This window comes from Emys orbicularis, chromosome 1 (assembly GCF_028017835.1).
Source record: "Emys orbicularis isolate rEmyOrb1 chromosome 1, rEmyOrb1.hap1, whole genome shotgun sequence".
Lineage (NCBI taxonomy): Eukaryota > Metazoa > Chordata > Testudines > Emydidae > Emys > Emys orbicularis.
The window spans coordinates 368807693-368877744 of NC_088683.1; the positions used below are offsets into that span (position 1 = coordinate 368807693).

At 51.9% G+C, this 70052-nt stretch overlaps 6 protein-coding genes and 1 pseudogene across 6 annotated transcripts; 5 read left to right on the forward strand and 2 right to left on the reverse strand.

Moving 5' to 3' along the window:
* Positions 1 to 4536: 4536 nt before the first annotated feature.
* On the forward strand, positions 4537 to 5502 carry LOC135883138 (olfactory receptor 52B2-like). Its single transcript, XM_065410201.1, has one exon. It carries the CDS (start codon positions 4537 to 4539, stop codon positions 5500 to 5502), a length of 966 nt encoding a protein of 321 aa, XP_065266273.1.
* A 17316-nt stretch (positions 5503 to 22818) lies between these two features.
* Positions 22819 to 23784, forward strand: LOC135883146 (olfactory receptor 52B2-like). Its single transcript, XM_065410213.1, has one exon. The coding sequence runs from the start codon at positions 22819 to 22821 to the stop codon at positions 23782 to 23784; it is 966 nt and encodes a 321-aa protein (XP_065266285.1).
* Positions 23785 to 36957: 13173 nt separating this feature from the next.
* LOC135883154 (olfactory receptor 52B2-like) lies at positions 36958 to 37923 on the forward strand. Its single transcript, XM_065410225.1, has one exon. The coding sequence runs from the start codon at positions 36958 to 36960 to the stop codon at positions 37921 to 37923; it is 966 nt and encodes a 321-aa protein (XP_065266297.1).
* Positions 37924 to 42049: 4126 nt separating this feature from the next.
* On the forward strand, positions 42050 to 43706 carry LOC135873733 (ubiquilin-1-like; annotated as a pseudogene).
* Positions 43707 to 47559: 3853 nt separating this feature from the next.
* LOC135873744 (ubiquilin-2-like) lies at positions 47560 to 49359 on the forward strand. The gene is made up of 2 exons (XM_065398379.1): positions 47560 to 47927; positions 48078 to 49359. The coding sequence occupies exons 1-2, from the start codon at positions 47560 to 47562 to the stop codon at positions 49357 to 49359; spliced, it is 1650 nt and encodes a 549-aa protein (XP_065254451.1).
* A 9677-nt stretch (positions 49360 to 59036) lies between these two features.
* On the reverse strand, positions 59037 to 60725 carry LOC135893222 (ubiquilin-1-like). The gene has a single exon (XM_065421026.1). The coding sequence runs from the start codon at positions 60723 to 60725 to the stop codon at positions 59037 to 59039; it is 1689 nt and encodes a 562-aa protein (XP_065277098.1).
* Positions 60726 to 67797: 7072 nt separating this feature from the next.
* On the reverse strand, positions 67798 to 68742 carry LOC135895459 (olfactory receptor 51I1-like). The gene has a single exon (XM_065423571.1). It carries the CDS (start codon positions 68740 to 68742, stop codon positions 67798 to 67800), a length of 945 nt encoding a protein of 314 aa, XP_065279643.1.
* Positions 68743 to 70052: the final 1310 nt, after the last annotated feature.

Here is a 70052-nt window from a genome sequence, read left to right on the forward strand (position 1 = left end):
TCAGACAGTAATGGAGACAGAGTCAAACAGGCCGATGGCAGCCTTCTCTCCTGGCGCCCTTTACTATTGCTGCCAGTCAAGTCTGGACTGAGAAGACAAATTCTCTGATTCTGCCCCTCGCTGACAGAAGCAATCAGGACAGCCCACCGGACCCGGAATCCCTAGGGGACATTACCCAGTGATAATCCTAGACATGTAGGACTGGAAGGGACCTCAACGGGTCATCTAGTCCAGGCCCCTACACTCAAGGCAAACAGTTTCCAAAGTGGCTGCTGATTTAAAGGGTTTCAGGATGGGACACCGGGGCACCGGAATGAGGGGGACGAAGGGCCTTGGCCCCATCACTTTTAAAAGTTGGAGGGCTAAGTCCTCCCAATGTTTACCAGCCAGAAGGGCGAGCGGCGTGGAAGGGGGCAGAGAGGAGTGAATGGGGGCTCGGGGAGAAGGGGGGGGATGGGGCCTCAGGGGAAGGGGCCGTGTGAGGGTGGGCCTCAGGGGGAGGGGCGGTGCAGGCAGCGGCTTGGGGAGGAGGGGTGAGGTGGGTTTTCAGGGGCAGAGGCGGGGCAAGTCGGGGCCTTGGGGAAATGGGCAGTGCGGGGGGGGGGGGCCACAGTTCAGGCACTGGTGCCCCCCCACACACACACTTTTTGGAGCTTCTCCCCCTCCTGTTTGGATGCTGAGCTTCAGTCATTCAGGATCTGGCTTTTCACAGCCGCTGAGCACCTGCAACTCCAGTGGCAGAGCGTGGGAGCTGCGAGAGCTCAGCACCTCTTGAAATCTTGGCTGAGGTGAGTCCCAGGTTGGGGGCTGCAGCAGGTCAACTCTGCACCTTGGTAGAGGAACATGGGAACCACCAGATTGGATCAGAGCCGGGTCCATCTAGCCCAGTAGCCCATGGCCAGCACCAGATACTTCAGAAGAAGCTGTGAAAATCTCTCATGAGGGGGATATGGGATAATCTTCCCCTCACAGCCTGGGTCCCATCCTTATCTCTAACAGAGATTGGCTTCAACCCTGAGCCATGGGGGTCACTCTCCCTTCCAAAATGTGTGTTGTCATTAGGTATGGTAACTCTGGGTATTTTTGATACCCAAATAAATGTCCAATCCCTTTATGAATCTTGCTAAAGTTTTGGCCTCAACAAAATCCTGCAGCAGTGAGTTCCACAGTTTGATTACTTGTTTTGTGGGAAAGTAGTTCCTTGTATTGGTTTTTATTTGCCACCTTTTACTTTCCTTGCATGTCTCTTGTTCCTGTGTAATGAGAGGTAGAGCAGCTCCTGATTTCCCCTCTTTCTACCACCTACCATCTTACATATACATATAGAGTGAGACAAGGGGCGGGGGAGGTGATAAATTTTATTGGACCAACTTCTGTTGGGGAGAGCGACAAGCTATCGAGCTACATGGAGCAGATATTCAGGTCTGAGAAAGGTACTCGGGATGTCCCTACTAAATACAAGGTGGAACAGATAGTTTAGTGTGAGTAGTTTGCACCTGTTCAAAGGGACCATTCAAGGTGAACAGTCCAACAGAAGTTGGTCCAGTAAAAGATATTCGCTCCCCCACCTTGTCTCTCTAATATCCTGGGACTGACGGAGCTACAACGACATGGCACACACACATATAGGTTTTCAGGATGGTTGCACTAAGTGAGACTAAAGGCTGTCTGTAAAAACGACTGTGATGGTTCTCACGGCTCCCAGGACTGTCACCCTGTTACCCCCTGACTCCAGGATCCAATTTTTCATAAGAACGTCCCCGCACCAGGAGATGTCCCCGCACCAGGAGATGTCTCCTCTGTGAAAGGATCCAGACGGCCGCTCCCCACTCTGTGTTATCATGAGACAGTCTTTTGTCTCTGTTCATAGGCAGGGTAATCCTGTCTGTTGTAATGTTCCTTCATTGTTTGCAGTTGTCTCTGATGGTTTTCCATTGATAATCTTGGGCTGGAGCAAGGGTGGAGAACTGAGCCTGGCATTACATCCCTGGCTAACCAGGGCGGTGTGACGATGCCCTCCTGGAATGGCCATCACCAAGACACACTATGACCTGGTAACTAACTTCTACTCCAAGTCCATAAAACACACTGTCAATATCAATATGTTACTTGTTAACTATTACCCAGACATGCGTTTTGCAATGGTTATGAAGCTTGAGAAGTTACAAGCTTTCTGCACACACCTTACATGCTACTCCTTATGGGTAAATATTCCATAGACTTGTGTGTGGTGTAGTGAGTTTGTCAAGCCTGAGATGTGAGCTGTTTGCAAGGAACAGGGAACTCTTTGCCAGGGCCTCAGTGTCACAAGGACATTTGTAAATAACGTACAAAAGGAGAAATAATCAGATCAAACAAGTGAGAGGAGGAAAGGGTTAATTCTTTGCTGCTCTTCACCGCCTGAGCCAGTCACAGAGGCAGGTCCCTGGGGCTCTGTGCTGGCTCTGAGCCTCCCCTGGGATTCACAGGGCAGCAGTATAAATATCCCTGTACCTCAGCCCCGGTCAGTGCAGATTCCCCGCCGCCTGCAGCTCCCCGACCCAGTCACAGGCAGAGATTCCTCCTCCCCAGCTGGGGCCGGAGCCTGGTGAGTCGTTTGCATGGAATGAATCTGTGAAGGGGCGAATGGAAAGACATGAAACCTGTGAAATGTTTGAGCTGGGGTTGGATAGAATGGGGGTGCGTAACTCTGAGTGCAGGGGCAGGACGGGAGCTGGGGCACTGAGATAACGCTCTTGTGACCGCGCTGAGGTTCGGTGTTAGGAAGAGGTCACCAGGTTACCCTGATCCACTTCCACGGACGTCACTGGGGGTCTTGCTGCTGACCTCAGTGGGCTCTGGATTGGGCCATTCTTGGTTACATGACTGTTCAGAGTAAATCTACACAGGCCCTGTAATATTCTACACCCCAAATTCCGAGGCCTTCACTCAGGCAACACTTCCATTAACGCCATAAGGGCCCCAGGACTGGGTCTGTTCTGGTTGTCAGAAATTAGCTGGTTTCAAGGAGTATAGCTGTGAATGTCCGAACTGTAGGACCCAGGAGCAGCCGATTCTAAGGGCTGCTTTGATACCGATGTTCCAGCTTCTTAGGGTGAACAGATCTCCCTACTCTGAATACGGGACACCTGGTAAAATTACCCATATTCAAGCGAGTTCCACCGCAATCAATCAGAACTATACAGTACAAATGTTCAAATTAACAACAAGTTGACTGAGCCCCTGTTAAAAACAACTACGGTATAGTTGGATTCTTTTTAACTACCTTCTTCTCTTTAAGGCTTTAGGGTTCACACAGGGAGGGGTGACACACACAGCCCTACCTCCCCCCCACACACACATATGGGGAGAGCTCACACACACACACTCCTGTACACCTCTCTCACAGAGGGGGGGTTACCGACCAACCGACCTGACCCTCTCTCTCTGGCACGCTATGCCCTTCATGCCTGTCTGGGACCCTGGGATGGACCTGCCTCTTCTGCTACCTTGCGCCGTGTCTTTGCAAGGCAACCTGTGGGGGGGAGGGGGGATGCAAGGTCACATACCACCTCCCCCCCAGATTTCTGCCAGGGTCACACCAGAATGTGTGCAGCAGCAGCCTTTCAGCACAGAGCGGGAGGGAAGGGACAGGAGTTGCTTCCAGTTGCAGGGGAGTAGGAGGGACGGGGAAGGGATAAGAGCATACGATCGGCCAGATTGGGTCAGACCAAAGGTCCATCCAGCCCAGTATCCTGTCTACCGACAGTGGCCACTGCCAGGTGCCCCAGAAGGAATGAACAGAACAGGGAATCAGCATGTGACCCATCACCTGTCACCTAATCGCAGCATCTGACAAACAGAGGCTAGTTTGTGTCTAGTTTGCATATCAATTCCAGCTCAGCAGTCTCTCGTTGGAGTCTGTTTTTGAAGTTTTTCTGTTTTAAGATAGCCACCCGCAGGTCTGTCATAAAACAGACTCCAACGAGAGACTGCTGAGCTGGAATTGATATGCAAACTAGACACAATCATTTCAGGATTGAATAAGGACTGGGAATGGCTGAGCCTTTGCAAACATTGAATCTAGCTCCCCTTGTAAGTATTTTCACACTTGCTTCTTATCAAACTGTCTGTACTGAGCTATCTTGATTATCACTTCAAAAGTTTTTTTTCGCTTACTTAATTGGCCTCTCAGAGTTGGTAAGACAACTCCCACCTGTTCATGCTCTCTGTATGTGTGTGTATATATATCTCCCCAATATATGTTTCACTCTATATGCATCCGAAGAAGTGGGTTGTAGCCCACGAAAGCTTATGCTCTAATAAATTTGTTAGTCTCTAAGGTGCCACAAGTACTCCTGTTCTTTTTGTAGTATGAGAGTGTTTCTGGATTTACGGTCACACACGACAGGCAGTTGTCACACAATGAAGTTTTTGATGGTATCTATGATTCTCTCAACAAATGCATTCCAGTCCTAGCTGACACTACAGTTCTCACTGATTTTCTCTTTTGCTGTGAGTTACAGGAAAATGAATAGAAGATCCAAGTGATAGTACATGATGCCAGCTGACAATCACACTGTTTTTGACCCTGTTAGTTACATCCTGACCGGCATCCCGGGTACGGAGGAGTCTCATTTCTGGATTGCCATCCCCTTCTGTCTGATTTACGTTGCATCACTTTTTGGTAACTCTCTCCTACTATTCATCATACTAACAGAACAAAGCCTCCATGAGCCCATGTATCTATTCGTGTCCATGCTGGCCGCTGCTGATCTGCTGTTATCTACCACTACGGTGCCCAAGATGCTGGCTGTATTCTGGTTTAGAGCGGGAGAAATTTCTTTTGCTGCCTGCCTGACCCAGATGTTTTTCATCCATGTCAGTTTTATTGCCGAGTCGGCCATCCTGCTGGCCATGGCGTTTGATCGGTACGTTGCCATCTGCGACCCCCTGAGATATACCGCTGTGCTAACCAAGTCTGTGATTGGGAAGATGGGGCTGGCAGTTGTCACAAGAAGTTTCTGTATCATTTTTCCTCTCATTGTTCTCATGAAGCAGCTGAAGTTCTGCAGAACCAACCTCCTGCCTCACGCCTATTGTGAGCATATGATCCTAGCCCGGCTGGCCTGCAATGACATCACAGTCCACGTCTGGTATGGTGTAGCTGTGGCTATTTTAGTAATTGGTTTAGATATTGTACTCATTGCTGTATCATATGGGTTGATCCTCAGGGCCGTCTTCCTGCTCCCCTCCAAGGAAGCCCGGCTCAAGGCTCTCCGCACCTGCGGCTCCCATGTCTGTGTCATACTGATGTTCTACGTGCCGGCTGTTTTCTCCTCTTTAGCACACCAGTTTGGGCACATCATCCCAGGTTATATTGTCAACCTACTGGCCAACCTCTATGTGCTCATTCCCCCCATGTTAAACCCCATTGTTTATGGCGTGACAACAAAAGAGATCCTGAAACGGGTGATCAATGTGTTTTATCGATGCTGCAGCAGAAGCTCCCTGCTGAGCTAAAAGAGGCAACAGAAAATGCTTTGGGACTTGGAAATTAAAGCCAGGTTTTCATTGGAACTCTAGGGGTGTTTTTACTATGTACTTACACTGTGTGAGCTCAAAAGCTGGTCTCTCTCGCCAACAGAACTTGGGTCCAATGAAAGCTATTTACTCCCCCACTTCGTCTGTCTAGTATCCTGGGACTGACATGGCTACAACAGCACTGTGCACTGCCACAGAAGGCAGCCAGACCGAGTGAGTCTTGTTCTAAGTTGAAGGGAAATAGGAAAACAAGAAAGAACAAAGGTAAACATCAGCATGAGAGAGAGCACCGTGTGTGTATCTCCTGTCTGACAAGCTGCATCTGAGCTGGACTCTTAATGGCAACAGAAAGCAGCAGCCAAGGGGGCCATGCCAAAGGCCAGTGAGAAGTGCACTGGGCTGCACATTGAGAGACAGGGTCTCTAGTCTTGGTTCTGCCACCGACCTGCTGTGTCACCTTGGGTTACTTTCTTTCCTTCTCAAACTCCTAAATCCTTCACAGGGTCATTGCTTTGCCGGCCTCAGTCCCCCATTCCGTAGCCAAGGCCTGCGTCCCATGGACCTTGTGTTTTGCTGCCTTATGACACATTTTGCATGGATGAGCCCGGCTTCCCCAGGCTGATCTCGCACTCTTCCCTACACTCGGGGCTTCGTAGGGGTGGCTGGGTGGGAGAGAGATCGGGGGTGCTGTGGCCTGGTGCATTGGGCGAGCGGCTCATTTACACGTGCTCTTCAGTCCTCCCGACTGTGGGAGAGAGAGGGAGAATAGAATCATGTGTGTGTGATAAGCTGTGTCTTACTCTGTGCTAAAGGAATGTTTTGATGCTGAGGATAACATGACGACTCCTTCTGGGGCTTGGAGGCTTGTTTGACCTTCTGCTAACATCACACAACATCCAGCAGAAATGCTGTGGGAATCTTTTTTCCTTTTATACTCACCTTCCATTCCTGCAGCTGTTGAGAAGAAATGTCTCATAAGAACATAAGAACGGTATATACTGGGTCAGGCCAAAGGTCCACCTAGCCCAGTGTCCCGTTTTCCGACAGTGGCCAGTGCCAGGTGCTTCACGGGGGTGAACAGAACAGGACAATCATCAAGTGATCCATCCCCTCTCATCCCATCCTGGATTCTGGCGGTCAGAGGTTTTGGGACACCAGCAGCATGGGTTTGCACCCCCAATCATCTCAGCTTATAGCCATTGATGGACCTATCCTCCATTAACTTATCTAATTCTTTTTTTAATCCTTTGGCCATCACAACATCCCCTGGCAATGACTTCCACAGGTTAGCTCTGTGCTCCATGAAAAAATACTTTCTCTTGTATTTATTAAATATACTGTCTATTTATTTCATCAGGTAACCCTTGGCTTTTGCATTGTGTGCATAAGTAAATAACATTTCTCTATTCACTTTCTCCACAACAGTCATGATTTTATAGACCTCTGTCATATCCTCCCTTAGTTGTCTCTTTTCTAAGCTGAACAATCCAAGTCCTTTTAGTCTCTCCTCAGATGGAAGCCATTCTATACCCTTAATCATCTTTGTTACCCTTCTCTGACCCTTTCCAAATTATACTATGTCCTTTTTGAGGTGGGGCTACCAGCAGTGGGCACACTGTTGAAGGTGTGGGTGTTCCATGGATTTATATAGTGGCAGTATAACATTTTCTATCCATTTCCTTATGGTTCTTAACAATCCGTTAGCCCTTTTGACCACTGCTGTGCATAGAGCGGAAGTTTTCAAAGAACTACCCATGACGATTCCACAATCTGTTTATTGGGTGGTATCAGCTAATTTAGACCCCATCCTTACATATGTGTAGTTAGGATGATTTTTTCCAGTGTGCATCATTTTGCACTTATCAATGCTGAATTTCATCGGCCATTTCTTTGCCCAGTCATCCAGTTTTGTGAGATCCCTTTGTAACTTTTCTCAGTCAACTTTGGATTTAACTATCTTGAATAATTGTGTATCCTTGCAAACTTTGCTACTTCACTGTTCACTCCCTTTTCCGGATCATTAAGGAATGTGTTGAACAGCACTGGTCCCAGTACAGATCCATGGGGGACCCCGCTGTTTACCTTACTCTATTGTGAAAACGGACCATTAATTCCTACCCTTTGTTTCGAAGATTAGGGTTGGAAGGGACCTCAGGAGGTCATCTAATCCAATCACCTGCTCAAAGCAGGACCAACCCCAACTAAATCATCCCAGCCAGGGCTTTGTCAAACCAGGCCTTATAAACCTCTAAGGATAGAGATTTTACCACCTCCCCAGGTATCCCCTTCCAGTGCTTCACCTCCCTCCTAGTGAAATATTTTTTCCTAATATCCAACCTAGACCTCCCCCACTGCAACTTGAGACCATTGCTCCTTGTCCTGTCATCTGCCACCACTGAGAACAGCCGAGCTCCATCGTCTTTGGAACCCGCTTTCAGGTAGTTGAAGGCTGCTATCAAACCAGCCACTCCTCATAAATCATGTGCCCCAGCCCCCTAATCATTTCTGTTGCTCTCCGCTGGATTCTCTCCAATTTGTCCACATCTGTTCTGTAGTGGGAGGCCCAAAATTGGACCCATTACTCCAGATGTGCCCTTACCAGTGCCGAATAGAGGGGAATAATCACTTCCCTCGATCTGCTAGCAATGCTCCTACTAAAGCAGCCCAATATGCCGTTAGCCTTCTTGGAAACAAGGGCACACTGCTGACTCATATTCAGCTTCTCGTCCACTGTAATCCCCAGGTCCTTTTCTGCAGAACTGCCGCTTAGCCAGTCTGTCCCCAGCCTGTAGCGTTGCATGGGATTCTTACGTCCTAAGGGAAGGACTCTGCACTTGTCCTTGTTGAACCTCATCAGATTTCTTTTGGCCCAATCCTCTAATTTGTCTAGGTCACTCTGGACCCTACTCCTCCACCGTATCTACCTCTCCCCCCAGCTTAGTGCTATCTGCAAACTTGCTGAGGGTGCAATCCATCCCATGATCCAGATCATTAATGAAGATGTTAAACAAAACCAGCCCCAGGACAGACACCTGGGGCACTCCGCTTGATACCAGCTGCCACCTAGACATTGATCCGTTGATCACTACCCATTGAGCCCAACGATCTAGCCAGCTTTATATTCACCTTATAGTCCATTCATCCAATCCATACTTTTTTAACTTGCTGGGTAGAATACTGTGGGAGACCGTATCAAAAGCTTTTCTAAAGTCAAGATATCTAAAGCCACTAGCTGTCACCTACAGCCCCCAAATAAACCTCTCCAGTGCATCATCAAGGATCTACAACCTATCCTGAAGAACGATCCCTGATTCTCACAGACCTTGGGAGACAGGCCAGTCCTCGCTTACAGACAGCCCCCCAACATGAAACAAATACTCACCAGCAACTACACACCACACAACAAAAACACTAATCCAGGAACCAAACCCTGCAACAAACCCCGGTGCCAACTCTGTCTGCATATCTATTCAAGGGACACCATCACAGGAACTAACCACATCAGCCACACCATCAGGGGTTGTTTACCTGCACATCTACCAATGTGATATATGCCATCATGTGCCAGTAATGCCCCTCTGCCATGTACATTGGCCAAACCGGACAGTCTCTACGCAAAAGAATAAATGGACACAAATCTGACATCAGGAATTACAACATTCAAAAACCAGTAGGAGAACACTTCAGCCTCCCTGGTCATTCAATAACAGACTTAAAAGTGGCAATTCTTCAACAAAAAAACTTCAAAAACAGACTCCAACGAGAAACTGCAGAACTGGAATTAATTTGCAAACTGGACACCATCAAATTAGGCCTGAATAAAGACTGGCAATGGATTGTGTGACGTTTCAATCTATGTGATTTTATGAAAGTATGCTGATGAGTGTGAATATAATGTAACTAAAATATGCTTCACGCAAAAGGTCTCTTGTTAGGTATCATTACAAAGCTTATAATCTACTGAGTGTGCTCATCCTATTTGTATAAATGTATCACTCTTGTATCTGAAACTAGAAATATGAAATATAACTCTGAGGTCTTATTGTAGTTATGCAAAGTGTGGGCCATTAATGGTGATTATTTTATTTATTTATTTATTTATTTATTTATTTGGAATCTTAATGTCTCCCATTAACCAGGACAATTGACTGTAGATGGCTCTGTTTACTTGTAAGTCTTGTAAGTCTTCCTGTATATGTGTGTGCTGGCAAGTGAGTAATGAAGTCTTACAGTGACATGTGATCATGTCACCTGAACTGGAATCCATCTTTAACCTGGTGCTTTTCCATTGAGAAGGAGGGGTGGGAACCCAGAGAGGGACAAAGGATCCCTGCCTTATGCAAAAGATATATAAGTGAATGGAACAGAACAAAGGGGGCTGCAGTCATGAGAAATCCCCTAGCTACCACCTGAGCTGTAACAAGGACGGTACCAGGGGAAAGGATTGTGCCCAGACTAGGAAGGCGTCCAGTCTGTGATAGAAGCTTATTGAAACATCTCTGAGGGTGAGATTTTATCTGTATTCAGTTTTCTTACTGTATTAGGCATAGACCTGCGTGTTATATTTTATTTTGCTTGGTAATTCACTTTGTTCTGCCTGTTACTAATTGGAATCACTTAAATCCTACTTTCTGTATTTAATAAAATCACTTTTTACTTATTAATTAACCCAGAATATGTATTAATACCTGGGGGAGCAAACAGCTGTGCATATCTCTCTATCAGTGTTATAGAGTGTGAACAATTTATGAGTAAAACGGATTTATTTGGGGTTTGGACCCCATCGGGAGTTGAGCATCTGAGTGTTAAAGACAGGAACACTTCTTAACCTGCTTTCAATTAAGCCTGAAGCTGTTAGGGGATGTGGTTCAGACCTGGGTCTGGGCTTGCAGCAGGCTAATGGGTCTGGCTCAAACCAGGCAGGGCACTGAAGTCCCAAGCTGGGAAGGCAGGGAAAGCAGGGGTAGAAGTAGTCTTGGCACATCAGTGCGCAGTTTCCAAGGGGGTTTCTGTGATCCAACCCGTCACAGATGGGTCATTACAAAACCTAATTTTACCTTACTAATTTCCCCCTATGGTTACTCACATCTTCTTGTCAACTGTTTGAAATGGGCCACTCTCATTACCACTACGAAAGTGATTTTTCCTCCCTTGGTATTCTACTGATAATTAAATTGTCTCATTAGACTGACCCCCCCACCTGGTAAGGCAACTCCCATCCTTTTATATGCTGTGTATAAATATACCTGCTACTGTGTTTTCCACTCCATGCATCTGATGAAGTGGGTTCTAGCCCATGAAAGCTTATGTCCAAATAACTTTGTTAGTCTCTAAGGTGTAACAAGGACTCCTCGTTGTTTTTGCTGATACAGACTAACACGACTACCCCTCTGAAAGATATATCTCATCCACCACTTTCCCCAAATCCACAGAGCCAGTTATCTCATTATTGAAGGCAATCAGGTTGGCCAGGCTGTGCCCCCGGTCTCTCACAATGCTTTGCTATTGACCAGCAGGAAACCCCCCCAGGTGTTATCACTCAGCACAACTGCATGTGGAGCCCCACACCACACCCAGCTAGATTGCATGAATGCTCCCAGAGCCACTCATGAATCACACAGGGAAAGGGACCAGCCAGATCCCCCCAGCTCCCAGCCTTCCACCTCAGGAATATACTGTCTTGTACTGCTCAAGATGAGCAGTGCAAATTTATTAATTGGTTCACCACTTCATCAATGGAAAGTGGACAGTTTTGCCACACACTTCATACAAACTCAATGGTAAAGATAAACAGTAAAACAAATATATTGACAACAAAAGATAGATTTTAAGTAATATTAAGTGATAGGCAAAAAGTCAGATTGGTTACCAAAATAAAATAAAATATAAGCACACTGCCTAAATTCTCAACCCAAATAGACTGGGCAACGTCTAAATTAAGCAGTTTTTTCTCACCCCACTGGATATTGCAGTTCATAATACACAGATCATAGAATCGCACAATCATAGAATATCAGGGTTGGAAGAGATCTCAGGAGGTCATCTAGTCCAATCCCCTACTCAAAGTTGGACCAAGACCAACTAAATCAACTCAGCCAGGGCTTTGTCAAGCCTGACCTTAAAAACTTCTAAGGAAGGAGATTCCACCACCTCCCTAGGTAACCCATTCCAGTGCTTCACCACCCTCCTAGTGAAATAGTGTTTCCTAATATCCAACCTAGACCACTGCGACTAGGGACCATTGTTCCTTATTCTGTCATCTGGAACCACTGAGAACAGTCTAGATCCTTCCTCTTTGGAACCCCCTTTCAGGTAGTTGAAGGCTGCTATCAAATCCCCCCTCATTCTTCTCTTATGCAGACTAAATAATCCCAGTTCCCTCAGCCTGTCCTCATAAATCATGTGCTCCAGCCCCCTAATCATTTTTGTTGCCCTCTGCTGGACTCTTGCCAATTTTTCCACATCCTTCTTGTAGTGTGGGCCCAAAATTGGACACAGTACTCCAGATGAGGCCTTACCCATGCTGAATAGAGGGGGATGATCATGTCCCTCGATCTGCTGGCAATTCTCCTACTTATACAGCCCATCCTTGAAAACGTTTTCACCCTTGAAACCTGGGCCAGTCCCCTCTGTGGGCATCTTCATTCTTCTCAGTGTCCTTGTTTCTTGTAGCATAGGTGGGGGCAGGAGAAAGGCCAAGCATGGGGCCCCTGTGTCCTGTTTTATACCCTCAGTCCCATGTGTTTGGAGAGCACAAGTCCAGGCATGTCTGGGGGGCATTGGTGAGTCTCCAGCAGGCAAGGTTGAGCAATTCCCCTGGTGTGGCGTCATACCGGTGAGTCATTGAATTGTAGCTCCCTTGCTGTACAATGGCTATTGATGGGCTATTTCACACCCTGCCCATGTGTTGGTTACTTTCCTTGTTGTTGTCTCTGGGGAGCTAATATCTGGCTGATTCCCCAACTTACAGCATGTTTTAGTCCCAACCATACAACACAATTCTCTTAACTTCATATGCACAAAAGAGCTACATATTTAGCTAGAACAGTGGCTTTCAGCAGTTCATAACCTTTCCCTTGATAGCTCACATGGCATGATTTTTATGGAAGATCACAATTAAATATAAATGAGGAATATGGGGGTTACAGGATGCTCCCTCAATGTATAAAATGCCGCAAAATCCACACAGGCTCTGAATCAGGACTGTGACTCAGGACATCTGGGTTTTATCCCCAAGCTCTGCCAAGGGCCTGCTAGAGAACCTTGCTCCACCACCCATAGATCTGTGATCACAGCAGCAAGAACAAGACTAAAAATTGCACCACAGTGAAACAAACCCAGGCCCCCCACACTCCGGCTCTCCTTTGCCCTCCCTGAGCCTCACGAAGCATGACTGACAGCAGAGAGATCACCCTCGCCTGCCCAGTGATCGCCGCCAACCCCCGCATCATCCGAGTCACGGTGGAAACCCCCACGGTGAAGAAGGCGTTTGTGGGGAAGCCAGAGGGCCCTGTACCCCGACTCTGCAGTCAGCCGTGACTCTCAGCCAGCGTGTAAATCAGCAGGTTTATTTGTCGAAGGAACAGAATGTAGAACAGAACTTGTTAGCACAGAAATCAGTGACTTTCAGCAAACTCCACCTTGGGAGGACTCCAGGCCGGACACCCCAGACTCCCCTCCCTCTGAGTCCCCCACAACAGATTGCCCAGCTTCCAGGGGCCTGACTTCCAACACACCTGCTGCTCCTCCTCCTGGTCTTTGTCTCACTTCCTGGGCAAAGTGTCACCTGGTCGCATCCCCCTTCTGGGTCTCAGGTAATGAAGGGCGTCGGCCATCACTTATGTGCAGGCAGCTGGAGCCGCCTCACCTGGCCCTGAAGGCCTCAGCAAAAGTCACACACCCATATTCCTACCACCTAGGCATTGGTGCAGCACACGGGGAAACTGAGGCATACACAGTATTCATGCAAAACTTTAAGACTCAAATAGGCTCGCGTACAACATAATAAGGAGGAAAAACCCACTTTGTCAGAGGTGTGTTCTAGCGCCTAAGGGCCCTGTAAACCGACCCAAAAGACCTGTGGTCCCTGATGCCCAGACAGTAATGGAGGCAGAGTCAAACAGGCCGATGGCAGCCATCTCTCCTGGCGCCCTTTACTATTGCTGCCAATCAAGTCTGTGCTGAGAAGACAAATTCTCTGACTCAGCCCCTCACTGACAGAAGCAATCAGGACAGCCCATCTGGTGGCTCCGGTCAGCACCTCTGACCGGGCCATTAAAAATCTGAATGGCGGTGCAGCAGGGTTAAGGCAGGCTCCCTGCCTACGCTGGCTCTGCAGGGCTTCCAGAAGCCGCCAGCATTTCCGGCCACAGGCAGGGGGTGGCCAGGGGGCTCCCTGCATTCTCCCCTCCCCAAGCCCCAGCTCCATAGCTCCCATTAGCCGGGAACCGTGGCCAATGGGAGCTGTGGGGTTGGCGCCTCTGGACTGGGACAGTAGACACCAGGCAGAGCCTCCTGGCTGTGCCTCCGCCTAGGAGACAGAGGGACATGGGCCGTCTGCGGTAAGCGCCGCCCGCACCCCAAAACTTGTCCTGCACTTCAACCCCCTACCTCAGCCCAGAGTCCCCTCCCATACTCCAAGCCCTTCATTCCTGGCCCCACCCCGGAGCCTGCACCCCCAGCCAGAGCCCTCACCTCCTTCTGCACCTCCAACCAGCTGCCATGACCGGTGAAAATGAGCGAGTGAGCAAGGGCGGGGGAGAGCGAGTGAGGGAGGGAGCAGGGATGGAGGGAGTGGGGGGCGGGGCCTCAGAGAAGGGGAGGGGCAGGGCAAGGGTGTTCAGTTCTCCGCAATCGGAAAGTTGGCATCCCTATCCGCCGCTCCTGTTTGGATGCTGAGCTTCAGTCATCCAGGGTCTGGATTTTCACAGCTGCTGAGCTCCCGCCACTCCAGTGGCAGAGAGTGGGAGCTGCGAGTGCTCAGCACCTCTTGAAATCTTGGCTGAGGTGTGTCCCAGGTGGGGGCTAGAGAAAAGAGGCCTCCCAAATCAGCAGCTCACTTTTGGAAAGTGCCAGCTCCATTCGTGCTTAAACATCAATTCTCACAGTACATAGGGGCTGTGCAGCAGGTCAACTCTGCTCCTTGGTAGAGGAACATGGGAACCACCAGACTGGATCAGAGCCGGGTCCATCTAGCCCAGTAACCTGTCTCCAGCAGTGGCCAGCACCAGATGCTTCAGAAGAAGCTGTGAGAATCTCTCAGGAGGGGGATATGGGATAATCTTCCCCTCACACCCTGCGTCCCATCCTTATCTCTAACAGAGATTGGCTTAAACACCGAGCCATGGGGGTCACTCTCCCTTCCAAAACGTGTGTGGTCATTAACTCTGGTAACTCTGGGTGCTTTTGATACCAAGAAAAATGTCCAAACCCTTTTTGAATCTTGCTAAGGTTTTGGCTTCAACAAAATCCTGCAGCGGTGAGTTCCACAGTCTAATTACTTGTTTAGTGGGAAAGTATTTCCTTGTTTTTATTTGCCACCTTTCACTTCCGTGCATGTCCCTTGTTTTAGTGTAGTGAGAGGAAGAGCAGCTCCTGATTCCCCCTCTCTCTACCACCTACTGTCTTACATATACACAGAGAGAGAGACAAGTTGGGGGCAAGATATCTTTTATTGGACCAATTTCTGGTCTAGCTTTCGAGCTACATGGAGCAGTTCTTCAGGTGTGGGAAAGGTACTCAGAGTGTCCCAGCTATAACAAGGTGGATCAGATAGTTTAGTGTGAGTAGTTTGCACCTATTCTAAGAGACCATTCAAGGTGAACAGGCAGAAGTTGGTCCAATAAAAGATATTCCCTCCCCTACCTTGTCTCTCTAATATCCTGGGACTGATGGATCTACAACGACATGGCACACACACATATAGGTTTTCAGGATGTTTGGACTAAGTGAGACTAAAGGCAGTCTGTGTAAAAATGACTGTGATGGCACTCGAGGCTCCCAGGTCTCTGAGTCACCTCGTTACCCCCTGACTCAGCGATGGGGTACTATCCTCAACAGCCCTGTCTTTGCCTTGCATGCGAACAATGGGTGCGCCCCCATCTCTGAACCCCTGTGAATCGGTACCCTGTGATATCCTGCCCCTGACACTGGCTACTCACAGGAATTCAGGTTCTCTGCCCCAAAAGGAGCAGCGTATCCCAGTTTACCAATTTCAACGTAAATCACCACACCTGTATTACACATGGCGCTTGTGAGCACTTTTAATAAAACAGAAGTTGGTTTATTTAAGAAGAATTGACAATTAACTAGAAACGAGAGAGTCAGGGAAACAAATGGTTACAATAGAACATCACGAAATGAGAACTTGGGTCAATAGAACCCTTTCCTAGGTAATATATTAGGTTCCAACCACCCCACCCGCCCCCCAAGTTTAGTGTATTGCAGAGCTGGCTGGAGTCACAAAAACCAGGAACCAAGTTTTCCCCACACCACAAGATGTCTCCTCAGTGAAAGGATCCAGAGGGCCTCTCCCCTCTCTTTGTTATTCCGAAACAGACTTTTGTCTCTGTTCATAGGCAGGGCAATCCCATGTGTTGTGATGTTCCCTCATTTACCTCCAAGTGGTGTTGATTGTTTGCAGTTGTCTCCGATGGTTTTCCATTTATCATCTTGGGATGGAGCGAGGCTGGAGAACTGAGCCTGGCATTACATCCCCAGCTAACCAGGGTGGGGTGACGACGCCCTCCTGGAATGGCCATCACCTAGACACACTGCCCTGGTGACTAACTTGGGGGGAGGGATAGCTCAGTGGTTTGAGCATTGGCCTGCTAAACCCAGGGTTGTGAGTTCAATCCTTGAAGGGGCCATTTGGGTATCTGGGGCAAAATCAGTACTTGGTCCTGCTAGTGAATGCAGGGGGCTGGACTTGATGACCTTTCAAGGTCCCTTCCAGTTCCAGGAGGTGGGATATCTCCATTTATATAAAAAAAACTTCTACTCCAACTCCACAAAGCTCACTGTCAATATCAATATGTTATTCCTTAACTAACTAAAATTAATGCGTGGGTGATTTTTTCCACGACAACCCAGACATGTGTTTTGCAATGGTTATGAAGCTTGACAAGTTATGAGCTTTCTGCACACACCTTACATGCTACTCTTCATGGGTAAACATTCCATAGACCTGTGTGTGGTGTAGTGAGTTTGTCAGGCCTGAGATGTGAGCTGTTTGCAATGAACAGGGCAGTATTTCCCGGGGACCTCAGTGTCACAAGGACCTTTCTAAATAATGTACAAATGATCAGAAAAAACAAGTGAGAGGAGGAAAGGGTTAATTCTCTGCTGCTCTTCCTCACCTGAGCCAGTCACAGAGGCCAGGTCCCTGTGGCTCTGTGCTGGCTCTGAGCCCCCCCTGGGATTCACAGGGCAGCGGTATAAATATCCCTGTACCTCAGCCCTGGTCAGTGCGGATTCCCCGCCGCCTGCAGCTCCCCGACCCGGTCACAGGCAGAGATTCCTCCTCCCTAGCTGGGGCTGGAGCCTGGTGAGTCGTTTGCATGGAATGAGTCTGTGAAGGGGCGAATGGAAACACATGAAACCTGTGCAATGTTTGAGCTGGGGTTGGATAGAATGGGGGTGCGTAACTCTGAGTGCAGGGGCAGGACGGGAGCCGGGGCACTGAGATAATGCTCCTGTGACTGCGCTGAGGTTCAGTGTTAGGAAGAGGTCACTGGGTTACCCTGATCCACTTCCACGGACGTCACTGGGGGTCTTGCTGTTGAACTCAGTGGGCCCTGGACTGGGCCATTCTTGGTTACATCACTTTTCAGAATAAACCTCATTGGAAATCTGCTCAGGCCCTGTAAGATTCTGTACCCCAAATCCTGAGGTCTTCACTGAGGCAAAACTTCCATTAACTCCATAAGGACCCCAGGACTGGGTCTGTTCCGGTTGGCAGAAATTAGCTGGTTTCAGGGAGCATAACTGTGAATGTCCGAACTGTAGAACACACGAGCAACGAATTATAAGGGCTGCTTTGATAACCAATGTTCCACCTACTTAGGGTGATCATATCTCCCTATGCTGAATACGGGACACCTGGTAAAATTACTCGTATTCAAGCAAGTTCAACAGTAATGAATCAGAACTATGCAGGACAAACTTTCAAATTAACATCAAATAAACTTAATTCCCATTAAAAAAAGTACAACGTAGTTGGATTCTTTTTATTTACCTTCTGCTCTTTAAGCTTTAGGGTTCACACAGGGAGGGGTGACACACACAGCCCTACCCCCCCCCCCCCCACACACACAGACGGGGAGAGCTCACACACACACACACTCTCGTACACTTCTCACAGGGGGGGGGGGGCGTGACCGACCAACCGACCTGACCCTCCCTGTCCAGAAAGCTCCGCCCTCCATGCCTGGCTGGGCCCCTGGGATGGACCCGCCTCTCCTGGTACCTTGCGCCGTGTCTTCCTGAGGCAACATGTGGGGGGCATGGAAGATCACATACCCCCCCAGATTTCTGCCAGGGTTCACACCAGAATCTGGTCAGCAGCAGCCTTTCGGCACAGTGTGGGAGGGAAGGGATGGGAGCTACTTCCAGCCACAGGGGAGGAGGAGGGAGGAAAGGGATAAGAACATAAGAACAGTCATACTGGGTCAGACCAAAGGTCCATCTAGCCCTGTATCCTGTCTTCCGACAGTGGCCGATGCCAGGTGCCCCAGAGGGAATGAACAGACCAGTCTCTGGCAAACAGGCTAGGGACACCATCCCTGCCCATCCTGGCTAACAGCCATTGATGGACCTATCCTCCGTGAACTTCTCTAGTTCTTTTTTGAACCCTGTTATAGTCTTGGCCTTCACAACATCCCCTGGCAAAGAGTTCCACAGGTTGACTGTGCGTTGTGGGAAGAAATACTTCCTTGCGTTTGTTTTAAACCTGCTGCCTATTCATTTCATTTGGTGACCTCTAGTTCTTGTGTTATGAGAATAAGTAAATAACACTTTCTTATTTAGCAACAGAGGGTCCTGTGGCACCTTTAAGACTAACAGACTATTCTGTTAGTCTTAAAGGTGCCACAGGACCCTCTGTTGCTTTTTACAGATTCAGACTAACACGGCTACCCCTCTGATACTTTCTTATTTACTTTCTCCACACCAGTCATGATTTTATAAACCTCTATCATATCCCCCCTTAGTCATTGCTTTTCCAAGCTGAAAAGTCCCAGTCTTATCAATATCTCCTCATACGGAAGCCGTCCCTTACCCCTACTCATTTTTATTGCCATTTTCTGTACCTTTTCCAATTCCAATATATCATTTTTTGATATGGGGCGAGCACATCCGCACACAGTATTCAAGTTGTGGGCGTACCATTGATTTATATAGAGGCAATATGATATTTTCTGTCTTATTATCTATCCCTTTCTTAATTGTTCCCAACATTCTGTTCACTTTTTTGGCTGCTGTTGCACATTGAATGGACATTTTCAGAGTACTATCCACAATGACTCAGAGATCCCTCTCTTGAGTGGAAACAGATAATTTAGACCCCATCGTTTTATAGGTATAGTTAGGATTATGTTTTCCAAAGTGCATTACATTGCATTTATCAACATTGAATTCCATCTTACATTTTTTTGTCTAATCACACAGTTTTGAAAGATCCTTTTGTAGCTCTTCACAGTCTGCCTGGAACCTAATTATCTTGAGTAGTTTTGTATCATCTGCAAATTTTGCCACCTCACTGTTTACCCCTTTTTTGAGATCATTTATGAATACGTTGAACAGCACTGGTCTCAGTACAGACTCCTGGGAGGACATGACTATTTACCTCTCTCCATTCTGAAAACTGACCATTTATTCCTACCCTTTGTTTCCTATCTTCTAACCAATTACCAATCCATGAGAGGACCTTCCCTCTTATCCCATGACTGCTTACTTTGCTGAAGAGTCTTTGGTGAGGGACCTTGTCAAAGGCTTTCTGAAAATCTAAGTACACTCTATCCACTGGATCCCCTTTGTCCACATGCTTGTTGACCCCCTCAAAGAATTCTAGTAGATTGGTGAGGCATGATTTCCCTTTAGAAAAAACATGTTGACTCTGCCGAACAAATTATGTCCATTCATGTGTCTGACAATTTTATTCTTTACTATAATTTCAACCAGTTTGCCTGGTTCTGAAGTCAGACTTACAGGCGTGTAATTGCTGGGATCACCTCTGGAGCCCTTTTTAAAAATTGGCGTCACATTAGCTATCCCCCAGTCATCTGGTGCAGAAGCTGATTTAAATGATAGGTTACCTACCACAGTTAGTAGTTCTGCAATTTCACTTTTGAGTTCCTTTAGAACTCTTGGGTGAATCCCATCTGGTCCTGGTGACTTATTGCTGTTTAGTTTATCAATTTGTTCTTAAGCCTCCTCTAATGACACGTCAATCTGGGACAGTTCCTCAGATTTGTCACCTAAAAAGAATGGCTCAGGTTTGGGAATCTCCCTCACATCCTCGGTTGTGAAGATGACCTGGCTCGTGTCTTTGCAGAGCTCATCTCTTCTCTCCCCCATCCCCACCCCGGCTTCCCATGCAAAAAGGCAGATAAAATCTCCAGGCTACTGCTGGCCACAATGTAACCCAGCTGCCTCCTGTCCCCCGGCTACAGTGTGGGCAGGAAGGGGTTAAGCCCTAAGGAGGCATTGTGCACCATGGCCCAGGGAAGCTGACTGCAGGGGCTTCAGCAAACCTGGCCAGAGAAGTGGCTCAGCAGGGGAGGGTGTCTGGGGGACAGAGCAGACCAGCACCCCCAGGGGCAGGATCCAGGCTGGGGAGATGGGGGGTGAAGAGGGGGCTAAGCCCCTGCCCTGGGGGCTGCTGTGAAAACTGCAGGTTTGGGGCATGAACAGGCTGGAAATTGCTTCCCTCCTCCCTCCTGCCCTGCCACTCCAGCGCTTAGCTGAGGGGCGGAGAGTCTTCCCCGTGCCAGTGCTGTGCGGGGCTTCGGCACATGCAGGTCTCAGCACGTCCTGGCCAGCGCCCTGGGCTGGAGGGTCTGGGGCTTTCCCGGGGCACCGGCCCAGCCAGAGGCAGTGCGGGAAGGAAGGAGCCTGCCGGCCAGGCTGTTGGTGAGCTGAGCGCTCCGACAAGGGGCTGGTTCTCCGCACAGCGCTGGGAGCGGGACATGCCCCGCTTGGGATTGGGAGGTGGGGGAGCAGCGGGGTTTGGGGGAGTGAAGGGGCAAAGCAGGGAGAGCACAGCAAGAGGAGGAGCATGGAAAGGGCTGATGGGTGGGTAGCAGAGGCGACACGTAACTGGACACTGCCTGGTGCCTGCCCACACTCACCGGCCACTGCAGCTTCCAGTGCGCAGCCAGTGACAATGGGAAACGGGACGGGGGGTGGGGCCCTGCTGGCTGAGAGCCAGCACACAGTGGGGGCTGAGCTGATGGATCAGCAGGCGGAGCAGCCGGCCCCATGTGCTGCATCTTCAGCCTGTCACCAGCCTTCCACACCCACCCCCATCGTCACCCACTGGACCCCCCCCCCCACTCATCGCTGGTAGGCGGGCATCTGGGAAGGAGGGATCTGGCCAGCAGCAGGACCTGCTAGTACGGATGGGGGGAGATAGAAAATACGGGACAATTTGCCTGTTTGAAGAAAAAGTCAGGACACCTGCAGGAGGGCTTAAATACGGGACTGCCCCTTTAAAAACGGGACATCTGGTCCCCCTCCACCTACTGCAGCTGTAGTTCTCTGGAGCAGAGCTACCAGCTCGGCTAGGCTTAAAATGCTGCGTCCGCGCAGCTGCACCGCTGTGGTGCGTTAGTGGAGACGCTCTGTGCTGATGGCGGAGAGCTCCCCCGGCAGAGTAGTTAATCCTCCTCCCCGAGAGGAGGTAGCTATGTCTACATAGGTCAGGTTGTTATATTTATGTCGCTCACGGGTGTGGATTTTTCACAACGCTGAACAACGTAGTTATCCCGATATAGGTCTGTAGTGCAGACCAGACCTTAATTGAAATTGGCTTCACATATTTAGGACCAAATCCTGAAAAAACTTGCAACTTTACTCAGGTGAGTATTTTCATAAAAGTCAATGGGAGTTGCTTGTGAATGAATTTACTCGTGTGCTTGAGTGTTGGTTGGGTCAAGGCCTCAGAGCCAGTAGGCTCCAGCAGGACGATTGTGACTGAAAGAGGTTCTGCTCTCACACCATTACTGACTGCGCAGTAGTGAGTGTGAAACCAGTGTAAGTGCCAGAAGAACCAGTCGTGTGGCTGCTTTAACTCACTTTCACAGTCACTGCTTGAGCCCTGGGAGTGACAGCAGCAAATGTGCGGAGGAGAGATTCTGCTGTGGACAGCAACACCAGGAGGGCGCGCCCTGCTTCACCTGGGGACAGAACCATCCAAACCATCTTCCCTCTTTTGGAAAGGAGATGTTACATCAGAGGGCAGTACGTAACTTGTCGTGGGTCACCAGTGTGGTAAAATGTGCCGCTGTGTGTGTGTGTTCTCTCTGTGTGCTGTCCCAGCTCTGCCCAGACAGCTGGCACAGCAGACCTCGAGCGAACCGCCCAAAGACCATTGGATCAGTTAAGGTACGAAGGCACCCAGCCAGGTTTATTGTCGATGAAGCATGGTATTCCCTAGGCTAGACAGAGACTCTCCCTTTCAGGCTCCATTTCATACATCAATACAAACAAGTTACATACTGACCCTCTAACGTAGTTAATTGACACCCTCTGACATAGCCAGTTACCACCCATCACCTCGTACACCTCTATCCATCAGACTGTCATCCTGACAATATCTTTAGGATGGGTCACCATGTTCCTCTTATCTTTAGGGAATGTGTTGGTATGGAGGTGTTCTGGTACAACCTTTCTGGAATGAGTTTGCATGAGTGCTCTGTGCCCAGCACCTCTTAGAAATGTGTGGATTTGAAATATCAGCCCTGTGCTTGCCAGATTCTGTGAGCTACCTCTAGCTCACAGCCTAATTTTGCTTTATATCAAGAAGGCTTTGACCATTACTTTAGTCCAGGCCTCAGGCCTCATACTAGGCCTCTAATACAAGGGCTTATGTCTCAGGGTTTCTTCCTACTACAGTTCCGCAGTACGAGGGTGTTTCTGGATTTATGGTCACACACGACAGGCAGTTGTCACACAATGAAGTTTTTGATGATTCTCTCAACAAATGCATTCCAGTCCTAGCTGACACTCAAGTTCTCACTGATTTTCTCTTTTGCTGTTATTTACAGGAAAATAAATAGAAGATCCAAGTGATGGTACATGATGACAGCTGACAATCACACCGTTTTTGACCCTGTAACTTACATCCTGACTGGCATCCCGGGTACGGAGGAGTCTCATGTCTGGATCGCCATCCCCTTCTTTCTGATGTATGTTGTGACTCTTTTTGGGAACTCTCTCCTACTATTCATCATACTAACAGAACGAAGCCTCCATGAGCCCATGTATCTTTTCCTGTCCATGCTGGCCACTGTTGATCTGCTGTTATCTACCACTGCAGTACCCAAGATGCTGGCTGTATTCTGGTTTAGAGCAGGGGAAATTTCTTTTGCTGCCTGCCTGACCCAGATGTTCTTCATCCATGTCAGTTGTATTGCTGAGTTGGCCATCCTGCTGGCCATGGCGTTTGATCGGTATGTTGCCATCTGCGACCCCCTAAGATACATCACCGTGCTAACCAAGTCTGTAATCTGGAAGATAGGGCTGGCAGCTGTCACAAAAAGTTTCTGTATCATTTTCCCACTCACCTTTCTTGTGAAGCAGCTGAAGTTCTGCAGAACCAACCTCCTGCCTCATACCTATTGTGAGCACATGGGCATAGCCCGGCTGGCCTGTGACGACATCACAGTCAACATCTGGTATGGCTTAGCCATGGCTATTTTAGTAATTGGATTGGATGCTGTGCTCATTGCTTTTTCTTATGGGCTGATCCTCAGGGCCGTCTTCCGGCTCCCATCCAAGGAAGCCCGGCTCAAGGCTCTCCGCACCTGCGGCTCCCATGTCTGTGTCATACTGATGTTCTACACACCAGCCTTTTTCTCCTCTCTTGCACACCGATTTGGGCACATCATCCCAGGTTATATTGTCAACCTACTGGCCAACCTCTATGTGCTCATTCCCCCCATGTTAAACCCCATTGTTTATGGGGTGACAACGAAAGAGATCCTGAAGCGGGTGATCAATGTGTTTTATCGATGCTGCAGCAGAAGCTCCCTGCTGAGCTAAAGGAGGCAACAGAAAATGCTTTGGGACTTGGAAATTAAAGCCAGGTTTTCATTGGAACTCTTGGGGTGTTTTTACTATGTACTTACACTGTGTAAGCTCAGAAGCTGGTCTTTCTCGCCAACAGAATTTGGGTCCAATGAAAGCTATTTACTCCCCCACTTTGTCTCTCTAATATCCTGGGACTGACATGGCTACAACAGCACTGCGCACTGCCACAGAAGGCAGCCAGACCGAGTGAGTCTTGTTCTAAGTTGAAGGGAAACAGCAAAACAAGAAAGAACCAATGTAAAAATCACCATGAGACAGAGCGAGAGCACGGTGTGTGTATCGCCTCTGTGACAAGCTGCATCTGAGCAAGAGAAAGCAGCAGCCAAGGGGGCCATACCATGGCACAGTGGGAAGGGCACTGGGCTCCACACTGGGAGAGAGGGGCTCTAGTCCTGTTTCTGCCACCAACCTGCTGTGTCACCTTGGGTTCGTTTCTTTCCTCCTCAAACTCCTAAATCCTTCTCAGGGTCACAGCTTTGCCGGCCTCAGTCCCCCATTCCGTAGCCAAGGCCTGTGTCCCACGGACCTTGTGTTTGGCTACCTTACGTCACATTTTGCGTGGATGGGCCTGGCTTCCCCAGGCTGATCTCGCTCTCTTCCCTACACTCGTGGCTTTGTGGGGGTAGCTGGGCGGGAGAGAGATCGGGGGTGCTGTGGCCTGGTGCATTGGGCGAGGGGCTCATTTGCACTTGTTCTCCGGTCCTCCCGACTGTGGGAGAGAGAGAGGGGGAATAGAACCGTGTGTGTGTGATTAGCTGTGTCTTACTCTGTGCTAAAGGAATGTTTTGCTGCTGAGGAGAATGTGCTGAATCCTCCTGGGGCTTAGCGGCTTGTTTAACCTTCTGTTAATGTCACACAGCATCCAGCAAAAATGCTGTGGGAATCTATTTTCATTTTATTCCCACCTTCCATTTCTGCAGCTATTGAAAATAAATATCTCATAAGAACATGAGAATGGTATATACTGGGTCAGGCCAAAGCGCCACAGTGGCCAATGCCAGGTGCTTCAGGGGTGTGAACAGAACAGGGAATTATCAAGTGATCCATCCCCTCTCATCCCATCCTGGATTCTGGTGGTCAGAGGTTTTGGGACACCAATAGCATGGGCTTGCATCCCGGATCATCTTGGCTTATAGCCATTGATGGACCTACTCTCCATTAACTTATCTAATTCTTTTTTAATCCTTTGGCCATCACAATATCCCCTGGCAATGAGTTCCACAGGTTAGCTCTGTGTTCCATGAAAAAATACTTTCTCTTGTTTGTATTAAATCTGCTGCCTATTATTTAATAAGATTACCCTTGGTTTTTGCATTGTGTGTGTAAGTAAATAACATTTCTCTATTCACTTTCTCCACAACAGTCATGATTTTATAGACCTCTGTCATATCCGCCCTTAGTTGTCTCTTTTCTAAGCTGAACGGTCTAAGTCTTTTTAGTCTTTCCTCACATGGAAGCTATTCTATACCCTTTATCATCTTTGTTGCCCTTCTCTGAACCTTTTCAAGTTACACAATATCTTTTTTGAGATGGGGATACCAGAAATGGACACACTATTGAAGGTGTGGGCATACCATGGATTTATACACTGGCAGTATGATATTATTCTCCATTTCCTAATGGTTCTTAACAATCCGTTAGCCCTTTTTGACCACTGCTGTGCATAGAGCAGAAGTTTTCAGAGAACTGTCCACGGTGACTCTACAATCTCTTCATTGGGTGGTAACAACTAATTTAGACCCCATCCTTATAGATGTGTAGTTAGGATGATTTATTCCAGTGTGCATCATTTTGCACTTATCAATGCTGAATTTCATTGGGCATTTTGTTGCGCAGTGAGATCCCTCTGTCACTCTTCACAATCAGCTTTGGACTTAACTATCTTGAATAATTTTGTATCCTCTCCAAACTTCGCCACTTCATTGTTCACTCCCTTTTCCGGATCATGAAGGAATGTGTTGAACAGCACTGGTCCCAGTACAGATCCATGGGGGACCCCGCTGTTTACCTCATTCCATTGTGAAAATGGACTATTTCCCCCCCTCTGTTTCCTGTACTTCAACCAGTTATTGGTCCACGAGGGGGCCTTTCTTCTTATCTCATGACAGCTTACTTTTCTGAACAGCCTTTGGCGAGGTACCTTGTCAAAAGCTTTCTGAAAGTGCAAGTGCACTATAGCCACTGGTCACCCTTGCCCACTTGTGTGTTGACGCCCTCAAAGAATTCTAGTAGCTTAGCGAGGCATGATTTCCCTTTACAAAAACTGTGTTAACTCTTCCCAACTTATTGTGTTTATCTTTTAAAGCCATTGGAAATATTTGCTGCTAGCAGTCGCAGATGGGCCATATGCCATTGTAGGCAATCTCATTATACCATCCCCTCCGTAAACGTATCCAGCTCACTTTGCAGATGAGGAAATTTCTGGGGGCAGAGTGAGCTCAAGAGGGGTGATAGGTCGGGATGGGTGGATGCCGGCTGGGGGCTGCCCGGTTGGCAAGTGTGGAGCCAGGGTGGGGAGTGGAGGCAGGGCAGGATCAGATTTCATAGAATCATAGACTATCAGGGTTGGAAGGGACCTCAGGAGGTATCTAGTCCAACCCCCTCCTCAAAGCAGGACCAATCCCCAACTAAATCATCCCAGCCAGGGCTTTGTCAAGCCTGACCTTAAAAACCTCTAAGGATGGAGATTCCACCACCTCCCTAGGTAACCCATTCCAGTGCTTCACCACCCTCCTAGTGAAATAGTGTTTCCTAATATCCAACCTAGACCTCCCCCACTGCAACTTGAGACCATTGCTCCATGTTCTGTCATCTGCCACCACTGAGAACAGCCGAGCTCCATCCTCTTTGGAACCCCGCTTCAGGTAGTTGAAGGCTGCTATCAAATCCCCCCGCACTCTTCTCTTCTGCAGACTAAATAACTCCAGTTCCCTCAGCCTCTCCTCGTAAGTCATGTGCCCCAGCCCCCTAATCATTTTTGTTGCCCTCCACTGGACTCTCTCTAATTTGTTCATATCCTTTTTGTAGTGAGGGGCCCAAAACTGGATGCATTACTTCAGATTTGTCCTCACCAGTGCCGAATAGAGGGGAATAATCACTTCCCTCTATCTGCTGGCAATGCCCCTACTAATGCAGCCCAATATAACTTTAGCCTTCTTGGTAAAAAGGGCGCACTATTGACTCATATCCAGCTTCTCGTCCACTGTAATCCCCAGGTCCTTTTCTGATGAATGGCCACTTAGCTAGTCAGTCCCCAGCCTGTAGCAGTGCATGGGATTCTTCCATCCTAAGGGCAGGACTTGTCCTTGTTGAATCTCATCAAATTTCTTTTGGCCCAATCCTCCAATTTGTCTAGGTCACTCTGGACCCTGTCCCTACCTATCCTCCAGCATATCTACCTCTCCCCCCAGATTAGTGTCATCTGGAAACTTGCTGAAGGTGGAATTCATCCCACCATCCAGATCATTAATGAGAATGTTGAACAAAACTGGTCCCAGGACAGACTGTATCAAAAGCTTTGCTAAAGTCAAGATATATCATGTCACCACTTTCTCCATATCCACGGAGCCAGTTATCTCATCACAGAAGGCAATCAGGTTGGTCAGGCATGACTTGCCCTTGGTGAATCCATATTGACTGTTCCTGATCACCTTCCTCTCCTCCAAGTGCTTCAAAATGGATTTCTTGAGGACCAGCTCTATGATTTTTCCAGGGACTGAGGGAGGCTGTCCCATCTGTAGTTACCCAGATTCTCCTTCTTTCCTTTTTTAAAGATGAGCACTATGTTTGCCTTTTCCCAATGATCTGGGACCTTCCCCAATTGAGGTTTGTACCTCAATGAACTGGAAGTTCACAATCTGTTTAATTTTCCCCATTTTTCCAGTAGCTTCTGGTTGGGGCTTGGGCCCCCCTCTGGCTCAGGGAGAAGGAGGCAGGCGGAGAGTTAGTTACAGACCCTGTTACACACCAACTCTAAGTTAGTTGCCTCTTGCTTCCACTGTACATCACTGAAGGACAAGAGAAAAGGATCCTTCTTTTCTCCCCTGGCCAGTCCTGTAACACCAGGGTAAAGTATCTGCATGGCAGGGAGATGTAGTCCCTCAATGACATCTGTGATAGGATCCACCGGGTCCAGCCTGGGACTGCTGTTCACCTTGAACTTTCTCCAGCCTGGGCTGTCTCTCATAATGCCTTGGTAGTGACCAGCAGCAAACCCCTCCAGGTGCTGTTGTCACTCAGCACAATCACATGTGGAACCCCACAACTAGCTGGATTGCATGAATGCTCCCAGAGCCGCTCATGAATCACCCAGAGAAAGTTCAACAGCCAAATCCCCCCAGCTTCCCGCACTGCACCTCAGGAATATACCGTGTTGTACTGCTCAAGATGAGCAATGCACATTTATTAATTGGTTCACCACTTCATCAATGGAAAGTGGACATACACCAGCCTTTGCAAACCTGAGCAGATTTACCACACACTTCATACAAATTCTGGAAAGATTAACAGTAAAACAAATGTATTGACTACAAAAGATAGATTTTAAGTGATATTAAGTGACAGGCAAAAAGTCAGAGTAGTTACCAAAATAAAATAAAATAAAATAAAATATAAGCACGTGTAACCCACACACCTCCTGGGTGTGGTGTTCTGTCCCATCTAGTGGCACCGAGACCACTTAGAGAGAGAGAGATTAATGACATTAAAGAGTTTGCTCTACAGCCTTAGCTAACAGCCAGGAATATGGGGGTTATAGTTACAGGATTCTCCCTTGAGGTATAGAATATCACAACATCCACACAGGCTGTGAATCTGGACTGGGACTCAGGAGATCTGGGTTCAATCCACAAGTTCTGCCACCGGCCTGCTGGAGAACCTTAGGCAAGTCACATCACCTCCCTGTGACTCAGTTTCTCCATCTGTAAAATGGGAATAATGATACTGTTATGCTTTATAGACTGCTTTGAGATCCATCGATGAAACAGCTCAAAATTATTATTTAATCTTGTTTCTAGTGGGGCCCAAAGGCCTGTGCCAGGCACCTCCAAAACTCAGACGTGATCCCTGCACTGAGGAGCTTACAAACTAGACATCACACCAAGGTCGAGGAGACTCTGACCAAGGGAACTGGCCCGTTGCTGGCTTCACATCCCCATTATTCACAGATTCATTAATTGCAAGGCCAGAAGGCACCATTGTGCTCCTCCATTCTGACCCCCTGTCCTGCACCTCAGAGGCTGGAGGCCTGCCCCCAAATAATTCCCAGAGCAGAACATTTAGAAAAACATCCCATCTTGATAGAACAATGGTCAGTGATAGAGAATCCACCACAACACTTATAAAGTGTTCCAAGGGTTAATTCCCCTCGCTGTTAGAAATCTCCGCTTTATCCCCAGTCTGAATGTGTGTCTAGCATCCACTTCCAGCATTGGATTGTGTGAGACTTTTCTCTGCTAGGGAGAAGAGCCCATTGTTAAACGTTTGTTCCCTGTGTAGGTTCTTACACACTGTGAACAGACTTAACTTTCTCTTTGTTAAACTAAACCGATTGTTCTCTTTGAGCCTGTCACTATCAGGCAGGGTTTTTAATCCTTTACTCATTCCCGTAGCTCTTCTCTGAGCCCTCTCCAATGGATCAGCATCTTTCTGGGGTCTGTCCATTTCGGGGAGCAGGGAGGTAGGGGCTGCCAATGCCGTTGCTGCTCACAAAGATGTCATCGGTGATGTCAGTCGGCCCAGCCGTCAGGCAGTGCCACGAACAGCTGGAGAAGCAGGAGGGGCAGGAGGGAGCTGGTGCCCTGGGAGTGGAGAAGTGGGGGCTGGTATGCATGATTTGGGCCTGGATTCTGGCATTACATAGGGCAGGGGGAGGTCGGTTCCCTTCTCCTGCTCCCCCCACCCGTAGATCTGTGATCACAGCAGCAAGAAGAATTTCACCATAGTTAAGCAAACCCAGCCCCGCCCTGCACTCCGGCTCTCCTCCGCTCTCCCTGAGCCTCAGGAAGCATGGCTGACAGCAGAGAGATCACCCTCACCTGCCCAGTCATTGCCGCCAACCCCTGCATCATCCGAGTCACGGTGAAAACCCCCACGGTGAAGGAGGAGTTTGTGGGGAAGCCAGAGGGCCCTGTACCCTGACTCCGCAGTCAGCCTTGACTCTCAGCCAGTGTGTAAAACAGAAGGTTTATTTGTTGAAGGAACAGAATGTAGAACAGAACTTGTTAGCACAGAAATCAGTGACTTTCAGCAAAGTCCATCTCTCCTCTCTCCAAGTCCCACACAATGCAAAGTTTCACCTGTTTGCATCCCCCTCCTGCGTCTCAGGTGACGGAGGGCACCAGCCATCGCTTATGTGCAGGCAGCTGGAGACACCTCACATGGCCCCGAGGGCCTCAGCACAAGTCACACACACTTATTCCCACCACCTAGGTATTGGTGCAGCACGCAGGGAAACTGAGGCACACACAATATTCATTCAAAACTGTAAGACTCAAATAGGCTCACGTATAACATAATAAGGAGGAAAAACCCACTTTGTAACATGCATGTACTAGCGCCTAAGGGCCATGTAGACTGATGTTCAAGACCTGTGGTCCCTGACAGTAATGGAGGCAGAGTCAAAGAGGCCGATGGCAGCCTTCTCTCCTGACACCCTTTACTATTGCTGCCAATCAAGTCTGCGCAGAGAAGACAAATTCTCTGACTCAGTCCCTCGCTGACAGAAGAAATCAGGACAGCCCATCTGGTGGCTCCGGTCATCACCTCTGACTTGGCCATTAAAAATCTGGATGGCGGTGCAGCAGGGTTAAGGCAGGCTCCCTTCCTACCCTGGCTCTGCGGGGCTTCTAGAAGCAGCCAGCATGTCCGGCCACAGGCGGGGGATGGCTGGTGGCTCCCTGCGTTCTCCCTGCCCCAAGCGCCAGTGGGATCTGCGGGGGTGGTGCCTCCGGACAGGGGGAGCATGCACCATGAAGAGCCTCCTGGCTGTGCCTCCGCCTAGGACCCAGAGGGACATGCTGGCTGCTTCCAGGAGCCGTCCACACCCTGAAACTTGTTCTGCACCCCAACCCCCTATCTCAGCCCAGAGACCCCTCCCATACTCCAAACCCCTCATTCCTGGCCCCACCCCAGAGCCTGCACCCCCAGCCAGAGCCCTCACCTCCTTCTGCACCTCCAACCTCCTGCCATGACCGGTGAAAATGAGTGAGTGAGCAAGGGCGGGGGAGAGCGAGTGAGGGAGGGAGCAGGGATGGAGGGAGTGGGGGGCGGGGCCTCAGAGAAGGGGAGGGGCAGGGCAAGGGTGTTCAGTTCTCCGCAATCGGAAAGTTGGCATCCCTATCCGCCGCTCCTGTTTGGATGCTGAGCTTCAGTCATCCAGGGTCTGGATTTTCACAGCTGCTGAGCTCCCGCCACTCCAGTGGCAGAGAGTGGTACCTGCGAGTGCTCAGCACCTCTTGAAATCTTGGCTGAGGTGTGTCCCAGGTTGGGGGCTAGAGAAAAGAGGCCTCCCAAATCAGCAGCTCACTTTTGGAAAGTGCCAGCTCCATTCGTGGTTAAACATCAATTCTCACAGTACATAGGGGCTGTGCAGCAGGTCAACTCTGCTCCTTGGTAGAGGAACATGGGAACCACCAGATTGGATCAGAGCCAGGTCCATCTAGCCCAATAACCTGTCTCCAGCAGTGGCCAGCACCAGATGCTTCAGAAGAAGCTGTGAGAATCGCTCATGAGGCGTATATGGGATAAACTTCCCCTCACACCCTGCGTCCCATCCTTATCTCTAACAGAGATTGGCTTAAACCCCGAGCCATGGGGGTCACTCTCCCTTCCAAAACGTGTGTTGTTATTAACTCTGGTATCTCTTCTCTCCTGGCGCCTGGTCCCTTTTAAATCACCGCTGGAGCCTGGGCAGTTGAGGCCAGGCAGCGCAGATGGGCTGGCTGGGGGAGGCCTCTTCTGGGGCCCGGAGTCGGCCCATGTACGGGTAAGAATTTATTATTATTCTTTTCACCCCTGTAGGCTAGGGCCGGCTCCAGGGTTTTTGCCACCCCAAGCGGCGAAAGAAAAAACAACAACACCCGCGATCGCGATCGGCGGCACCTCCACCACGCCGCTTTCTTCTTCGGCGGCAGGTCCTTCCCTCCGAGAGGGACCGAGGGACCCGCCGCAGAAGAGCCCGACGTGCCGCCCCTTCCCCTTGGCCGCCCCAAGCACCTGCTTGCTGAGCTGGTCCCTGGAGCCAGCCCTGCTGTAGGTAGGGCAATCCTGTCGGTTATAATGTTCCTTCATTTACCTCCAAGTGGTGTTGACTGCCATTGTCTCTGATGGTTTTCTATTTATCATCTTGGGCTGGAGCAAGGGTGGACGACTGAGCCTGGCATTACATCCCTGGCTAACCAGGGCGGGGTGACGACGCCCTCCTGGAATGGCCATCACCTAGACACACTGCCCTGGTGACTAACTTCTACTCCAAGTCCATAAAGTGCACTGTCAATATCAATATGTTATTCCTTAACTATTACCTGGACGTGCCTTTTGCAATGGTTATGAAGCTTGAGAAGTTACAAACTTTCTGCACACACCTTACATGCTACTCTTTATGGGTAAATATTCTGTAAGACTTGTGTGTGGTGTAATGAGTTTGTCAGGCCTGAGATGAGATGTTTGCAAAGAACAGGGAACTCTTTGCCAGGGCCTCAGTGTCTTTCTAAATAACGTACAAAAGGAGAAATAATCGGAGCAAACAGGTGAGAGGAGGAAAGGGTTAATTCTCTGCTGCTCTTCACCACCTGAGCCAGTCACAGAGGCCAGGTCCCTGGGGCTCTGTGCTGGCTCTGAGCCCCCGCTGGGATTCACAGGGCAGCAGTATAAATATCCCTGTACCTCAGCCCCGGTCAGTGCAGATTCCCCGCTGCCTGCAGCTCCCCGACCCGGTCACAGGCAGAGATTCCTCCTCCCCAGCTGGGGCTGGAGCCTGGTGAGTCGTTTGCATGGAATGAGGCTGTGAAGGGGCGAATGGAAACACATGAAACCTGTGCAATGTTTGAGCTGGGGTTGGATAGAATGGGGGTGTGTAACTCTGAGTGCAGGGGCAGGATGGGAGCCGGGGCACCGAGATAACGCTCTTGTGACTGTGCTGAGGTTCGGTGTTAGGAAGAGGTCTCCGGGTTACCCTGATCCACTCCCACGGACATCACTGGGGGTCTTGCTGCTGACCTCAGTGGGCTCTGGACTGGACCATTCTTGGTTAATGTGACTGTTCAGAGTAAATCTACTCAGGCCCTGTAATATTCTGCACCCGAAATCCTGAGGCCTTCACTCAGGCAACACTTCCATTAACGCCATAAGGACCCCAGGACTGGGTCTGTTCAAGTTGGCAGAAATTAGCTGGTTTCAAGGATCATAGCTGTGAATGTCCGAACTGTAGGACCCAGGAGCAGCCGATTGTAAGGGCTGCTTTGATATGGACGTCCCACCTACTGCAGCTGTAGTTCTCTGTAGCAGAGCTACGGGCATGGCTGGGCTTGAAATGCTGCAGGGGCCCAGCTGCGCCGCTGGGGTGAGTTCTCAAAGATGCTCTGCGCCGATGTTGCACAAATGTGGCCACCAGGGGGTTTCCCTGCGGCCTCGACAGCTTCCTCAGTGGTGATGCGGGGGACGCAAAGCATCGGTCCCTCTCCCCTCCCTCCCTGTTCCTCCTGGATGCGCCGCCCTGCACGGCCCCTTGAGACAGGTGGGCACAGCGCTGCAGGAGTACGGTGAGTTCTCTACCTGGGGGAGCGGGGACAATGAGGCTCGGGCTGCTGCCCTGGGGTGGTCGGGAGGTGGGCCCCAGTGGCAGGACTCAGTGGCTGCGTGGACCAGGGCTCCAGCCATGGACCTTCAGGTGCCAACACCCAGCTCTGCCTGCAGGTTTTGGACGCTGACCCCCAGCTCTGGACATGCGGCCCTGGCATTCGGCCATGCGGCTTCAGTTCAGGCTCCAACCCCTGGCCCACGGAGGCAGGCTCTAATTCCCATCTCTGGCCACGCAGCACTGGCCCCTGATCCTGGCAGCAGCTGCTGGCCCAGGCACTGACCCCCATGGCAGCCGCTGGCCCCGGACACCAACCCCAGCTGCATGCTCCGACCCCCTGTCCTGGCTGCTGGCCCCAGGCACTGACCCCCATGGCAGCCGCTGGCCCCAGACACCAACCCCAGCTGCATGCTCCGACCCCCAGTCCTGGCTACTGGCCCCAGGCACTGACCCCCATGGCAGCCGCTGGCCCCAGACACCAACCCCAGCTGCATGCTCTGACCCCCAGTCCTGGCTGCTGGCCCCAGGCACTGACCCCCATGGCAGCCGCTGGCCCCGGACACCAACCCCAGCTGCATGCTCTGACCCCCAGTCCTGGCTACTGGCCCCAGGCACTGACCCCCATGGCAGCCGCTGGCCCCAGACACCAACCCCAGCTGCATGCTCTGACCCCCAGTCCTGGCTGCTGGCCCCAGGCACTGACCCCCATGGCAGCCGCTGGCCCCAGACACCAACCCCAGCTGCATGCTCCGACCCCCAGTCCTGGCTGCTGGCCCCAGGCACTGACCCCCATGGCAGCCGCTGGCCCCGGACACCAACCCCAGCTGCATGCTCTGACCCCCAGTCCTGGCTACTGGCCCCAGGCACTGACCCCCATGGCAGCCGCTGGCCCCAGACACCAACCCCAGCTGCATGCTCTGACCCCCAGTCCTGGCTGCTGGCCCCAGGCACTGACCCCCATGGCAGCCGCTGGCCCCAGACACCAACCCCAGCTGCATGCTCCGACCCCCAGTCCTGGCTACTGGCCCCAGGCACTGACCCCCATGGCAGCCGCTGGCCCCGGACACTAACCCCAGCTGCATGCTCCGACCCCCAGTCCTGGCTGCTGGCCCCAGGCACTGACCCCCATGGCAGCCGCTGGCCCAGGACACCAACCCCAGCTGCATGCTCCGACCCCCAGTCCTGGCTGCTGGCCCCAGGCACTGACCCCCATGGCAGCCGCTGGGCCCGGACACCAACCCCAGCTGCATGCTCCGACCCCCAGTCCTGGCTGCTGGCCCCAGGCTCCGACCCCCAGCCTTGGGTGTGCAGCAGCAGGCATTGGCCCCAGGATCCGACCCCCGGGCATGTGGCAGCAGCCGCTGATCCCCGGACCCGGGTGTGCGCCGATCCCCGGACCCGGGTGTGCGCCGATCCCCGGGAGCACAGCAGCAGGTGCTGGGTTCAGCCCCATGGCGGGGGGCACTGACCCCTGGTTCTGGCCACGCAGCCCCAGACTCCAGCACCCAGCTCCAGGCTCTGGCCACATGGCAGCGGGCACTGGCTCTGGGCTCCAACTCCCTGTTAGGATATAGATATTCAGGCCTGTCTGTGAAGGCCTATACTTTAAGAATGTAGGTATATGTTTATCACGTAGCTAGTTATAGAGGTATAAAAGAAAGAATCAAAATCACTGTCTGTCTGTGTAAGGGCCTTTTCTCACGGTGACAGTCTGAGGCCCTGTTCTTAGGCTAAGGCCTTTGGCTAAGCAGCAGAGGCAGCCATAAGCTGGGAAGTGAACGGTCACATCCTCACATCCCAAACTAGTCACATGGAAATAAGGTGCTATCGGGCTGTTAGGAACACAATCCTGTCCTGATATTCCTATCGCCTCCAGATAAAGGGAAAAGCCTAGAACATGTAAAAGGAAATTTAGTTTGATAGTTTTCTGTCTGGTAAGAACGCACTTATCACTAGACACAGCTGGGAAACCCTTATGTCTGTATAGATGTAGTTGTAAAATCCTCACTTCTGCATTGTTTTGTCATTATAGTTCCCACTTTGCTATTGTTTATTTGCATGGTCTCTGTCTGGTTCTGTGATTGTTTCTGTCTGCTGTATAATTAAGTTTGCTGGGTGTAAACTCATTAAGGTGGTGGGATATAATTGGTTAGCTAATCAGTAAGTTGGGATTCGAAAATAAGGAAAAAGGAACTTGGATTTAAGCTTGCTGGAAGTTCACCCCAATAAACATCGAATTGTTTGCACCTTCGGAGTTCGGGTATTGCTGCTCTCCGTTCATGTGAGAAGGACCAGGGAAGTGGGAGGGTGAAGGAATAAGCCCCTAACACTCCCTGTCCCGGCCGTGCAGCTCCTGACCCCAACTCCGGGCTCTGGCTGTGGGAACTGACAGCCGCACGGCAGCGAGTCCCAACCCCCAGCTCCAGCCGCTCACCCCCCACCCCCCTCTTTTTGGCCCCGCATTCATGCCCCCCTCTCCATCGTCCCTGGGCCCCACAGCCTTCCTGGCTTCACATTCACCTGTCCATCGCCCCAGGGCCCAACTGTCTCCCCCGGCCCACATCCATGCCACCATGTCCCCCACTGCCTCCGCCTTTTTCCTAAAGTTAATCACGTATTTTAGGGAAAAGTGTCAGTGCAGCCACCAGCAAGGTCACACACCTGGTCAACGTAGTTATCCCAACATAGGTCTGTAGTGCAGACCAGACCTTAATTGAGATTGGCTTCACATATTTAGGACCAAATCCTGAGAAAATTGCAATTTTACTCATGTGAGTATTTTCATAAAAGTCAATGGGAGTTGCTTGTGAATGAGTTCACTCGTGTGCTTGAGTGTTGGTTGGGTCAAGGCCTCAGAGCCAGTAGGATCCAGCAGGACGATTGTGACTGAAAGAGGTTCTGCTCTCACACCATTACTAACTGGGAGTGACTGCGCAGTAGTGAGTGTAAAACCAGTGTAAGTACCAGAAGAACCAGTCGTGTAGCTGCTTTAACTCACTTTCACAGTCACTGCTTGAGCCCTGAGAGCGACTGTAGCAAATGTGCGGAGGAGAGATTCTGCTGTGGACAGCAACACCAGGAGGGCGCGCCCTGCTTCACCTGGAGCAAGAACTATCCAAGACATCTTCCCTCTTTTGGAATGGAGATGTTCCGTGTTTCTGAATGTATGGTCCCACCTGACAGGCAGCTGTCACACAATGAAGTTTTTGATGGTATCTATGATTCTGTCAACAAATGCATTCTAGTCCTAGCTGACACTCGAGTTTTCACTGATTTTCTCTTTTGCTGTTAGTTCCTGGAAACTGAATAGAAGATCCAAGTGATGATAAATGATGCCAGCTGACAATCACACCTTTTTTGACCCTGTAACTTACATCCTGACCGGCATCCCAGGCATGGAAGAGTCTCAGGTGTGGATCTCCATCCCCTTCTGTCTGATGTACATTGTGGCGCTTTTTGGGAACTCTCTCCTACTATTCATCATACTAACAGAACGAAGCCTCCATGAGCCAATGTATCTTTTCCTGTCCATGCTGGCCGCTGCTGATCTGCTATTATCTACCACTGCAGTACCCAAGATGCTGGCTGTATTCTGGTTTAGAGCGGGGGAAATTTCTTTTGCTGCCTGCCTGACCCAGATGTTCTTCATCCATGTCATTTTTATTGCCGAGTCGGCCATCCTGCTGGCCATGGCGTTTGATCGGTACGTTGCCATCTGCGACCCCCTGAGATACACCATCATACTAACCAAGTCTGTGATCAGGAAGATGGGGCTGGCAGCTGTCACGAGAAGTTTCTGTATAATTTTCCCTGTCATCTTTCTCGTGAAGCGTCTGAAGTTCTGCAGAACCAACCTCCTGCCTCACACCTATTGTGAGCACATGGGCATAGCCCGGCTCGCCTGCGACGACATCACAGTCAACACCTGGTATGGCCTAGCTGTGGCTATTTTAGCAATCGGCTTGGATGCTGTGCTCATTGCTGTATCTTATGGACTGATCCTCAGGGCCGTCTTCCGGCTCCCCTCCAAGGATGCCCGGCTCAAGGCTCTCCGCACCTGCGGCTCCCACCTCTGTGTTATTCTAATGTTCTACACACCAGCCTTTTTCTCCTTTTTTGCACACCGGTTTGGCCACAACATCCCAGGTTATATTCACATCCTACTGGCCAACCTCTATGTGCTCATTCCCCCCATGTTAAACCCCATCGTGTATGGGGTGAGAACAAAAGAGATCCTGAAACGCGTGATCAATGTGTTTTATCGATGCTGTAGCAGAAGCTCCCTGCTGAGCTAAAGGAGGCAACAGAAAATGCTTTGGGAGTTGGAAATTAAAGCCAGGTTTTCATTGGAACTCTAGGGGTGTTTTAACTATGTACTTACACTGTGTGAGCTCGAAAGCTGGTCTTTCTCGCCAACAGAACTTGGTCCAATAAAACATATCTCCTTCCTCACTTTGTCTCTTTAATATCCTGGGACAGAGAGGGCTACACCAACACTGCTCACTTCCACAAAAGGCCGCCAGACCAAGTGAGTCTTGTTCTGAGATGAAGGGAAACAACAAAACAAGAAAGCACAAAGATAAAATCACCCTGCGAGAGAGCACGGTGTGTGCTTCTCCTCTGTGACAAGCTGCATCTGAGCTGGCCTCTTAATGGTAACAGAAAGCTGCACGTTGGGAGAGAGGGGCTCTAGTCCTGTTTCTGCCACCGACCTGCTGTGTCACCTTGGGTTCGTTTCTTTCCTCCTCAAACTTCTAAATCCTTCTCAGGGTCACAGCTCAGCCGGCCTCAGTCCCCCATTCCGCAGCCAAGGCCTGTGTCCCATGGACCTTGTGTTTGGCTGCCTTACGGCACATTTCACATGGATGGGCCCGGCTTCCCCACGCTGATCTCGCTCTCTTCCCTATACACGTGGCTTTGTGGGGGTGGGAGAGAGATCGGGGGTGCTGTGGCCTGGTGCATTGGGCGAGGGGCTCATTTGCACGTGCTCTCTGGTCCCTGACTGTGGGAGAGAGAGAGGGAGAATAGAATGTGTGTGTGTGTGATTAGCTGTGTCTTACCTCGTGTTAAAGGCATGTTTTGCCGCTGAGGATAAGGTGCTGATTCCTCCCGGGGATTAGAGGCTTGTTTAGCCTTCTGCTAATGTCAGAAACTCTCATCTCTAGACATTTTGGGTATGTCTTGTAGTCTCTCAGTGAACTTGAGATCTGATTCTATGTGGAAGCAGAGGTTGGTAATGGAAGGACAAAGGGATCTTGAGTCTAACATGCTAGTGAAAATGGACGGTATCTCTTTAAGACAGAGTCCAGCCTTGGAATTGGTAATGGTGAAGAATCTGAAAACTACTGAACAAGTTAGTGTCTGTGTTCATGCAAATTACCTGATTGACTGTGGGGGAGAAAGATGTGCCCTTAGCTGTTAGCAGGGAGGACACAGCTAGCCAGCCAATGGATTCTGTTAAGCAAGAGAGTTCAGAATTTGACCCTCCAGGACAGGGAGGAAGGAAAAACCTTTATCCTGCTAATGGAAGCCACAGGTTAACCCTAAAATGCCAAAACCCCAACGGTATTGAGCCAAAGGCGTGGCATGAGAAAAATGCTGGTAAATGTACACTTGTGGTAAATTTGATGTTAATGCTAATGTTAAATTTTGTGACTGGTTTGTTGCTAATGCCAAGAACTGTAAAGATCTACAATGTACATTATCTTTTGGAAAAACCCTTGAACATGTTGGGAGTGATACATAAGAACTCAGTATGTGCTAAAAGCCTTTATGGTTAAACTGTTTCTTATATTATAACACACTTTATGTCCAAAGGCCATGTAATACTGCTATCTCAAAGCTAGGGTATGCAACCAGTCTTGGGACTTTTCACAGCAGAAAAGACATTCCAGACCTAATGTGTTGTATGAGGAGGAAAACTGAGCCACACCACCATATTGCTTCCATGGCTAAATGCCAAGGTACCTACGCTATGGAGAACATTAATATCTACATTGACTTGATGTTAATTGGGTACCAAACATTAGCCAGAGCTTGTACGGACTCTCTGGCCAGAGCCAGTGCAGCACGCAGAGAGAACAATATCAGCCCTGTACCGATCAGATTCTGGGAGCAGGGCCTGCCTCTTGCTCACAACCCGACTTTGCTTCATATCAGCAAAGTTTTGACCACTACTTTAGTTCAGGCTTCAGGCCTCTGATACAAGGGCTTATGTTTCAGACCCTCTTCCTACTACACCCTTTCTTTCCTGTCTTTTAACCAGTTACTGACCCATGAGAGGACCTTCCCTCTTATCCCGTGACAGCTTACTTTGCTGAACAGCCTTTGGTGAGGGACCTTGTCAAAGGCTTTCTGAAAGGCCAAGTGCACTATAGCTACTGGATCTCCCTTGTCCACAAGCTTGTTGACCCCCTCAAAGTATCCAATAGCTTGGCCAGGCATGATTTCCGTTTGAAAAGCTGTGTTAACCCTTTCCCAACTCATTGTGTTTATCTTTTAAGGCCATTGGAGATAGTTGCTGCTAGCACTTGCAGATGGGCCATACGCCACTGTAGGCAATCTCATTATACCGTCCCTTCCATCAGTTTACCCAGGTCACTTTGCCAATGAGGAAATTGAGGCGCACACTGCACTGAGCTGGTGAGATAGACTGCCCTCTGGGTGCACAGTGGAGTCAAAGGGGGCTGATGGCTCGGCAGGGGTGTGTGTGTCCTAGCCAGGGGCTGCCCACTCTGCGAGTGCGGAGCCAGGCTGCGGAGCAGAGGCAGGGCACGGGCAGGTTTGTACGTCAGTGAACTGGAAGTTCACAACCTGTTTAATTTCCCCCATTTTTGCAATAGCTTCTGGTGGGGGTGGGAGGTCCCTCTGGCTCTGGGAGGAAGGAGGGAGGCAGAGAGTTAGTTACAGACCCCATTAGACACCGACTGTAGGTTAGCCAGCCCCTACTCCTGCTGTACACCACTGAAGAACAAGAGAAAACAGTTCCTTCCTTTCACCCTAGGCCAGTCTTGTAACCCCAAGGCAAAGTGTCTGCATGGCAGGGAGATGTAGACCGTGGATGACATGCACACAGGCTGTGAATCTGGGGTGGGACTCAGGAGATCTGGGTTCTATCCCCAAGCTCTGCCACCGGCCTGCTGGAGAACCTTGGGCAAGTCACTCACCTCCCTGTGCCTCAGTTTCCCCATCTGTAAAATGGGAATAATGATACTGATGTCCTTTGTAGAGTGCTCTGAGATCCACTGATGAAACAGCTCAATATTATTACTTAAACTTGTTTCCTTTGGGGCCCAAAGGCCTGTGCCAGGCATCTCCCAAACTAGCCAACGGAGATGTGATCCCTGCCCCAAGGAGCTTACAAACTAGGCTAGACATAAGCAGGGAGAAACAAGGCCGTGCATGCCACAGCTGGGCCCTCGTTCTGCCCTGTGAAGGACAGCAGGTGTGGAGCAGAGGAGATGCAGGGCCATGGGCTTTGATTCTAAGCATACACTGCTGCCCTTGCTTTCAGTGGAGTTATTTCTGATCCTCCCAAAGCCGGAGGAAAATCCAGCCCATCCCTGGCTTCACATCCCCATTATTCACAGATTCATTAATTCCAAGGCCAGAAGGGAACATTGTGTTCATCCATTCTGAGCCCCTGCATCGTACAGGCCAGGGAACTGCCCAGAATAATTCCTAGAGCAGATCTGCTAGAAAAATATCCCATCTTGATTGAACAATGGTCAGTGATGGAAAATCCACCACAACCCTTATAAATTGTTCCAAGGGTTAATTCCCCTCGCTGTTAGAAATCTCCACTTTACTCCCAGTCTGAATGTGTCTAGCTTCCACTTCCAGCACTGGACTGTGTGAGATTTTCTCTGCTAGGGAGAAGAGCCCATTGTTAAACGTTTGTTCCCTGTGTAGGTTCTTACACACTGTGAACAGACTTAACTTTCTCTTTGTTAAACTAAACCGATTGTTCTCTTTGAGCCTGTCACTATCAGGCAGGGTTTCTAATCCTTTACTCATTCCCGTGGCTCTTCTCTGAGCCCTCTCCAATGGATCAGCATCTTTCTGGGGTCTGCCCATTTCGGGGAGCAGGGAGGTAGGGGCTGCCAATGCCATTGCTGCTCACAAAGATGTCATCGGTGATGTCACAGTCGGCCCAGCCATCAGGCAGAGCGGTGAACTGCTGGAGAAGCAGGAGGGAGCTGGTGCCCTGGGAGTGGAGAAGTGGGGGCTGGTATGCATGATTTGGGCCTGGATTCTGGCATTACACAGGGCAGGGGGAGTTCGGTTCCCTTCTCCTGCTCCCCCACCCGTAGATCTGTGATCACATCAGCAAGAACAAGACTAAGAATATCACCATAGTTAAGGAAACCCAGCTTCCCCTGCACTCCGGCTCTCCTCGGCCCTCCCTGAGCCTCACGAAGCATGGCTGACAGCGGAGAGATCACCCTCGCCTGCCCAGTCATCGCCGCCAACCCCCGCATCATCCGGGTCACGGTGAAAACCCCCAAGCTGAAAGAGGAGTTTGTGGTGCCAGAGAACAGCACCATCAAGCAGTTCAAGGAGGAGATCTCCAAGCACTTCAACTGCCAGACCAGCCAGCTCGTGCTGGTGTTTGTTGGGAGGATTTTGAAAGACCAGGACACCCTCAGGCAGCGGGGGATCCAGGACGGGATCACTGTCCACCTCGTCATCAGGACGCAGAAGAGACCCCAGGAGAATCCGCTGCCACACGTGTACGTGGCCAGGAACGTTGCCCCCGCCCCATCGCCGTCCAGCGTCACCCCCACCCACAGCAGCGCCTTTGATCTGAGCAGGCGGGGCCTGGGCGTGAACTTGTCCAGCACGGAGCTACAGAGCCCACTGCAGCTCCTGGCCAGCTCGGAGATGATGGCCCGGAAGGTGGAGAACCCGTTTATCCAGAGCATGCTCTCCAACCCTGACCTGATGAGGCAGCTGATCATGGCCCACCCGCAGATGCAGCAGCTGGCCCAGCAAATCCCAGAGATCAGCCGCATCCTCAACAACGCGGACATCATGAGGGAGATGCTGGACATAGTTCGGAACCCAGAAATGATGCAGGAGATGAGGAGTCAAGACCGAGCCTTGAGCAACTTGGAAAACATCCCAGGCGGGGACAATGCCTTGAGATGCGCCTATGCTGAGCCCCAGGAACCAGTGCTAAGCGCCGCCCAAGAGCAGTTTGGAAACCTTCCCTTTGCTATGCTGGTGAGGAATCCCTCCTTGGAGGGTGTGGGTCGGGGCGGCCAGCCATCCTGCGTAGATCACAGAGACCTGTTGGCTCCTCCCTCCGTCTCCCAGAGCGCCACAAGCATCTGCACCAACAGCACCTGCGGGGACCTGGACAGCGGTGTTACCAGCAGCAGCACCAACCCTCTCGGGCAGAGCTCTTCCGGGCCCAATCTGGGACCGGGGATGTTCACCACAGGAGGGATTCAGAACTTGGTGCAGCAGATCACCGAGAACCCCCAGCTGATTGTGAACTTGTGCGCATCCTACACCAAGTGCATGATGCTGTCGCTGATACAGAACGCTCAGTTGGCAGCACAGGCCACCTTGTCGGCGGAGAGCCCCCAGCACCAAGAACCAGTGACGCAGGGGCTGCCGAATTTCTTTCAGCAGATCCAGAACCCTGAGATGTTAGTGGCCATGTCCAACCCGAAAGCCATGCAAGCTTGGCTGCAGATTGAGCAGGGGCTGCAGACGTTGGCAGCCGAGGCCCCTGTCCTTCTACCGTGGTTTACTCTCCGTTTGTGGGGACTGGGAAATTCTGGGAGCTCTCTAAGTGCTACTGGCCCGAGCCCTGCACCCCGTGAAACGTCCCACGCAGCGCCGGCAGCGTCCGAGCAGGGACACCAACATCTAAACATGCTGCGGATGCTGAAAGTTCTTCCTGGGACGAACCCTCAGCACTTACAAGCTCCAGAAATCAAATTTCAGGAAGAACTGGAGTAGCTGGAATCAATGGGCTCCTTGAACCGCGACGGGAACATACATAGCAACCGGAGAAGATATCAGCGCAACAGTGGGAAGACAGAAACATCCAGCCCACCCGTCGTAGCACCGTCTCTGTAACGTGTTCACTTGGATTTCGGTCTTATAAAGAAAAGCCAATCATGGTGCACCTTTTTGTGGAGAGCTGTCATTTTCTTGTCAGCGGCCGGAAGTCAGCAGCTTTTGCCTAAAGATGTTGCATGCTTCAGCCCTATGATAAGGTGCTATTACCCAGCAGCTGTCCTCTAGGGAGTTCGAGAGAATGAGTTAATGAATTATGAGCGTCACTACAGCTCTGTGAAGCAGATATTATTTACAGCTGGGCAAATAGTCTGTCTCTCTACCTGGGCCCCGGTGAGTGTAGTATTTGATTGACTGACACGCAGTTAAGAATTCCTCCTCACACCACCCCTGTGAGCTAAGGGTATGTCGGCAAAAAAGTCTCCGAGCCCAAGTCAGCTGACTCAGGCTTGCAGGACTCGTGCTTTGTGGCTACCAATAGCAGTGGAAACATTCGGGCTGAGCCAGTTGAGCCGGGCTCTGAGACTCACTGCCATGGGGTTTTGTGTGTATGTGTGTGTGTGGTTTTGAGGTTATTATCCCCATGGTGTAGACAGGGAAACTGAGGCCCAAAGAGATTTGATTCATCCAAAATTACACATGGCATCTGTGAGAGACCTGGAATAGAACCAGATCTCCTGGGTCCCAGCCCAATAGTTGTGACTATAGTTGTGAAGCTCTAACCACAGTGGCTGGCTGTGTTTGTGCCGTATTACATTCACTGTTCAGCGCACGTTAGTGAACTTGTGTTTTGTTCACACAGATGTTTTTGGAGGAGATTTTTCTTGGTGTAAATATCAGTATTCATCAGTGATGAAGTGTTGGAAGTGCTAACCTTATGTCATCCAATTAGGAAACAGAAACCATGCCATATGACTTAGTTGCTCAAATAGCAAACCGTGACTATCTAACCTAAACACTTTGCAAACAGGTCAAAGGCCAAAACATGTTCAGAAACGCTCTTTGTCTAACAATCATGAATGATGAAAAAAATCAGGAATGTTACGATTGGTGTGGGGCCAAATTGCAGACAGAGAAGGGTTACATCTGAGGAATGAGTTGTTCCCAGTGACCAATTCATCCTGAGATCAATGGAGTTACGCCCTGGATTAATGCAGCCCAGTACACCAGTAGCCATATCACCTTGTATCCACACCAAGGGCGGTGATGGTATTCAGATGGAGGGCAGCTGGTCTTCTCTGTCCTCTTTCATCAGCTGGTAGGCTCATAGGAGATCACCTCTTCTATCTTCTGGAGGAGCAGGTGAGCTGACCACCCTCTTGTTCTGGGAGAGCGGGACCCAGAAATACCAGACCAGAAGGGACCAGTCGGACAGTCTGCATGGCCAGGCCAGAGAGCCCACACAGGGATTCCTCCATTGTGTCCCATCACTTAAAATGCGACTATTGGATTGCATCACCTACAAGCACTGTGGGGTGGAGGTGCCTCTAAACACTAAGGGGCTAGAGCAGTGGGGCCAACAGAAGGTGTTTTGGGGTCCTGCTGCTCGTCACTGGAGGAGCAGGCCTGTCTCATGGGGAACAGAGGGACATGGGAGGTAGCAGGCCTCCCCACTGGAGAGCTGAGAAAGGGGAGGGCCAGCTGGGTGTCTGAGAAGACAGACTGGCATGGGCCACCCCCTCTAACTACTGAGCCTGTGAGGAGGAGAGCTGCATGTCCCATGGGAAGATGACCTGCCCCTTGGCGAGAAGCGGGACACAGGGAGACGGTGTGGGGGCGGGGGCGGGGGGTGGGCAGTGCCCTGCAATCAAGAACAAGAGCCGTTGCAGCCCCACTGCTGCCGGATGGCGGGAGGGGGGCAGAGGATGTTTTCCAGGGGGATGTGCTTTCCCCAGAGGGAGCAGCTCGGCAGGGAACGGGCCAGAAGGCTGCCTCTGGCGAGAAGTCGGGTAGGAGGATAACGCGGGGAAGCCAGGCTTGGGCACGGTTCACACTCCGTGTTAGCCCGCCATTTCTCAAATGCGGCCACCAGGGGGTTTCCCTGCAGCCAGGACAGCTTCTTTGGGGGGGGGGGCAAAGCATCGGACACCCCCCGCCCTCCCTGTTGCTCCTGGATGCCCTGCCCTGCACTTGGAGACAGGTGGGCACAACGCTGCAGGAGCACGGTGAGTTCTCTATCGGAGGGGGGACGGGGGGGCTTAGTGGGGCTCGGACTTCAGCCCTGGGGTGGTTGGGCGGTGGGGACTCAGGGAGCCTGGCTGCAGACTAGGGCTCCAGCCATGGGGCGTCAGACTCCAGCCCCTGACTGCATAGCGGCTGGCTCCGATCTCTGGCTCTGGCCACGTGGCACTGACCCCCAATCACATCGGCAGCTGCTGGCCGCTGGCGCTGGCCCCCATCTGTGCTCGCCGACCCCCAGCCCTAGTCACTGACCCTGGGTGCTGGCCCCAGGCGCCAACCCTGAGCTCCAGCGGCTGCCGGCCTTGGGTGCAGATCCCCGGCGCTGGCCTTGGGCTCCAGCGGGTGCTGGCTCTGGGTGCTGACCCCTAGCCCTGGCCATGCAGCAGCAGGTGCAGACCCTAAGTGCCAGCCCCAAACCCTGACTGCCCGCTCTGACCCCCAGCCCTCGCTGCTGACCCCAGGCACTGCTCCTGGATGTCAACCCTGGGTTCCGGCAGGGGCTGGCCACGGGCGCTGATCTCAGCCCCAGCCACCAACCCCGGGTGCAGATCCCCAGCCCCAGTCACACGGCAGCAGGCATCAACCCCAGTCTCGGGCGGGTGCTGGCCCAGGACACTGACTCCCAGTGGGGGCAAACCCCAAGCCCGACCCTGGGTGCCGACCCTCGGCCCCGGTCACACAGGAGCAAGTGCCGGCTCTGGGTGCTGACCCCCGGCTGTATGGCAGTGGGTGCTGACCCCCGGCTCTGGGCGCCAATCCCAGCCCTGACCACGCAACTGCGGGCGCCAACTCTGGGCTCCAGTGGGTGCTGGCCCAGGGCGCCTACCCCAGCCCCAGGCACCAACCCACACCTCCAACCATGTGGTGGTGGCACCGGGTCCCCCCATCCAATCTCCCTGGCTCCCGCTGCCGCACGCCCCACCCCTCCATCCCGGTCTTAACTTGCCAGGACTTGCTGTGAAAAGTGCTATTAACAAACATACAGATGTCACTTTTCACGGTAATATTTGTATTATTGAGTCTGGAAAAAAAAAAAAAAGACCCTACATAAATTACAATGATCTGGATGTGGATCTGTGCTATTTATTTGTTTTTCCTAAAGTTGATAAAGTATTTTAGGGAAACGTGTCAGTGCGGCCACCAGCAAGAGTTGGTGGCCGCACTCTGAGGCCAGGAAAACATTTCTTGTAAGAACCCCTATGCTTGCCCAAGGTAACCTCCAGATGCCATGGGTCAAGGGGCACTGTGTACATGGGTGCCGGACAGGCTGATGGAGGGAAGGATGGGCCAGGATATGGTGCTCCCAGGCCTGTTTTCAAGGGAAGTGCCAGCCACCAATGCCTTGTCTGCTTACTGTGATGTCAGCAGTGATATCACAGTGCCCCAGGACAGGCAGGGTGGAAATTCTGCATGGGCAGGCGGCATCAGCAGCAGAAAGACCATGAGGGAACCCGCCAGGTGGTGAGTGAACAGAGGAGCAGGCCAACATCTGGCTGGAATGTGCGCTCTGGCTTTGGCTTCCGGCAGTACCACGGGGAGAGCAGACCAATTCCCCCTTCCCACCGCTCCGCCCCGGAAGCCCGTAACGATAGCGGCAAGAACGACCGCCGCTGTACATCAGCCGAAAGGAACTGTCCTCCATCACATCCCATCTCCTTCCCCTGGTGCCTCTGCTCCCTGAGGAAGGACCAACGCGGAGCTCCTGGATCCCGGTCACCATGTCTGAAAGCCGACGGGCCCCCGGGGCTAACCACGCAGCCATCACCGCTGAGTCCGGCGACGTCCTCAAGGTGACGGTGAAGACCCTGAAGCAGAAGGAGCAGTTTGAGGTAGCAGAGAGCAGCACCATCCGGGCGTTTAAGGACGAGGTCGCCAAGCGCTTCAAGGCTCCCTCTGACCTGCTGGTGCTAATATTTGCTGGGAAGATCTTAAAGGATCAGGACACACTGAGCCAGCATGGGGTCCGCAGTGGATTCAGCATCCATCTTGTCATCCGGTCCCAAAAGAGGCCCCAGGACCACCCGGCTGAGCCGACGAATGCTGCCACCCCACCGATGCCGTCCGCAAACAGCAGTGCTTCTAACCTGCTTGCCTGGGGGCGAGGCCCCGCTCTGCAGCACCTGGGCCTGAGCTACTCCAACGTGTCCGAGCTGCAGGGGCGCTTAGAAGAGCTGGTGGCCTCCAGCCGGGAGTTAGTGGCCCAGATCATGGAAAACCTCTTGTTTGAGATCATCAGTTCGGACCTGGATCTGAACACCATCAACAGCAACCCGTTCCTCTTGGGCTTCCTCATCGGGGTGACAGGCATGAGCGTGCTGGGTCTGGACCCAACCGACATGTCGGATTTAATGAGCGAGGCCTCAGAGGCTGACGGTTCCATACAGGACTTGATGAGTGAGGTGGCACAGCATCCCATGGTGCAGAGCATCCTCACCAACACGGACCTGGTCCAGGAGATCCTCCTCTCCAACCCGCAGATGCAGCAGCTGGCCGAGCAAAACCCTGAGATTAATCACATTCTCCGCAACCCAGATTTCATCCGGGAAATGATTGAGGTCTCCAGCAGCCCAGCAATGCTGCAAGAAATTATCAGGAACCATGACCGAGCCTTGAGCAACCTGGAGAGCATCCCGGGTGGATACAGCGCCCTGCAGCAGCTGTACAGCGAGATAGAGGAACCAATGATGAACGCCGTGCAAGCCCAGTTTGGGAGCAACCCGTCTGAATCATTGGAGAATAACCCACCCTTGGGTGGGGCAAGTCTGCCAGCCCGGATGGAAAACAGAGACCCTTTACCAAACCCTTGGGCCACTCGGACGAACAGGGCCGGTGATATTGGGAATGACCATGATAGCAATCGTACCAGCCATAGCAGAGGGCAGAACTTTATTGTCCTAAATTTTGGGCCTGGAGCAGGCCCTGGGTTTGCCAACACAGGAGGAATTCAGAGTATGGTTCAACAGCTAACAGGAAACCCAGAGTTCATGCAGAACATGGAGAGCGTGTTGTCCAATCCCAACGGCCCAGCACAGATGCTGCTGAATAATACCCACCTCTCCAATGATGGACGTTCTCGGCCTCAAGACGAAAGGACACACCATGTCCCTCTGGAGCTGGAGAGCGCTGAAATCGCCCCCTTACTGACCAGCCCTAGAGCCATGCAGGCTTTGTTACAGATTCAGCTGGGCTTGCAGACGCTCTCGGCCGAGGTCCCAGATTTTATCCTAGGGCTGGGGGACCGGGACGTGGACCTGGAGCTGGAAAGCATGGAAGGGTCCGTTCCCAGTAGCGAGTCCGAGGAGGACGTCAGTCTAGCATCAGACAAGGATGAACCTGAAGGCCAAGAGTGCGTGGATCAGCAGAGGCCAGACGTCAGATTTGAGCGACAAATGGAGCAGCTCAGAACAATGGGCTTCCAGGACCGGGAAGCGAATTTACAGGCTCTGATTGACACGGAAGGGGAAATCAATGCAGCCATTGAGATGCTAACAAAGTCCCAGCCAAGCAAGATATTGTAACGTGTTCATTTTGCCTGTTGTAATTCTGTCTTGTTACATACTAAAAACAGCTTGGTGCATATTAAGGTAGCGTGCAGCGGCTTGCTTCCAAAGTGCTCCCTCTTTGCACGTGTTTCATGCAGTGCCTGCCCGTTGTGCTAGGCATGGCACGTAACACATAAGAGTCGTTCCCTGCCCCAAAGAGCTTCCGATCTAAAGAGACGGGACAGGCACAGGGTGGGGGAAAGGAAATGTTTTTATTTCCATGTTACAGAGGGAAATTGAGGGTGGGGGTCCCAGAGCGCAGGCCCCAGCCCAAGCCTGAATGTCTACACAGCAGTTTTTAGCCCTGCAGTCCAAGCCCCGCAAGTCTGAGTCAGCTGACCTGGGCCAACTGTGTAGATGTATGCTAAGTGACTTGACCCGGGTCATCCAGAAAGTCTGTGGCAGGGCCAGGAATTTGACCCAACTCTCCCGAGTCACCTAATCCAGCTCATGAATTGCACCCTTCCTTTGGCTGGCTCGGCAAGGGGTGTGATTTCGAACCCTGGATTTGCTGTCACCGCAGTGTGACTTGGTTTCGTGTGACTCACGGTGCAGTCATTCCATTTGTTCTGCTTCGGAAGACCTAGTCCTCGCGGGAGGAGCAGCCTGACTAATGGGAATTGATCGGAGCCAGGATTAGGAAGCCAGGGTCACAGCCTCTAAGTGAAGTTTGCAAACAAGCTTCCAGTGTTAGTCGTCTCTTTGCCCCCCAGCCCTGTACGCTGCTTGTAACCACCACTTCCACTCCAACCACGTCTGCCGCCCAGGGCTCCGGCCACAGCTCAATGCCTCAGGTCTCCTTGGTCCCAGTGGCTCTACGTTTCTCAGTCCCCAGGAGACTCGGATTGATCGGGCAGCTGGGCATAGTGTGGAGACTGCACTGCTTGTGTTGGTTGGTGGGTTTTCTTTGGATTTCTAACAATGGGCGTGGGAGACACAAAGGGCCGATGCCTCTTGTGTATATTTCAAAATACAGCCATGAGACCTGATTTCCTCTAGGCCCCAGAGCAATCCGGTGTCATGAGAACGGCCACACTGGGTCAGAGCAATGGTCCATCTAGCCCAGCACCCTGTCTACTGACAGGGATTAGTGCCAGGTGCTTCCGAGGGAATGAACAGAGCAGGGAAGTTACCATGTGATCCATCCCCTGTCGTCCAGTCCCAGCTTCTGACACTCAGAGGCTTAGGGACACCCAGAGCATGGGACTGCGTCCCTGCCCATCCTGGCCAATAGCCATTGATGGACCTGTCCTCCATGAATTTATGTAATCCCTTATTGAGCCCAGTTATACTTTTGGCCTTCACAACATCCCCTGGCAATGATGTTCCACAGGCTGACTGTGCGTTGTGTGAAGAAATACTTCCTTATGTTTGTTTCAAACCTGCTGCCTGTTAATGTCACTGGGTGACCCCCTCCCGGTTCATTGTGTGAAGGGGTAAATAACATTTTCCTCCCCAGGCAAGTCATTCCAGTTCTACCCGTTAATGCTGCTGCTGAGCCGGAGTAGCTGACCTGCTGGTAGCCCCCAGCTGACATGGCTGGGCTCCATCGGAGGAGCTTGTCTCCTTTCCGAGGGCACCGCCATTGAAAGAGGCTGCTCAGGCCTGAGCGTTGCTGGCTCTAGTGACGCGGGGGTCCCACGCTCTCCCTCCGCCTGCCCAACACACCGGCTATGAGCGGATTTGGCTATGGGGGCTTTGGCACGTGGATGAAACCCAGCTCCATCCAACACAGCTAGCGCACAGGAGCTGTGGGCTCGGGGAGGCCGAGCTGGCTGAGACTCAGCTCAGAAGGGAAGCGCGGTGAATGGAGAAACCTCCGGGGAGGATCGGCTGCGGATATGTCAGCTCCCTCGGCCGGGTGGGCGGGGGGTTGAGGGTTTGCCTGAGGGACTTATTGGTTCCTCCCCTGCTGGATGGCAGCAGCAATGGCCAGGGGATCTGCGCTCGGCCGGGGGCTTGGGACCTTCCCTGCTGGGTGTGGGGACCTCTGCCCAGATAATAATTCACAGAATCTCCTGTGTTGTGGCCCCCGTCATGGTCCAAGCCCTCATACAGGCTCAGGCCTGGATTAAACTGCGGCTCGGGCGTGGCAGCCAGGTGGCTGTTCTTGGCTGATGCCAAAGGTGCCCCAGGATCAGGAGACATAGCTCGGGGCTGCCTGCTGCACTGAGGTCGATTGGCCTGACGGGGACCTGTCATACCGCGCTCCGGTCCCTCCCGCCCAGGGTGGGTTCGATAGTGTGAACAGTCTATCCAGCCCCCTTTCCTCTCTCCCTGGCCTTTCTGCCCTGATCTCTCCCCTTCTTTTCTCCCCACATTGGAGCCCGGTCTGTGGGTCTTTCACCTCCTGCCCACCTTGATTCATTGCTCTGGGTTTCCCTTCATTTCTTTCGGTCTCTCTCTCTCTCTCTCTGTCCCCCCCTCCTGGGGACTCTTCACCCATGAATCTCCTCATTCACCCATGATCTCACCCCTTTCCTTCCTGACCCATGACCTCGTGACCCCACCTTTGGCCCACAGCAGCCCCCCTGGAGCCCATAGGGCATCCTCTTCCCACATCTCCCTCTGCCCTGGTATCCAGCCCCCCACACCCTCTGGGTCCTGCAGCCAACCTCTCCCTGCTTCTGGCCTTGGGTGGGCTAAGCGATCTCTGTCCTGGAGGGTCCAGTCTGTAGCCCATTAAAACTCCCATTGTCATCAACAGCTGCACCAGAGGGTTCGCTCGGTGCCCAGGCCGCCTGCATGGGTCCCCGCTTGGGGCTGGCAACATGTGACCAGCGCGGCTAAGGGCTGGGGTCTCCCTTGTGACGAACAGAGGGAATGTTAACAGCAGAGACAGAGTCCGACGCGGGGAGAGGAGGCAGCTGCGCTGGCTGCCTGCCGGGTGCCTGCGGTTGGAGCGGCCCACGTGCTGATTTGGCCCCTTTTGTTCAATGAACGATGCTAGCAAATACCTGGAGGTGTTGTCTGCCATCTCTGCTCCGGCCACTGCAAAACCCCGGAGCCAGCTCTTGCTTAGCAGGACAGCGTCCGCAGGCTGCCTACGGTGCAGTAAGGTGCAGCCTTGTCCTGGGCCCGGTAGATCTGGCCTCTTCTCATTTAGAAATGCGCCTGCCAGAGCCCGTGTAGGGAAGGGTCTTTCCCATTATTGGGCACTTAAGAAGATAAGAAGATCAGAGCTGCCGTATTGGGTCAGACCAATGCTCCATCTTGCCCAGTATCAGGGCCTCCGCAGCCACCTAGATGCTCTCGGCAGCTGTCTCTGAGTCTCTCTGGCTTGGAGAGTTTGGCTGGCAACCCCCCTGTGCTGCTCCCCTGGCCCTCCCGCAACCTCCTTCAGCCCTCTGGGCTTCCCCCAGTCCAGGGTCTGCTGCACGCTACATGTCCACCCCTAGCTTCCTCCCTCTATGTCCTGCTCGGTTATGGAGACCAGCTGCCTCCATCCGGCCCCATGGAGAGGCTGTTAATGAAGTCCAGGTGGGCCGAATCAGTTACAGAGCCAGTGTCGGGCGTAGCCAGCCCCTCCTGCGAGGGTTGCAACATTGCTGGAAGCCCGTGAGCAGAGAGGCAGCTAAAAGCAGTGCCCCAAACCACCCAGCGCTGGCCCCAGGTTGCCGGGTCTCGAAGCGGCTGGCCAGACCGGGGGCTGGGGCTGTGTTTCTCCAGAGACAGAAGCTGCATTTTCTCTCTTTGCTGGTCTTTCCTCTCCCTTCTTGTCCGGGTGTGTCTTGGAAAAGGGATCAGACTTTAACAGCAGCAGCCAGGACAGCTCCAGCCCCTGTGAACTCACTTCTTTTCTGACCCGGTCCCCAAAGGACAGTTATTACCACCTGTAATGCCATCCCACAGCGGTTCTCAAACGTGGCCACCAGGGGCTTTTCTTGCAGCCACAGCCTCCTGGGCTGTTACTGGGGGGGAAAGTAGCAGCCCCTCCCTGTTGCTCCTGGATGCACCACCTTGGTGTTGGTTGCTGGGGCCGCCAGCAGTGGTTGGCCCCTGCTCCCCCTGGGGCACAACGCTGGGGGACCAGGCAGCCGGTGACTTCCCCACCTTCCTGGGGTGATGGGGTTCAGGCTTTGGGCTTCAGCCCTGGGGTGGCAGGGCAAAGGGGCGGCAGGCTCTGACCACAAGGCTTTGGGCTCCAGCCCCCCCCCCCCCGCCCCCATTGCCCTTGGTTCTTGCTGCCTCCCCCGACCCCCCATCCAGGGCTTAATTTGTCCCCAGGCTTGCCAGGGCTGAGTCAGTCTACTGTGAAAAGCAATACTTGTATGCTTGTTAATATCACTTTTCACAACAGCCTTAGCTGGCAATAAACCAATGACAATGATTTGGCCGTGTCTATGCACATATTTATTTGTCCTAAAGCTAATCAAGTATTTTAGGAAAATGTGTGAGAGCGGCCACCAGCAAGCGTTGGTGGCCACACTCTGTGACCACCAAAAATTTTGTCCTGAAAAACCCTGAAGAGACTGTCAAACCGGGGCTTGTCTCCTTATAAAACCTCTCCATGGGGAAAGGGAATAAGAGGGAGTGTTAAAAACAAAAGCCTCACCTCATACTTTCCATTGCAAAGGTTTTCACGCTTTCCCCCTCTTTTTTGGTGTCTTTAATAAAAGTAGACAGATTCGTAATGGTGGCTGTTACCCTGGGAGCCACCAGTGATAACTGGGCACAAAATCCTGGACCGCATTGAACTGTTTAATGCTGCAACATTCATATACCCCTTAGCCCTGGGTGGGCCCCTTTTCAGCCCCTCAGTGCTTATCCAAAGCTCGGGATGAAATGTTCCTTGGACTCCCGCAGCGCCTTGCAGGGGGCAGATGGATTTGATGTGTCATGGAGACTTGCTCATCTGCACATGGTTAAATCGAATCACCAGATGTGAGGGTAAGAAACAGGGAACAGATTGGGAGGATTCTGGGAAGAAGGATGGTCACTTGCCTCTGATCCAAAGTCAGCTGAAGTCAATTTCAGTGGGCTTGGAATCAAAGTTTCGCTGAAGGTCTAAGATTCAGCGTGTCTGCTACACAGTCACTGAGCCACACCTTCCCCATCTGTAAAATGGGCATGGTGATACCACCCTCCCTTCCTGGATGTTTCTGAAGTACCACTCCAAGCTTCTTCTGTATAAGGCGCTACATAGTTTACAAAAGCTCTTCTTCCCTGGGAGATCTGCAGAAGAAAGAGCTCACATGGTTCTTATCGACCCCATGACAAGGAATGGAGTTTAGGTCTTCTCCTGCCCTGCGGATGTGGACATCCCTCGCATTTGGCTAACCTTCCTTGATGATTTTCATAGCAATCCCTTTCACCTTTGCATTGCTTTCCCAGCCTTGAACTCTTAGAATCATAGAATCATAGAATCTTCTCTCTTTGCACAGGTCTAGGGTGAGGTGGGGACTTCCCCAGCACATCCTGTTAGCTCTTTACAACCCCCACTTCAGACCGGTGCCTTCACCCCGACAGGTGTGGTGGTTATTGCACAGAGGGAGCGTGGGGCGGAACGCAGCAGAGCATGGCCAAGAGTTGCAAAACTAGGTGCCTGCAGTCAGGAGCCTACATAAGAAGCCTGATTTTCAAAACCACTGAGTCCCCTGGCCGCCCCCGGGGGCGTGAGTGAGAACAGCTGGGCGCTCGGCAGGAGCCGGACTTTATGTTTGACGATCTTGGCCTGATGCCACTAGGGTGACCAGATGTCCCGATTTTATAGGGACAGTCCCGAATTTGGGGTCTTTTTCTTCTATAGGCTCCTATTACCCCCCACCCCCGTCCCGATTTTTTACACTGGCTGTCTGGTCACCCCAGATGCCACGCAGCCTTGTCCCGCGGCGTGCCGCGATACTAGACACGTGCACAAGTCAGGTGAACTCCTGCTCCTGTTAATATTTAACGCTAGGATAAATGATGCAGGCATTGCAGGCTGCCGCGCTGGAAAAGCTTCCGGACGGGGAGGAGGTGGTGAAGTCAGAGTTGCTACTGGGAGCTCCAGCAGCGGAAGGGCTGCACCCCGCTGAGCAGCTGGGACCCACGTGCTCCGTTTTCTGTCGCGTCAATCAGGCCAATCCAGATTACATTTAGATTCAAAGTAATTGGCTGTGCCCTGCTCTGGGGCATATGCAAATTGAAAACAAGCACAAAAACCCCACCAGGTCTATCAGAATCTCAGCGGGATACGCCAAAGGGCCCGCAGCAAAGGCAATTACACACCACAGCATTTTGCTAGCAAAATAACCCCCAAACTGACACCCCCCCCCAACACAACAAAAAATGCTGGCAGCAGATGCTGCGGAGGGAGGGATAAGAGCACTGGAGGAGTGGGACAACCTGCCCCTCACGGAGATCGAATCCTGGTCTCTAGTCGACTTACATTCTGAAGCACAGGGTTGAATTTCCCTGCCAACTGTTGAGTTGTCATTAGCCATGTGACGAAGTGGGGTGTTTCCCTTTGTTATGTTGCCTGTGAGTCTTACTGTCCTGTACTAATACGGTGTGTGCCTCAGTTTCCCTGTGTACTGCACCAATGCCTAGCTGGTGAGAATTGGGTGTGTGACTTTTGCTGAGGCCCTCGGGGGCAGGTCAGGCTGCCCAGCTGCTTGCACGTAAGCGATGCCCGATGCCCTTTGTAACCTGAGACCCAAGAGGGGGAGGCGACCAGGTGACACTTTGCTGGGAAGGCAGGACAAAGCCCAGGGGAGGAGCCACGGCCATATTGGAGGCCAGGCAGCGGGGGCCAGGGCAGTCTGCTGTGGGGGACTTGGAGAGGGGGGAGTCCAGGGTGTCTGGCCCAGGAGTCCCCCAAGATGGACTTGGCTGAAAGTCACTGATTTCTGTGCTAACAAGCTCTGTTCTACGCTGTGATCCTGTCGACTGATAAACCTTCCGTTTTACACACTGGCTGAGAGTCACGGCTGACTGCGGAGTGGGGGTGCAGGGCCCTCTGGCTTCCCCAGGAGCCCCGCCCGGGTGGACTCACTGCGGGAAGCGCCTGGTCAATGGGGGTGCTGAATGCTCTGAGGTCAGACCCAGGAAGGCCAAAGCCACGTAGGCTTCTTACCCTGGCAACAGTGGCATGCTACCCCAGAGTCCTGCCCTGGCTTCATTTGGAGCAGCTCCAGCGTGTCGGCCCGGTGACTCCGGGACAAGCTATGATCCCTCCAGACCTTTTCAGTTTCACTCAGTGCCGCGTTGTTCTTGTGTTCGGAGACAGGGAGCACAGCAGCTCCCGAGCTCCCGTCTCCAAACCATTCATTATTGTATAGACTTTTATTTCATCGTTTGGGCCATGCTCTGACCTGCATATTTCACCCCCCCACTCATCCAGCACGTCCCCTGCCAGCTCCTGGCCCAAAGAATCACTCTGATTAACCAGCTGTCTTACCCTGGAGCCATAGGGGCCTCTAAAGGCGGGGGCTGGCCTAGCGTGTAACCCACTGGGGAGCGTGGGTTAGGAGTCCCAAGCTGTGCCCAGCCACAAAGGACAAGAGTCTGCTCCAGACCCACCCTGAGCACCTGGGTCTTTAGCTCTCTGGGCGTCGGTGCCAGTGGGTACTGTCTCACCAGCAGAGATGGCAGAACAGAGCCCAGGGCCCAGCACTTGGGACTTGTCTGCACAGGGGTGTTGTTTTGTGGGATATATTTTTGCACAGAACCTTTGGTGGAATCACGCACCTGAAATAATTGCGTCCACATGGCCGGCTCCACCCACTTGCCTCTGAATCAGCGCGAACCTGTCGCCACACTGACTCCATCCCCGTCGCAGTTCACAACAGAGGGGCCAGTTCATCTGAAAGAATCACGACGTGTTGGCACAAGTAATTTTCATGCAAAAAAATTCCATGCAAAACACACGCACCCATGGACACACACACACAGAGCCATGGAGACAAGCCGGGCGCGTGAGCTGCTGTGCCCAGGAGGGGGGCTTTGAAGAGAGGGAACAGAGTCAGGCCCCAGGAAGCCTGCGCTCGGTTCCTCGCTCTGCCACAGGTTTACTCTGAGGCCTCGGACAAGTCACTGAAGCAGAAATTTTCTACCTTGGACACTAATTTTGGGTGCCCAGACTTAAGGTCCCTCCTGTAGGTCACTTTTGGACAATGTGGCCTTAATTTCTCTGTCCCTCAGATCTCCGTCTGTTACATGGAGACGCGAACCTTCCCTGCCTCACAAGGTGGGGGGCTTGAGGACATAGTCACAGACACGTGGGAGGCATCCAGGTATTTGGGCACCTGCCTGCATGTTTAGGCAACAAGTACCTTTAAAAATCTGGCCTTCAGATACCCCAGTAATGGGGAACTAACTAGAGAGGCTAGTTAGCTAGTTAGCTTGGCTCGGTAGTTAGGACAGCTAGGTAGGTAGGATAGATAACAGGACCACATCCATCCTGATATCAACAATGTTGAGAAACACTGATCTAGAGAGCTCAAACCGTCCTGCAAGAGCCAATTAAAACTCGCCATCCCCAGGATGCCGATAGGAAAGGAGTATGGAGAATTTGTGACTTACCCAAGAGAAAGTCACCAGCCACACTGGGAAAGGAGACCAGATCTCCTAACCCAAGTCTAGTGCCCCATCGGCCAGACTGCACAGCCTCCTTACGTGACGATCAACCCCTTACATGATGATGATTATTCACTATTTGTATTATTGCAGTGCCTAGGAGCCCATGGACCAGGACCCCGCTGTGCTGGGTGCTGTACAAACACAGACCAAAAAGCCAGTCTGTGCCCCGAGGAGCTCACAAGGTAGGTATGAGACAAGAGATAAGAGATGGATACAGCCCGAGGAGGAAACACAACATTGAGACAATACTGGTCAGCATGAAGGTCTCAGCACAGCTGCAGTCTAAGCACTGGCCAGTTTTTTTGTAGCCTCACAGCAAAGGGGAGCTTTGGGGTGGGATTTGAAGGAGGGCCAGAAAGTGGGTTTGTGGATGTTGAGGGGGGAGTTCCCCCTTGTGTCCGGGGCAGCCCCCAGAATCAAAGCGGTGGAGGGCATGGCACAGCCCGGATCCTTCCCATCCTGTGCTCGGGTTAGGCCGCGCAGGAGCTTCCTGGCAGTTGCGCTTTAGCTGAATCTTCAGCCAGAGCCCTAAGCTGAAGTTATGGCAAGACACAACCAACGCCGGGTTAATTGCGTGGAAGGGTTGGGAGCTCGTGTCCACCTGAAGAGAACAGGTGGTTTGGGGTCGTGGCCCTCCCCTGGAGATCCAGTAGTTAGGGACCTAAAAAGACCCTCTGATAATCAACCATGAAGACAAACAGTGGAGGGAGAGACCAGCTCCTCCATGTGTTCCTCCGCCCACCACCGTCCCTCCCTTGTGTGGCTGGAGCTTAGGCCATCAGTAAACAGATGGATGCTACAAATGACAGCACGTCAATTACGGCTGGAGGCTAATATTTTAATAGGAAATTAATTTTTGGGAGCTGTAGGCCAGACAGACCAATGCTCATGGAGTAATGATCGCTGATAGTCACACTGCACCCTAAGCTTGCTTTGAACTCAGAGGCATTGATTCCCCACTGCTTGAAGAAAACTACTGCTCAGGACGCATCGTGATCAGCTTTAGTTTATAGCAAGAGAGAGTAACAAGAGTCCAAAGGACAGAGCCTGAAGCAGGTTAGTCTTCAGAGCCAACAGCAAAAACAGAATGGCTAACGTGGCCAGGATGGCTGGGAGCCCAGTAGTTTGTCAATCGCAGCGTTGATGTCTCCACCAGCCTCTCTCAGAGCTTGTACATTGGCTTCATGGTTCAGGAAACCCATTACGTAGAGCTGCTCCAGCTGCTGCTGGAATTGGGCTTCTGGAGTTTGGGGAAGCGGGGGGCTTGCTTGACCAAGACCCTGCACGATTTGCTCAATGTTACAGGGCTGGCACCCCGACTCGGCTGATCTTGGTGCTGGGCTTGCATTCTCGCGTGGCTCAGAACCAGTCCCGGGTACTTCTCCGCCATCGGCAGGGCTTCCCGCTGCCCCTGAGCTAGGAGCGCTGCCTCGGGCGAACCTTAGCACCTCCATCCCCAGGGTCTGGAAAGCCTGCTGAATCTGGAACAGAGCCTTGGTGGCTCTCGGGTTTGCCATCACTAACAGCATGTCTGGGTTGTGCAGCAGCTGGAGGAGGGCTTGGAGCTCCCGCGCTACTTCTTGTTGGGGATGCGGGATACCAACGAACCGGGGGTTACTCAGCATGAAGTGCACGATAAGACTGGGGTTCTGGCTCAGGGCCTGCATTATATTCCTCATGTAGGAGACAGACAGGACGCTCTGGAAAGGCAGGGCATTCCTGGGTATCCCTTGCAAGGCGTTCTGCACTTCTGGCGGGTTACACATCCCAGCTGTGACTCCAGGTCCCCCAGGCGGGACACAGGGGCTCTGCCCCATGCTGCAGTTTGGGCTGTTGCTGACATGAATACCCCCACCGTCAGTGCCATGGTTGCGATGGGGGATGCAACTCTGTGGACCAAACTGAGAGCCCCAAGGGTTTGGCAAAGGGTCTCTGTTTTCTGTGTGGGACAATTGCCTCACCCCCGCTGGGGGCGGCTTGTTCCGGGGTGTATCACTCCCACACTGCGCCTGTGGTCCATTCAGCGTTGGTTTCTGTGTATCAGAGAGCATTTGCCACAAGACTTTGTCTCCACCCAGCAGCAGAGTCTGGCTCCTGTTTCTCAGTATTTCCTGCATCATCGCTGGGTTCCTAACGAACTCGATCATTTCTCGCAGGAGGGCTGGGTTGTTCCAGATGTGGCTGTCCTCTGGATTTTGCTGCACAAACTGCTGGAACAGGGGGTGTTCCCTTAAGAACCATGTTATCAGGTCGAAGTTTGACAGCATGCTCTGGACAAAGGGATTTTCCAGAATCTGTAGCATCATTTCTGGGTTGATCACCAGCAGCTGCTGGAGCTCATTTAGGAAACCTAAAATGCAGGGTGCATTCCCACCTAGCATGCACAGATCTCCCAGACCAGCTGATCCAGGAGGGCCTCTGCCCAGGGACGTGCCGTTGGGTGGTGCTGGAAGGGTGGCAGCATGCGTGCTGGCGTTCGTTTGCTGAGTTTCCTGGTCCTCTGCGCTCGTTTGTGGCCTGATGACGAGGTGGATGGTGAATCCGTCATGGATCCCGGCCTGGCTGAGAGTATCTCGGTCGTTCACGATCTTCCCAGCAAAGATCAAGAGGAGCAGGTTGGTGGGAGCACGGAAGCGCTTGGCGATTTCGCCCCGAAAGTCGGCGATGGTGCTGTTCTCCCACACTGCAAACTCCTCCCTTTCCTTGAGGGTCTTCACCGTCACTTTGATGATCTGGGGCTCTGCAGGGGTGCCGCCAGAGCCCTGTCCCTTTCCAGCCATGGCTAACACGATGCTGGTCCCTTCCCGAAAAGCAGAGAGACCAGACACTTAGAGGGGCTGGGAATGTCTAGAGACCAAATCCAGAGCACTCCTGCCAGCTGGTGCACATCCCCATGCTGCTCCTCTGCTCACAGCTTCCCCGCCTCCTGGCTTGCCCGGGTGGACTGTGACATCCCTGCTGATGTCACTGTGAGCAAGAAACCACATGGACCCCTGCCTTATTCCCCATGGAGCAAGTAGTCCCCAGGTGGGGCACAAGGACCATCCCCAGTGTCGCTACCATGAACAGGTAATGCGAGCTGGGAAGCAAATGCCCCCGTGCAGTTAAGGAGAAGGCAAATCTTGGGGAAAGAACCATCTAATATGGAAATATATACCTATCTCATAGAGCTGGAAGGGACCTTGAAAGGTCATCGAGTCCAGTCCCCTGCCTTCACAGCAGGACCAAGTACTGTCCCTGACAGATTTTTGCCCTAGATCCCTAAATGACCCCCTGAAGGATTGAACTCACAACCCTGGGTTTAGCAGGCCAATGTTCAAACCACTGAGCTATCCCTGTAGCAAAGGGCAACAATCCCATGCTGGGGACTCACCTTCCTGAGGATGTCACGGTCCCATCTCAGACTGACGACACCCCTACGCGGCAGGGACCCCCGTTATTAGGACGAGACAAGCAATAGTAATGGGGGATTTCATTATTAGAAATATAGATAGTTGGGTTTGTGATGGCTGGGAAAACCATACGGTGAATTGCCTGCTGGGTGCAAAGGTAGTGGATCTCACGAGACATCTAGATAACCTTACAGGTAGTGCTGGGGAGGAGCCGGTGGTCGTGGTATATGTAGGTACCGGGCACATAGGGATAGGTAGAAGAGAGGTCCTGGAGGGCAAACGTAGCCTGCTAGGTAAGAGATTGAAGTCCAGGACCTCCGTGGCAGCATTCTCTGAAATGCTCCCAGTTCCACGCGCAGGGCCAGTCAGACAGGCAGAGGTCTCAATGTGTGGATGAGACGCTGGTGCGGGGAGGAGCGATTCAGGGTTATTAGGAACTGGGGAACCTTTTGGAGAAGGAGTGGTCTAGACAGGAGGGATGAGCTCCACTTACACCAAAATGGAACCAGATTGCTGGCATGCAACATTCAAAAGGTTGTACGATTGCTCTCTAAAAATACATCAGAGGGATAAATACCAGGGAGGGAGAGGAGTTATTTAAGTTAAGTGCCAATGTGGACACAAGAACAAATGGATACAAACTGGCCATCAACAAGTTTAGGCTTGAAATTAGAGGATGGTTCCTAACCATGAGAGGAGTTGATGGTTAGAGCTCCAGCCATTTACCCTTCCCTCCGCCTCCCAGAGGGGCCTGTCTGCAGAGCAAAGCCCCTCTGGAAGGCTGAGGAATTTGGTGCCCCTTATGTGACACACCCTGGAGGCAAGGCAGCACTGCGGGTTTGTAATGTCCCTCTTGCTGCATTTCAGTCACCAAGGAGACTGTTAACCAAAAATGAAGCTGACCCATGTGTTCCCCGCCCCGCCCCGTGCTGCTGGAATCCGTAATTCCCTGTTATTGGGCCAACGCCAAAGTGCCCGAGGGAAGAGTCAGTCAAGCCTGAAGCCTGGTAACGCGCGTGTGTCAAGTGAGCCGTGTGCACGACTGGCTGCAGAATTAGGGCCAATGGCACAGCTTGAGGATTCGCCCTCTTGCAGGCCTTGATCCATCAGTGAACAGCGGCTGTGTCATTAGGTCTGTTCACAGTCAAACCCAGCACCTTTTCTGTGGGCCGTGGACCGACTGCTGCTCTCGGGTACACCCACTGACCCGCAACTGAAGGCAACTGTCTGGCTAATTGATCTAATATATCAGCACTTCCATGGGCTCTCATCCACCTCGACATGTCTCCCTGCAGGCTGGGTCCTCCTGCTTCCCCACACAGCCCAGCTGAAATTAGCCAGGCAGCTCCCGATGACCCAGGCTGACGCTGCTAGTTAAAATGTTAATAACTTTTCAAACACGAGTCTAGGCTGGGCAGTAAATCTCAGCGAGCCGCTCCAGCGACCCAGGAGTTCTCTCTCTGCTACACATGGCAAGAAGCCATTCCAAGAATGTTCTGACCTTATCAGCGATTCGCTTGGGTCTGGATTCTGCAGTCCTTGCTCGGGCATAGCTTATACTGACAGCAGGTCAATGCGAATCCGAATGGGGGGGGTGCTCTTTGGGGATGGGATGGGTTTTCCTAACCCCGAGACAGCGGATATTAAGTCGAGGAAATAAATGTAAGTTCCTCAGGATGTTTATAGTTTCAGAGATGTAGACTTGACCTTCTGCATGGCACAGGCCAGAGAACCTCACTCAGGTACCACTCTACTGAACCCCAAAACTTTAGTTAGAGCAAAGCATTTCAGCCGGCAGGCAGAGAACAGGAGAGACTGAGGGGACCCCAATGCCTGAGGCCCCTGCAGTGGCAGGGGATTGATCAGGTGAGACATGCCCCGGTGATCCCAGCAGGTGACCCACATCCCAGGCTGCAGAAGAAGGCAAAAAAACCCCACGGTCCCTGCCAGTCTGACCAGTGGGAAATCCCTTCGCTATCACAAATCTGGTGAGCTTTTCGACCCTGAGCACATGAGCCAGACCCACCAGCCAGGCCGCTAGGAAGAGGTTTCTCTGTTCCACCTGAGAGCCCCGGTCCACTGGTCGAACCTGATGAAGTATGGAACTTGCTCAAATTGGACGCCATCAGAAGTGGAGGAGGCCCTTGCCTGAACAGGGGAAACGTCCCCTTTGCATTAATAAACCCGGGCGGGGGAATATTTCTCTCTCATTAGCCCGAGCCCCACAGCGGGTCACAATCCATTTCTTCATTCAGTGTTTGCAGCTTGCCAGAGCACTGGCAGGCAGACTCCCCAGCCCGGCTGCTAGCGCTGAGGATTCAGGAGGGACTAACTCTCTGGCTCCCTTCGGGGCTAGTTAGACGTGGGGCCGGCAGTCGGGGGAAGGTGCTGGATTTAGCCGTGCCAGCGATTGTATTTTGCACACGGCTCACAGGGGAGAGTTGGAATTAGGCCTGGCCTCCCTCCATCCCCAGCCTCTCCACCGTCCACATGCATCCCTGCCACAACCTCCCACTCCTCTGTGGTCCCCTTTCCTGACCTCAGGCCCATTCCTTTCTGCCCTCCCGATCAGACAGAGCAGGGCGGGGCGAGCGGCCCTCCTGACGAATGGGAGCGTGAAGCCAGGGATGCCCGTCAAATGAAGGAGGAGGGGGTAAAACTGGGCAGCTAAGAGGTGGGATGGGTCACTGACATGGATGCTGACGTGACCGAGGATGAGTGCGGGGCATTGCGAAGGGAGGGAGCGAGCCGGGAGCTGGAGCAGGAAGGAGGCCGATGGGGAAGAGCTGGGCGGATGGCAGAGGACGGCGACATGGAGGCAGAGAGGGGTTAAGAGTTGGATGCAGTGATGTTCCTCAGAGGGCTGGGGTTGGTGGCTGGACTGGGAGAGGAGACTCATATCCCCATTTTATAGATGGGGAAACTGAGGCCTGGGAGGGTGAAGTGACTCACCCAAGGTCATACATACAGCCTGTGGCAGAGTTGGGACTAGTATCCAGGTCTCCTGAAGCCCAGTCCAGTGTGCTGTCCCCTAGGCCACGCTGCACTCTGGGGTAGTGACCCGACTCAGACAATCATGATGCTCTCTCCGCCCGCTGTGGCTATGCCTCGTGTCTAATCCCGCACTGCGCTGGGTCAAGGCTTGGTCGCTAAGGGGCTGCACAGAGGCCTCTCATAGAATCATAGAAGATCAGGGTTGGAAGGGACCTCAGGAGGTCATCTAGTCCAACCCCCTGCTCAAAGCAGGACCAATTCCCAACTAAATCATCCCAGCCAGGGCTTTGTCAAGCCTGACCTTAAAAACCTCTAAGGAAGGAGATTCCACCACCTCCCTAGGGAACCCATTCCGGTGCTTCACCACCCTCCTAGTGAAAAAGTTTTTCCTAATATCCAACCTAGACCTCCCCCACTGCAACTTGAGACCATTGCTCCTTGTTCTGTCGTCTGGTACCACTGAGAACAGTCTAGATCCATCCTCTTTGGAACCCCCTTTCAGGTAGTTGAAAGCAGCTATCAAATCCCCCCTCATTCTTCTCTTCTGCAGACTGAACAATCCCAATTCCCTCAGCCTCTCCTCATAAGTCATGTGCTCCAGCCCCCTAATCATTTTTGTTGCCCTCCGCTGGACTCTTTCCAATTTTTCCACATCCTTCTGATTTTCCCTCTGTGTGGTTCTTCGTTGGGGCTTGGAAATGTTAAAATGTCAGGCGTGCCCCAGCCTGCCGAGGAGGGCGCTGACCCCAGGGCTGGAACCCCGCCTGTGAACACATCTCCAGACCCCGCGCGCTGTCCCCCCAGCGTACGCCCTCCTGTGGGGCCCTGCGGTGCTGCTGCTGCAGGTGAACCCTTCGCCCCCAGAAGCCAGTCTCCGGGGACGCCAGTCGCTCCGCTTTCTCTTTGCAGGCCAGTGGAGGATGCTGAGCTGTTGGGACTGCAGACCCCCCTGTGGGGCAGACATGGGGGAAAAGGAGGGTCTGTAAAAATGCCCCCCACAAGAACCCAGAGTAGTTCTGTGCTGTGGGGACAGCTGAGAGGGCGTGGACGGGTTGGATATGTCCTTTCATTCCACAACCAGCCCCCACATCCCCAGGGGATGGGGAGTTTCTCTGGCCACTCCAGTCCCAGCTGTCTGTCACTTTGGGGATGAATTTTTCCATGCTGTTCAGCCCCAGTGGAAGACTCTGTCCTCAGCCCATCACAGGGCTGCCCTGACATCATCTCTCTGTGCCTGGGAGAGGTGGAGTCAGGGCTCTGCCCATGGGCAGGGGTATATGGTCTGCAGCCTCTACTGATGGCCCAGGATTTGGCTGTCCCCATCCCCACTGCTGCTTCTTCATCCAGGAAGGTCTTTGGCATCGCATGGCTTCCCAAAAACCGTATGGGCCCTGCCTGGCCCCTCTGTGATGTCATAGCGGGATATTTATGCCCCTCTGTGATGTCATAGCTGGATGTGTCTGCCACATCCCTCTGTGGTGTCATACCTGGATGTTTATAGGGGACATGATTACCTTTCTTCCCTCTTTAAATTATTGATAACGTATGTACAAAAAAATCCCTCGTGAGAATTTATGGGAGTAACAATTGAACTCTAAGCACACGATAAAGCGAATGAGCTGCACCGGGGATGTTTAGGAAGCGTAAAAGCTCCATCGCTGGCCCCCAACAATAACTAGTTACTACCGAGCGCTGTTTCTGTAAGACGGGCACGGGAATTTTTCACTGAATGGACATGCTGTAAATCTGTGATTCAGAAATATCCGATTGTCTCATTCCTATAATGTAAAGTATTGAAATGACTAAATCATATGATATATTCATTTAATAGAACAGTCCAAATGAAATGAAAAAAAATAAAGTCAACCTGGAATGTTTTTACCTCATTTAAACAAAAAAGGTTGACATCAAATGAAACAAGGAAGTCGAAATGATTCATTTTGACACGTCTCCGTTGGAAATGTCATCACAATGGACACAGTCCTGTGGACCGTTTTGGTTCTGGAAATGGCATTTTCAGACAGGAAACGGTTCCATGAGCAATGTGCCACCCGCTCTAGTGAATAGCCTTTCCGATGCCAACTGCATCACCACTGCGCAGCACGGTCCTCCCCTTCCCACTGCTCTTGTCAGTTCCTCAGTCCCAGCAATGGCAACTTTCACAGTGCCTACATAAGAACAGCCAGACTGAGTCAGACCAATTCCATCTAGCCCAGTCTGCTGTCTGCCAACAGTGGCCAGTGCCAGGTGCCCCGGAGGGAATGAACAGAACAGGGAATCACTAAGTGATCCATCGCCTGTCATCCATTCCCAGCTTGTGGCCAACAGAGGCTAGGGACACTGAAGGAACAGACATGGACACCGTGTAGAGTAGGGACAACGAATACAATTTATGTCATGGGCCCATTGTATTGCAAAGTATTTCTGTCCATCTTCTTATTCCTCAAAGCTGTTTATCTGTTCTTGAATATACATAGCCAAGCAAAGTGCGGTCGCACATGCAAAGCAATGGCACGTCTCTGTTTATTTGTCTGTCTATAATGCGATGACGTTTGAATGCTGCAGCCGATCAATTACAAAATTTCAGGGAATGTTCTAGCCATCAGCGGGTGCAACCCTGTGGATGTTGGTGGCAATCAGCAAAACAGAAAAGGAGAAAAGGGGAACACAAGGAGGAGTCCTTGGCATCTGGTTAGCAGAACCAGCAGCTTCAGCCACCTCAGGAATTGGCTCTAGATCAAAGCAGTGGTTGATGGGAGCAATACACACCTCCCAGCATAACAACTGCCCCCCCCCCCCCCATGTCTCTGCTCTGGCCATCCAAAGCAGTTTCAAATGTCGCCCCTTTGGAAGACTTCTCTGACAGACAGAGAGAAGAGAACTGAGAATGCAGGGGGGAGGAATGGGGAGGGGGATTTGCATGAATTCCTTTAAAGAGGGGGTGACACATAGTGAGCTTGTGGGGTGCAACAGAAGGACGCCTGGAGCCCCTGGTGTGTGCAAGTTGCTCAATTTGCAGATGCAAAAAAGTGTGCGGTCTCCACCCAGTTACAGCTTTTGTTAATCTACTGCTTTGAGATAGTGCTGGCCCACATCGCAAACAGGCCAGACAGACGCCCCTGCTGCAGAACTGGCTTGAATTAAGTTATCGATTTGAGCGGGGTCTTTCCTTCTCCCTATTTACATTTTGTATTGAGGTGCCGGGCACTGCTCACACCCACTGGAAGCCACAGTCCCTGCCTCAAAAGACTGATTGACTTTGATTGCCTTTAACATCTGAGACTGTAATTTAAAGACATAAGAGGAGATAACAGAATATTTTGCAGCCAACTGCCTATACACAGTTTGAATGGTTCTAGTATTTTATCATTGGAGAGGTTTGAATGTCCTCTGAGAAGATACGACATTCAGCCAACTGGCCATTCAAAATTCGTCCAACAAAACCATATCTGACACAACTCCCAGTTCAGAGTAAGTCTCTGGAGAATATTCGGGAGATCCCCTTGCGAATCTCCTTTGTCTTCACGCTGTAAACAATTGGGTTTAACACAGGGGGGACAAAGAGGTAGGCATAGGACAGAACAATATGCACAAGACGAGGGGCATTTCCCCCAAACCTGTGCATAACAGAGACAGCAATTATTGGGACATAAAAGAGTAAGACGGCACAGATGTGCGAGACACAGGTGTTTAGGGCCGTGAGGCGCTGTTCATAGGATGCAATATTAAAAACAGTCCTTAGAATCTTAACGTACGATAGGATGATGAACACTGAGTCTAAGCCGTAAGTGACGAGGATGGCAAATAATCCGTAGATGTTATTGATGGTTGTGTCTGCACACGCCAGTCTCATCATGTCTGGGTGCAAGCAGTAGGCGTGGGAGAGGACATTGCGTTTGCAGATTGGCAGCCGTTTAATCAGAAAGGGGAAAGGGAGGAGCATGCTGGTACTTTTAATCACAACGGCCAGCCCGATTCTCACGATCCTGGGGTTGGTCAAGATGGCCGCGTAGCGCAGTGGGTCGCAGATGGCGACAAAGCGATCGAACGACATGGCCAGTAAAATCCCCGACTCCATGAAGGAAAAGGAGTGAATGAAAAACATCTGGGCCAGGCAGGCATCAAACGCGACGTCTGCGACATCGAAGCAGAAGATGCCGAGCACGGTGGGCAGGGTTGACAGAGACATACCGAGGTCGTTGACTGACAGCATGCACAGGAACAAATACATGGGCTGGTGGAGATGCCGGTCTGCCCAGATAATGCAGAGAACAGTGCAATTCCCTACAATGGCGGTGATGTAGACCACACAGAAAGGGATCGAGATCCAGTGGTGAGCAGCTTCCTGCCCTGGGAACCCGGTCAGTTGGAAGGTGGCAGGATGGAAGCTGGTGCTATTGAAATCCGCCATGATGAGCAGTCGCTGTCCCAGTCAGCTCCAACCCCCTGTGTAAATGCAAAATGAACCTGAGAGTTACCCCGAGGCCAGGTGACCGGGAAGGGACCTGCAGTTCAGCATTGACTTGCAGAATCCCAGTGTACAAGGGCCCTCTCCTGCAAGCCTGGGGCTGCTCTCCCCAGGGAAATCAAGGAGTTGTTCTGAATCCAGCCTGAAGAGCCAGAGTCCAAGAATTCATTTCCAGCCCTAGCTCGTTCAAAGGGAACCAAGAGATTCTGCTCCCACAGTTCCGCCGTCCACAGTTCAAGAACCTTTCTCAGGAAGGAGGTTGATGAATTGGTCACATTCAGAGGAGCAGGAAGGGGCACATTGTTAACAGCAAGGGAAATTAACCCTTCGCAAGGGCAGCTGTGAATTCCCCATCACTGGCAACGGAGACTGTTCTAGTTCACAAAGGAATGAATTCAGGGCAGGTCGCTAGTCTGTGCGCTGCAGGTGATCGGAGTGGTCCCTTCTGGCCTTAAACCTATGAAGCTGGGCCAGCCTGTGAATAGCTCCTCTCCACCCCCCGTCCCTCTCATGCCGCCCTCGCCCAGACAGCAGCGGGAAGGCTGGAAACCTGCACGCCGGCTCTGACTCTGGCCCAGTGCGAAGTGTGGCAAGCCCACGACCCCTCCGTGCGTCTGAGCCCGGCCTCCCAGCCGGGCGCTGGGACTTCCCGCCTCGGACAGGGATGCCGCTAAAAGCAGAATCGGGACCTGTGTTTAACTGTGCTCTGCATTACGCCCTACGATCGCCAGCCCTCTTAGACTCTTTGAAGGCGGGGAAAGGACAGATTGATTATTGCTCATGAATGTTAATGTGATTCCGCAGCCCCAGGTGCACATCAGCACTTTACAAAGGATGAAAGGGACAGGCCCCAGCCATGAGAACACACAGGTTGCAGGCTGGCCCCTGTGCTCCCCTACACACCGGCTGTGCAGTGCGGTGGAGCTCAGTAGGGCTGGACAGCCCATAAATCTGGGCAGGATTTGTGCTTAAGGCTACGTCTGTGCTGCAGGCCAGGGAGGTGATTCCCCTGCTCATGAACCCGCCCATGCTAGCTTCCATCCAGCTGGAGTGTGGGGCAGGCGGCACAGGCAGGGCTGAGCTGTGCGGAGGATAAACCGACCTGCAACCGTGTGTGTGTGTCTGGGTGTGAGATTGTGTGTGTGCATGTCTGTGTGAGTGTGTGTGTGTGTGTGTCAATGTGAGTGTGTGTGTCTGTGTGTCTGTCTGTCTCTGGTGAGTGTATGTGTGTCTTTCTGTGTGTGTGTATGAGA

What these genes read in the sequence shown, in the direction of transcription:
- LOC135893222 (XM_065421026.1), bottom strand. Translation starts at nt 60,725, where the DNA reads ATGGCTGGAAAGGGACAGGGCTCTGGCGGCACCCCTGCAGAGCCCCAG.
- LOC135883154 (XM_065410225.1), top strand. Translation starts at nt 36,958, where the DNA reads ATGATGCCAGCTGACAATCACACCTTTTTTGACCCTGTAACTTACATC.
- LOC135883138 (XM_065410201.1), top strand. Translation starts at nt 4,537, where the DNA reads ATGATGCCAGCTGACAATCACACTGTTTTTGACCCTGTTAGTTACATC.
- LOC135895459 (XM_065423571.1), bottom strand. Translation starts at nt 68,742, where the DNA reads ATGGCGGATTTCAATAGCACCAGCTTCCATCCTGCCACCTTCCAACTG.
- LOC135873744 (XM_065398379.1), top strand. Translation starts at nt 47,560, where the DNA reads ATGTCTGAAAGCCGACGGGCCCCCGGGGCTAACCACGCAGCCATCACC. An exon ending in AACAGCAGTGCTTCTAACCT is followed by an intron (nt 47,928 to 48,077) that starts GCTTGCCTGGGG and finishes TGAGATCATCAG; the next exon opens with TTCGGACCTGGATCTGAACA.
- LOC135883146 (XM_065410213.1), top strand. Translation starts at nt 22,819, where the DNA reads ATGATGACAGCTGACAATCACACCGTTTTTGACCCTGTAACTTACATC.